The sequence below is a fragment of the Ranitomeya imitator genome, chromosome 1, assembly GCF_032444005.1.
Source record: "Ranitomeya imitator isolate aRanImi1 chromosome 1, aRanImi1.pri, whole genome shotgun sequence".
Taxonomy (NCBI): domain Eukaryota; kingdom Metazoa; phylum Chordata; class Amphibia; order Anura; family Dendrobatidae; genus Ranitomeya; species Ranitomeya imitator.
The window spans coordinates 277686635-277758723 of record NC_091282.1 but is presented as its reverse complement, the minus strand read 5'-3'; positions in this window follow the sequence as shown (position 1 = coordinate 277758723).

Sequence of the window (72089 nt, the reverse complement as noted above, 5' to 3'; positions counted from 1 at the left end):
AGATCGCTATCCAGGACGCTGCAAAGTCACGGATCATTGTCGTTCTCGTTGTAAAGTTGCTGAGTGTGAAGGTACCTTTAGGGGCAGGCACTGGCAGCTCAGCTGGATGAAAGACTGCTGCTCTGACTGAGGGAACATATCATGATATGGGGGCCGGGGGGAATGGATGCGGATGGGTTTCAGAATCAGGACATTAAGGGGGCACAACAAATCAGGACAGTATGGGGGCACTGTGGCACAAATCAGGACAGTATGGGGGGCACAAATATGGACATTTGGGGGCACAAATCTGGACATTATGGCCCATACTGTCCAGATCTGTGCCCCCATACTGTCCAGATCTGTGGTCAGGGGGAGACGAGGGGGGGGCGAAGAACTGATCCTTTGCCCCGGGTGCAGGAAAGGCTAGATACGCCTCTGTGTAGACTCCTGGTTGGGTCTCCTTCATGCATGTTGCTGTAGCAGTAGGCCTCCAAGACTGTCCACTTCCTTGGAGTCAACTACCCGTGTTACTGTGGGTGAATTGAGGCCACTTTCCTGGTGTCTGCCCCTAATTTGATGTGTTTTGGCAGCATTAGGCGCACTATAAGGTGTTGTGCATGCATTTTTGTTTTTGCCTCCAAATGACATGAATGGCATTCTGTTATTTTCGGTGAATATTCGACAAATTAACCCCTTAACCCCAGAACTTTTTTTTGTTTTCCATTTTCGTTTTTTGCTCCCCTTCCTCTCAGAGCCATAACTTTTCTATTTTTCCATCAATAGGGCTGTATGAGGGCTTGTTTTTTGTGAGATGAGTGGTACCTTTGAAAGACACTATTTATTTTAACATATTGTGTACTGGAAAACTGGAAAAAATTCAAAGTGCGGTGAAATTGCCAAAAAAGTGCATTTCCACAATTGTTTTTGTTTTGCTTTTTTATTATGTTCAATAGATGCTAAAATTTGCCAGCCATTATGATTCTCCAGGTCATTATGAGTTCATAAACACCAAACATGTATAGCTTCTTTTTATCTATGCCAAAGTTTGTTTAAAAAAATGGCGCCACTTTCCAATAACATAGCATCTCCATTTTTGTGATCTCGGGTTGGGAGAAGTCTTATTTTTTGCACGCCGAGATGACATTTTTAAAGATGCCATTTTTGTGCACATTAGATGTTTTCATTGCCAGTTATTGCATTTTAATGCAATGTTGTGGCGACCAATAAAATGTAATTCTGGCATTTTTACTTTTTTTCTCATTACGCCGTTTACCAATCAGGTTAATTCTTATTTTACATCTATAGATCGGGCAATTCTGAACACGGTAATACCAAATATGTGTATGTTTGAATTTTTTTATTGTTGTATTTTGAATAGGGCAAAAGGGGGGGATTTGATCTTTTATATTTTTTTATTTTTTTAATTTTTTTTTTTTTACTTTTGGTATGCTTCAATAGTCTCTATGGGAGACTAGAAGCTGCCATAACCCGATCGCATCTGCTACATACAGGCGATGATCAGATCACCTGTATGTACCAGAATTGCTGACTTGCTATGAGCATCGACCACCAGGCAGTGACAGCTATAGAGCAGAGGTCCCCAACTCCAGTCCTCAAGGCCCACCAACATGTCATGTTTTCAGGATTTCCTTAGTCTTGCCCAGGTAATAATTGCATCACCTGTGCAATGCAAAGGAAATCCTGAAAACATGACCTGTTGGTGGGCCATGAGGACTGGAGTTGGGGACCTCTGCTATAGAGGTCTGCTGAAGACCTCTGGTTGTCAAGCCAGCCCATCGATGAACCGCAGCCATGTGACACAGGCACCGATGGGCGGGATTTCCAATGCATTTGCCGGAAGTGCATGTTAAATGCCGCTGTCAGAGTTTGACAGTGGCATTTAACAGGTTAACAACGATGGGATGATTGCGATTCATCCCATGGATGTTAGCCGCACATGTCAGCTGTTCAAAACAACTGACGTGCTGGAAAAGGGCAGGTGTCTGACATCGGCATATTATTACGCCCAATGTCAGAAAGGGGTTAAAGCCAAATTACCGTAACTCTCGTCCTAAAAAGGTTAAGAATTATTGTAATTATTTGCATTTGAGAAATACGTGAAATAATATAAATCTGCGTTTTTTTTATTTTTTACATTACAGACCAGTGACAGAAGCATTGCTGGATGCGGAACTTGCGGGTCATATGCCCTGGGTGTTTGGTGTTGGGTGTCAGGAGAGGTGGGTAAAAACGTCGCTGTGGTTTAAATACTGAGTCTAGAAAAAGCAACGTTGACTCTGGCTATGCACACCATCGTTTTGTCGCAAAACCTAAAGTACACTACACAGTTTTCCATGGAATGTTATGAATGATCATGAGAAAGAAATTACTTTTAAATGAAAAACATGGTGATTAGATTCAGACGAAAATGATCAAATACCACTGACCTAGATCCCTGGGAACATCTCTACTACTGGCATTTTACACCTTTTTTTTCTAAATAAAAGGTCACCACTTTAGGTTTTATGCAGCCCACTGAACATATACTAGTGATCGATGAGATAGCTTCCATTTTTATTGGTCATTCCTTTAACCTTCCCATTTTAGGACATTTTATTGTTTTTATGACACAAGTAAATATTGCGTAGTTTGTGTGAATGGTTTACACACTGTACCTTTTTAGAGCAGGTATGAAATTGATTTATTAACTAATATAAAGTGCTGATGTTTTCAAAAGACTCTTATTTCTTCTAGTCCTCATGACATTGTGCTGGTCCGTCACTCTGGGTGACTTTCTCTGCAACTCCTTGCTCCAGCACATGGTGAAAACTAGGCAGCCCGCTGTTGAAAAGGAAAAGGTAATTCACATTTTCCCTCTTATAGAATATTCATGCGATACAACAAGTGACATTATGGTGGACATGAATAATACCTGCCACTGAAAAACAATGCCCTTAGGGTACCGTCACACAGTGGCACTTTGATCGCTAAGACGGCACGATCCGTGACGTTCCAGCGATATCCTTACGATCTTGCTGTGTCTGACATGCTACTGTGATCAGGGATCCCGCTGAGAATCGTACGTCGTAGCAGATCGTTTGAAACTTTCTTTTGTCGCTGGATCTCCCGCTGACATCGCTGAATCGGCGTGTGTGACGCCGATTCAGCGATGTCTTCACTGGTAACCAGGGTAAACATCGGGTTACTAAGCGCAGGGCCACGCTTAGTAACCCGATGTTTACCCTGGTTACCAGCGTAAACGTAAAAAAACCAAACACTACATACTTACCTTCCGCTGTCTGTCCTCCGGCGCTGTGCTTCTCTGCACTGGCTGTGAGCACCGGCCAGCCGGAAAGCACAGCGGTGACGTCACCGCTCTGCTTTACGGCTGACCGGCGCTGACAGTGCAGAGGAAAGCACAGTGCCGGAGGACAGACACGGAAGGTAAGTATGTAGTGTTTTTTTTTTTTACGTTTACGCTGGTAACCAGGGTAAACATCGGGTTACTAAGCGCGGCCCTGCGCTTAGTAACCCGATGTTTACCCTGGTTACCAGGGGACTTTGGGATCGTTGGTCGCTGGAGAGCGGTCTGTGTGACAGCTCTCCAGCGACCACACAGCGACGCTGCAGCGATCGACATCGTTGTCGTATCGCTGCAGCGTCGTTTCAGTGTGACGGTACCCTTAATCAACCAAGGTCTTGCTACAGTATATCAGGCACAGCAAGATACATTTCACAGATTTGCTTATCTTCTTTTTATCTTAATCCCCCCAAGCAAATTAATTACTGACCTCTCACTGCTTTGATAGGCAACAGACTTCCTTGCCAAACTGCCATTTGCATTGCTTTTATTACATTGTTACCAAGGTTGGCATTAGAGACAATTAATCTCCTGTAACATTTCTCTGAACTCCATTTATTCTACCTGTGCTGTAATGGTCACTACATGAAACATATGCATTAACTCTGCAGTATCCAAGGTGAGAAATGAAGTTGGAAGCAAAGGTAAAAGCTTCTTGAAAAGCTCTGAATGTGAGCCAGGGTTATAATGAATAGGTGGTACTTATCCAAGCAGCAAAATGTGGCTGCTAATGACCAATCTTTGAGAAATGTTCACCCCATGTTCTTATACTATTTGTCATATGCCCTTAATCAGTCGGAAATGTACAATGCAAAATCGAAATACATGTCACATTAGCATTATTTGGACCTTTTAGCTTCTTTGTTTCCTTCACTACTGCTAATCTATTCTGTTAAACTTTTACTCAACCCTGGATTTGCTTACCAAGTATTAGATTCCTCAAGTATATTGGTATGACCTATTTCCATGACCTGTAGAAAAATACTACTTGGATATTATTATTATTTTTTCCATTATCAGGACTTATTCCAGGCTTTTGCAAGACAGTTATTTTTCTTAAGATAAGAAAAGCCAGAAGTAGATTATTTAAGGGAAAAAAACATGCAATGAAAATACATCTATTTTTTTATTCCTTTCTTGTTTTGTCAAAAATATAAAAAAACATTTGAAAAAGTTCTTGTGTAAATCTAGTTCTAACTCCCAGATTGTACACAAAATTATAATTTTAAAAGGAATCTGTCACCAGATTTCTGCCATCTAATCTGAGAGCAGAAAAATATTGAGCTAGAAACCCTGATTCCAGTGATGTGTCACGTACTGGGCTGCTTGCTGTAGTTTTGATTAAATCAATGTTTTATCAGTAGAAAATTATCACTAGAGGACTAATAAACATGCTGCCATGTAGTCCTCCATATGCATGAGTTGTGTATAATCTTGCCCCCACCACTATTGGCAGGTTTCTGCCTATACACCCTGTACACAGAAAGCTGCCAATCAGTGGTGTGGGTGGGGTTCTTTAGAGCACAGCATTTAGAGAACTGCTGGATCCTACACAATGCTGTTTTCAGATGGAGTAGCCAAAACCTGGTGACAAATTCCATTTAATAGCACTATCATCCTCTGTATACAGTGTCTTGCGAAAGTATTCGGCTCCCTGGAACTTTTCAACCTTTTCTCACATATCATGCTTCAAACATAAAGATTCCAAATGTAAATTTTTCCTGAAGAATCAACAACAAATGGAACACAATTGTGAAGTTGAATGAAATTTATTGATTATTTAAAATTTTTGTGGAAATTCAAAAACTGAAAAGTGGGGGTGCAATATTATTCGGCCCCTGTAACTTAATACTTTGTTGCGCCACCTTTTGCTGCGATTACAGCTGCAAGTCGCTTGGGGTATGTCTATATCAGTTTTGTACATCGAGAGACTGAAATTCTGGCCCTTTCTTCCTTGGCAAACAGCTCGAGCTCAGTGAGATTTGATGGAGATTGTTTGTGAACAGCAGTTTTCAGCCCTTTCCTCAGATTCTCGATTGGATTGAGGTCTGGACTTTGACTTGGCCATTCTAACACCTGGATACATTTATTTATGAACCATTCCAATGTAGATTTTACTTTATGTTTGGGATCATTGTCTTGTTGGAAGACACATCTCTGTCCCTTTCTCAGGTCTTTTGCAGACTCCACCAGGTTTTCTTCAAGAATGGTCCTGTATTTGGCTCCATTCATCTTCCCATCAATTTTAACCATCTTCCCTGTCCCTGGTGAAAAAAAGCAGGCCCAAACCATGATGCTGCCACCCCTGTTGTGAGTTCTGTGATCGGACTCCCTCCTGTGGTCATGAGTGGTACTGCGGCTTCTGAGTTTCCTTCCTCAGGTGATGAGGTTAAGTCGTTAGGTGCTGCTCTATTTAACTCCACCTAGTGCTTTGATCCTGGCCTCCAGTCAATGTTCTAGTATTGGTCTTGCTTCCTCCTGGATCGTTCCTGTGGCCTGTCTGCTCAGCATAAGCTAAGTTCTGCTTGTGTTACTTTTTGTTGCTTTATTTTCTGTCCAGCTTGCGTTTTTGGTTTTGCTTGCTTGCTGGAAGCTCTGAGACACAGAGGGAGCACCTCCGTACCGTTAGTCGGTGCGGAGGGTCTTTTTGCCCCTCTGCGTGGTTGTTAGTAGGTTTTTGTGTTGACCGCAAAGCTATCTTTCCTATCCTCGGTCTATTCAGTAAGTCGGGCCTCACTTTGCTAAATCTATTTCATCTCTGTGTTTGTGTTTTCATCTTACTCACAGTCATTATATGTGGGGGGCTGCCTTTTCCTTTGGGGAATTTCTCTGAGGCAAGGTAGGCTTATTTTTCTATCTTCAGGTCTAGCTAGTTTCTCAGGCTGTGCCGAGTTGCATAGGGAGCGTTAGGCGCAATCCACGGCTGCCTCTAGTGTTGTTTGATAGGTTTAGGGATTGCGGTCAGCAGAGTTCCCACGTATCAGAGCTCGTCCTATGTTTTGTGGTTTTTGTCAGGTCACTTGTGTGCTCTGAACTTCAAGGTCCATTGTGGTTCTGAATTACCTATTCATAACAGTACTGGAGGCCCAAAGTACTATGCTTCTCAATAGAGGGAAAAAAGAAGTTCTGAGACCATTTTTTTTTCTTTGCACTTTGTTTTGCCTTTTTTTCCCCCTAGACATTTGGGTGGTTCAGGACACAGGTGTGGTGATGGACATTAAAAGTCTGTCTTCATGTGTGAATCTTCTCACTGCAAGAGTTCAAAATATTCAAGACTTTGTGGCTCAGAACTCTATGTTAGAACCAAGAATTCCTATTCCTGATTTGTTTTCTGGAGATAAAGCTAAATTTATGAGTTTCAAAAATAATTGCAAACTGTTTCTGGCGTTGAAACCTCGCTCCTCTGGTGACCCAGTTCAACAAGTTAAGATCATTATTTCTTTATTACGTGACGACACTCAAGACTGGGCATTTTCCCTTGCGCCAAGAGATCCTGCATTATGTAATATTGATGCGTTTTTTCTGGCGCTCGGATTACTGTACGATGAACCTAATTCAGTGCATCAGGCAGAGAAAAATTTGCTGGCTCTGTGTCAGGGTCAGGATGAGATAGAGATTTATTGTCAGAAGTTTAGAAAGTGGTCTGTGCTCACTCAATGGAATGAATGTGCTTTGGCAGCAATCTTCAGAAAGGGTCTCTCTGAAGCCCTTAAGGATGTCATGGTGGGATTTCCTATGCCTGCTGGTCTGAATGAGTCTATGTCTTTGGCCATTCAGATCGGTCGACGCTTGTGTGAGCGTAAATCTGTGCACCATTTGGCGGTATTATCTGAGCATAAACCTGAGCCTATGCAGTGCGATAGGACTTTGACTGTTGTGAATTCTGTGGCTGAATTCACTCCTGTGGTCACAAGTGGTACTGCAGCTTCTGAGCTTCCTCCCTCAGGTGTTCTGGTGAGCTCGTTAACTGCTTCATTACTTAACTCCGCCTGATGCTGCTATCCTTGCTCCTTGTCAATGTTTCAGTGTTGGATCTGAGCTTCTCCTGATTGTTCCTGTGACCTGCTGCTCTGTATAGCTAAGTGCTTTTTGCTTTTTTGTTGCTTTTTTTCTGTCCAGCTTGTCTTTTGTTTTGCTGGAAGCTCTGAGACGCAAAGGGTGTACCGCCGTGCCGTTAGTTCGGCACGGTGGTTTTTTTTTTGCCCCCTTTGCGTGGTTTTGCTTTAGGGTTTTTTGTAGACTGCAAAGTTCGCTTTACTGTCCTCGCTCTGTCCTAGAATATCGGGCCCCACTTTGCTGAATCTATTTCATCCCTACGTTTTGTCTTTTCATCTTACTCACAGTCATTATATGTGGGGGGCTGCCTTTTCCTTTGGGGAATTTCTCTGGGGCAAGTCAGGCCTATTTTTCTATCTTCAGGCTAGCTAGTTTCTTAGGCTGTGCCGAGTTGCCTAGGTAGTTGTTAGGCGCAATCCACAGCCGCTTTTAGTTGTGTTTAGGATAGGATCAGGTGTGCAGTCTACAGAGTTTCCATGTCTCAGAGCTCGTTCTTGTATTTTTGGGTATTTGTCAGATCACTGTGTGCGCTCTGATCGCTAAGCACACTGTGTTTCTGGATTGCCTTCATAACACCTGTCATTAGCAAACATAACAGTACAAGGAGCCTGACTAATGATTCTCAATAGAGGGAAAGAAAAAGTTCTGACATCATTTTTTTTTTTTCTGCTCTGTGTTCACTTTTTTTTTTTCCCCTAGACATTTGGGTGATTCTGGACACAGGTGTGGACATGGATATTCAGGGTCTGTGCTCTTCAATGGATAATCTCGTTATAAATGTACAAAAAATTCAAGATACTATTGATCAGAAATCTATGTTAGAACCAAGAATTCCTATTCCTGATTTGTTTTTTGGAGATAGAACTAAGTTTCTAAGTTTCAAAAATAATTGTAAGCTATTTCTGGCCTTGAAACCTCATTCTTCTGGTAATCCTATTCAACAGGTTTTGATTATTATTTCTATTTTGCGCGGCGACCCTCAAGACTGGGCATTTTCTCTTGTGCCAGGAGACCCTGCATTGAGTAGTGTCGATGCGTTTTTCCTGGCGCTCGGATTGCTGTACGATGAGCCTAATTCAGTGGATCAGGCTGAGAAAAATTTGCTGGCTTTGTGCCAGGGTCAGGATGATATAGAAGTATATTGTCAGAAATTTAGGAAATGGTCAGTACTCACTCAGTGGAATGAATCTGCGCTGGCAGCTTTGTTCAGAAAGGGTCTCTCTGAGGCTCTTAAGGATGTCATGGTGGGATTTCCTATGCCTGCTGGTTTGAATGAGTCTTTGTCTTTGGCCATTCAGATCGGTCGACGCTTGCGCGAGCGTAAATCTGTGCACCATTTGGCGGTACTGCCTGAGGTTAAACCTGAGCCTATGCAGTGCGATAGGACTATGACTAGAGTTGAACGGCAGGAATACAGACGTCTGAATGGTCTGTGTTTCTACTGTGGTGATTCCACTCATGCTATTTCTGATTGTCCTAAGCGCACTAAGCGGTCCGCTAGGTCTGCCGTCATTGGTACTGTACAGTCCAAATTCCTTCTGTCCATTACCTTGATATGCTCTTTGTCGTCGTTTTCTGTCATGGCGTTTGTGGATTCGGGCGCTGCCCTGAATCTGATGGATTTGGATTATGCTAAACGTTGTGGGTTTTTCTTGGAGCCTTTGCGGTGTCCTATTCCATTGAGAGGAATTGATGCTACACCTTTGGCCAAGAATAAACCTCAATACTGGGCCCAGCTGACCATGTGCATGGCTCCTGCACATCAGGAAGTTATTCGCTTTCTGGTGTTGCATAATCTGCATGATGTGGTCGTGTTGGGGTTGCCATGGCTACAAACCCATAATCCAGTATTGGATTGGAATTCCATGTCGGTATCCAGCTGGGGTTGTCAGGGGGTACATGGTGATGTTCCATTTTTGTCGATTTCGTCATCCACCCCTTCTGAGGTCCCAGAGTTCTTGTCTGATTATCAGGATGTATTTGAAGAGCCCAAGTCCGATGCTATACCTCCGCATAGGGATTGTGATTGTGCTATCAATTTGATTCCTGGTAGTAAATTCCCTAAAGGTCGATTATTTAATTTATCCGTGCCCGAACACGCCGCTATGCGCAGTTATGTGAAGGAATCCCTGGAGAAGGGACATATTCGCCCATCGTCATCACCACTGGGAGCAGGGTTCTTCTTTGTAGCCAAGAAGGATGGTTCGCTGAGACCGTGTATTGATTACCGCCTTCTTAATAAGATCACTGTTAAATTTCAGTATCCCTTGCCATTGTTATCTGACTTGTTTGCTCGGATTAAGGGGGCTAGTTGGTTCACTAAGATAGATCTTCGTGGTGCGTATAATCTGGTGAGAATCAGGCAAGGAGATGAATGGAAAACTGCATTCAATACGCCCGAGGGTCATTTTGAGTATCTAGTGATGCCGTTCGGACTTGCCAATGCTCCATCTGTGTTTCAGTCTTTTATGCATGACATCTTCCGTGAGTATCTGGATAAATTCCTGATTGTTTACTTGGATGACATTTTGATCTTCTCAGATGATTGGGAGTCTCATGTGAAGCAGGTCAGAATGGTTTTTCAGGTCCTGCGTGCTAACTCTTTGTTTGTGAAGGGATCAAAGTGTCTCTTCGGTGTGCAGAAAGTTTCATTTTTGGGGTTCATCTTTACCCCTTCTACTATCGAGATGGATCCAGTTAAGGTCCAAGCCATCCAGGATTGGATTCAGCCGACATCTCTGAAAAGTCTGCAAAAGTTCCTGGGCTTTGCTAATTTTTATCGTCGCTTCATCTGTAATTTTTCTAGCATTGCCAAACCATTGACCGATTTGACCAAGAAGGGTGCTGATTTGGTTAATTGCTCTTCTGCTGCTGTGGAAGCTTTTCAGGAGTTGAAGCGTCGTTTTTGTTCTGCCCCTGTGTTGTGTCAGCCAGATGTTTCTCTTCCATTCCAGGTCGAGGTTGATGCTTCTGAGATTGGAGCAGGGGCGGTTTTGTCACAGAGAGGTTCTGATTGCTCAGTGATGAAACCATGTGCTTTCTTTTCCAGGAAGTTTTCGCCCGCTGAGCGTAATTATGATGTGGGCAATCGAGAGTTGCTGGCCATGAAGTGGGCATTCGAAGAGTGGCGTCATTGGCTTGAAGGAGCTAAGCATCGCGTGGTGGTATTGACTGATCATAAGAACTTGACTTATCTCGAGTCTGCCAAGCACTTGAATCCTAGACAGGCCCGTTGGTCGTTATTTTTTGCCCGCTTCGACTTTGTGATTTCGTACCTTCCGGGCTCTAAAAATGTGAAGGCGGATGCTCTGTCTAGGAGTTTTGTGCCCGACTCTCCGGGTTTATCTGAGCCAGCGGGTATCCTCAAGGAAGGAGTCATTGTGTCTGCCATCTCCCCTGATTTGCGGCGGGTGCTGCAAAAATTTCAGGCGAATAAACCTGATCGTTGTCCAGCAGAGAAACTATTCGTCCCTGATAGGTGGACTAATAAACTTATCTCTGAACTTCATTGTTCGGTGTTGGCTGGTCATCCTGGAATCTTTGGTACCAGAGAGTTAGTGGCTAGATCCTTCTGGTGGCCATCTCTGTCACGGGATGTACGTACTTTTGTGCAGTCCTGTGGGATTTGTGCTAGGGCTAAGCCCTGCTGTTCTCGTGCCAGTGGGTTGCTTTTGCCCTTGCCGGTCCCAAAGAGGCCTTGGACACATATTTCGATGGATTTCATTTCTGACCTTCCCGTTTCTCAAAAGATGTCAGTCATTTGGGTGGTCTGTGATCGCTTTTCTAAAATGGTCCATCTGGTGCCCTTGGCTAAATTGCCTTCCTCCTCTGATTTGGTACCTTTGTTCTTTCAGCATGTGGTTCGGTTGCATGGCATTCCTGAGAATATTGTTTCTGACAGAGGTTCCCAGTTTGTGTCAAGGTTTTGGCGAGCCTTTTGTGGTAGGATGGGCATTGACCTATCCTTTTCCTCGGCTTTCCATCCTCAGACTAATGGCCAGACCGAACGAACCAATCAGACCTTGGAAACATACCTGAGATGTTTTGTTTCTGCAGACCAGGATGATTGGGTGTCCTTTTTGCCGTTGGCTGAGTTCGCCCTTAATAATCGGGCCAGCTCGGCTACCTTGGTTTCTCCATTTTTTTGCAATTCTGGGTTCCATCCTCGTTTCTCTTCAGGACAGGTTGAGTCTTCGGACTGTCCTGGTGTGGATTCTGTGGTGGATAGGTTGCAGCAGATCTGGACTCAGGTAGTGGACAATTTGATCTTGTCCCAGGAGAAAGCTCAACTTTTCGCTAATCGCAGACGCCGTGTGGGTCCCCGACTTCGTGTTGGGGATCTGGTTTGGTGATCTTCTCGTCATATTCCTATGAAGGTTTCCTCTCCTAAATTTAAACCTCGTTTTATTGGTCCATATAGGATTTCTGAGGTTCTCAATCCTGTGTCTTTTCGTTTGACCCTCCCAGACTCCTTTTCCATACATAATGTATTCCATAGGTCGTTGTTGCGGAGATACGTGGCACCTATGGTTCCATCTGTTGAGCCTCCTGCCCCGGTTTTGGTGGAGGGGGAATTGGAGTATATTGTGGAGAAGATTTTGGATTCTCGTGTTTCTAGACGGAAACTCCAGTATCTGGTTAAATGGAAGGGTTATGCTCAGGAAGATAATTCCTGGGTTTTTGCCTCTGATGTTCATGCTTCCGATCTTGTTCGTGCCTTTCATGCGGCTCATCCTGGTCGGCCTGGGGGCTCTGGTGAGGGTTCGGTGACCCCTCCTCAAGGGGGGGGTACTGTTGTGAATTCTGTGGCTGAATTCACTCCTGTGGTCACAAGTGGTACTGCAGCTTCTGAGCTTCCTCCCTCAGGTGTTCTGGTGAGCTCGTTAACTGCTTCATTACTTAACTCCGCCTGATGCTGCTATCCTTGCTCCTTGTCAATGTTTCAGTGTTGGATCTGAGCTTCTCCTGATTGTTCCTGTGACCTGCTGCTCTGTATAGCTAAGTGCTTTTTGCTTTTTTGTTGCTTTTTTTCTGTCCAGCTTGTCTTTTGTTTTGCTGGAAGCTCTGAGACGCAAAGGGTGTACCGCGGTGCCGTTAGTTCGGCACGGTGGGTTTTTTTTTGCCCCCTTTGCGTGGTTTTGCTTTAGGGTTTTTTGTAGACTGCAAAGTTCGCTTTACTGTCCTCGCTCTGTCCTAGAATATCGGGCCCCACTTTGCTGAATCTATTTCATCCCTACGTTTTGTCTTTTCATCTTACTCACAGTCATTATATGTGGGGGGCTGCCTTTTCCTTTGGGGAATTTCTCTGGGGCAAGTCAGGCCTATTTTTCTATCTTCAGGCTAGCTAGTTTCTTAGGCTGTGCCGAGTTGCCTAGGTAGTTGTTAGGCGCAATCCACAGCCGCTTTTAGTTGTGTTTAGGATAGGATCAGGTGTGCAGTCTACAGAGTTTCCACGTCTCAGAGCTCGTTCTTGTATTTTTGGGTATTTGTCAGATCACTGTGTGCGCTCTGATCGCTAAGCACACTGTGTTTCTGGATTGCCTTCATAACACCTGTCATTAGCAAACATAACATTTGACCAGAGCTGAAAGGCAAGAACACAGACGTCAGAATGGGCTGTGTTTCTACTGTGGTGATTCCACTCATGCCATCTCCGATTGTCCTAAGCGCACTAAGCGGTTCGCTAGGTCTGCCACCATTGGTACGATACAGTCGAAATTTCTTTTGTCCATTACTTTGATCTGCTCTTTGTCTTCCTATTCTGTCATGGCATTTGTGGATTCAGGCGCTGCCCTGAATTTGATGGACTTGGAGTTTGCTAGGCGCTGTGGGTTTGTCTTGGAGCCCTTGCAGTGTCTTATTCCATTGAGAGGAATTGATGCTACGCCTTTGGCCAAGAATAAGCCTCAGTATTGGACCCAGCTGACCATGTGCATGGCTCCTGCGCACCAGGAGGATATTCGCTTTCTGGTGTTGCAAAATCTGCATGATGTGGTCGTGTTGGGGTTGCCATGGCTACAAGTCCATAACCCAGTATTAGATTGGAAATCAATGTCTGTGTCCAGCTGGGGTTGTCAGGGGGTACATGGTGATGTTCCATTTCTGTCTATCTCATCATCCACCCCTTCTGAGGTCCCAGAGTTCTTGTCTGATTACCAGGATGTATTCGATGAGCCCAAGTCCAATACCCTAGCTCCGCATAGGAATTGTGATTGTGCTATCGAGTTGATTCCTGGCAGTAAGTTTCCTAAGGGTCGACTGTTTAATTTATCTGTACCTGAGCACGCCGCTATGCGGAGTTACGTAAAAGAATCCTTGGAGAAGGGTCATATTCGCCCGTCGTCATCGCCATTGGGAGCAGGGTTCTTTTTTGTGGCCAAGAAAGATGGTTCGCTGAGACCTTGTATTGATTACCGCCTTCTAAATAAAATCACGGTCAAATTTCAGTAACCCTTGCCGCTGCTATCTGATTTGTTTGCTCGGATTAAGGGGGCTAGTTGGTTCACCAAGATAGATCTTCGTGGTGCATATAATCTTGTGCGTATTAAATGGGGCGATGAATGGAAAACTGCATTTAATACGCCCGAGGGCCATTTTGAGTACCTAGTTATGCCATTCGGACTTGCCAATGCTCCATCAGTATTTCAGTCCTTTATGCATGACATCTTCCGAGAGTACCTGGATAAATTCCTGATTGTATACTTGGATGATATTTTGGTCTTCTCGGATGATTGGGAGTCTCATGTGAAGCAGGTCAGAATGGTGTTCCAGGTCCTGCGTGCTAATTCTTTGTTTGTGAAGGGATCAAAGTGTCTCTTTGGTGTTCAGAAGGTTTCATTTTTGGGGTTCATTTTTTCCCCTTCTACCATCGAGATGGACCCTGTTAAGGTCCGGGCCATTTATGATTGGACTCAGCCGACATCTCTGAAGAGTCTGCAAAAGTTACTTGGTTTTGCTAATTTTTATCGTCGCTTCATCTGTAATTTTTCTAGTATTGCTAAACCATTGACCGATTTGACCAAGAAGGGTGCTGATGTGGTCAATTGGTCTTCTGCTGCTGTGGAAGCTTTTCAAGAGTTAAAGCGTTGTTTTTCTTCTGCCCCTGTGTTGTGTCAACCAGATGTTTCGCTTCCGTTCCAGGTTGAGGTTGATGCTTCTGAAATTGGAGCGGGGGCTGTTTTGTCGCAAAGAGGTGCTGATTGCTCGGTGATGAAGCCATGCGCCTTCTTTTCCATGAAGTTTTCGCCTGCTGAGCGAAATTATGATGTTGGCAATCGAGAGTTGCTGGCCATGAAGTGGGCATTCGAGGAGTGGCGTCATTGGCTTGAAGGAGCTAAGCATCGCGTGGTGGTCTTGACTGATCACAAGAACTTGACTTATCTCGAGTCTGCCAAACGGTTGAATCCTAGACAGGCTCGTTGGTCGCTGTTTTTCTCCCGTTTTGACTTTGTGGTTTCGTACCTTCCGGGCTCTAAAAATGTGAAGGCGGATGCCCTGTCTAGGAGTTTTGTGCCCGACTCTCCGGGTTTGCCTGAGCCGGCGGGTATTCTCAAAGAGGGAGTAATTGTGTCTGCCATCTCCCCTGATTTGCGGCGGGTGCTGCAAAAATTTCAGGCTAATAAACCTGATCGTTGCCCAGCAGAGAAACTGTTTGTCCCTGATAGGTGGACGAATAAAGTTATCTCTGAGGTTCATTGTTCGGTGTTGGCTGGTCATCCTGGAATCTTTGGTACCAGAGATTTGGTGGCTAGATCCTTTTGGTGGCCGTCTCTGTCACGGGATGTGCGTTCTTTTGTGCAGTCCTGTGGGATTTGTGCTCGGGCTAAGCCCTGCTGTTCTCGTGCCAGTGGGTTGCTTTTGCCCTTGCCGATCCCGAAGAGGCCTTGGACACATATCTCTATGGATTTTATTTCGGATCTCCCCGTCTCTCAAAAAATGTCGGTCATTTGGGTAGTTTTTGATCGCTTCTCTAAGATGATCCATTTGGTACCCTTGTCTAAATTACCTTCCTCCTCTGATTTGGTGCCATTGTTCTTCCAGCATGTGGTTCGTTTACATGGCATTCCAGAGAACATCGTTTCTGACAGAGGTTCCCAGTTTGTTTCAAGGTTTTGGCGAGCCTTTTGTGCTAGGATGGGCATTGATTTGTCTTTTTCCTCGGCTTTCCATCCTCAGACAAATGGCCAGACTGAACGAACCAATCAGACCTTGGAAACGTATGTCAGATGTTTTGTTTCTGCTGATCAGGATGATTGGGTGTCCTTTTTGCCGTTGGCTGAGTTCGCTCTTAATAATCGGGCCAGCTCGGCTACCTTGGTTTCACGGTTTTTCTGCAATTCTGGGTTCCATCCTCGTTTCTCTTCAGGGCAGGTTGAGTCTTCGGACTGTCCTGGTGTGGATACTGTGGTGGACAGGTTGCAGTGGATTTGGACTCATGTAGTGGACAATTTGACCTTGTCCCAGGAGAAGGCTCAACGTTTCGCTAATCGCAGACGCTGTGTGGGTCCCCGACTTCGTGTTGGGGATTTGGTTTGGTTGTCATCTCGTTATATTCCTATGAAGGTTTCCTCTCCTAAGTTTAAGCCTCGTTTTATTGGTCCGTATAGGATTTCTGAGGTTCTTAATCCTGTGTCTTTTCGTTTGACCCTTCCAGATTCTTTTTCCATCCATAACGTATTCCATAGGTCATTGTTGCGGAGATACGTGGCGCCTGTGGTTCCATCTGTTGATCCTCCTGCCCCGGTTTTGGTGGAGGGGGAGTTGGAGTATATAGTGGAGAAGATTTTGGATTCTCGTGTTTCGAGACGGAAACTCCAGTATCTGGTTAAGTGGAAGGGTTATGGTCAGGAAGATAATTCCTGGGTCTTTGCCTCTGATGTCCATGCTGCCGATCTTGTTCGTGCCTTTCATATGGCTCATCCTGGTCGGCCTGGGGGCTCTGGTGAGGGTTCGGTGACCCCTCCTCAAGGGGGGGTACTGTTGTGAGTTCTGTGATCGGGCTCCCTCCTGTGGTCATGAGTGGTACTGCGGTTTCTGAGTTTCCTTCCTCAGGTGATGAGGTTAAGTCGTTAGGTGCTGCTCTATTTAACTCCACCTAGTGCTTTGATCCTGGCCTCCAGTCAATGTTCTAGTATTGGTCTTGCTTCCTCCTGGATCATTCCTGTGGCCTGTCTGCTCAGCATAAGCTAAGTTCTGCTTGTGTTACTTTTTGTTGCTTTATTTTTTGTCCAGCTTGCGTTTTTGGTTTTGCTTGCTTGCTGGAAGCTCTGAGACGCAGAGGGAGCACCTCCGTACCGTTAGTCGGTGCGGAGGGTCTTTTTGCCCCTCTGCGTGGTTGTTAGTAGGTTTTTGTGTTGACCGCAAAGCTATCTTTCCTATCCTCGGTCTATTCAGTAAGTCGGGCCTCACTTTGCTAAATTTATTTCATCTCTGTGTTTGTGTTTTCATCTTACTCACAGTCATTATATGTGGGGGGCTGCCTTTTCCTTTGGGGAATTTCTCTGAGGCAAGGTAGGCTTATTTTTCTATCTTCAGGTCTAGCTAGTTTCTCAGGCTGTGCCGAGTTGCATAGGGAGCGTTAGGCGCAATCCACGGCTGCCTCTAGTGTTGTTTGATAGGTTTAGGGATTGTGGTCAGCAGAGTTCCCACGTCTCAGAGCTCGTCCTATGTTTTGTGGTTTTTGTCAGGTCACTTGTGTGCTCTGAACTTCAAGGTCCATTGTGGTTCTGAATTACCTATTCATAACACACCCCCTTGATGACAGTGGGGATGGTGTGTTCAGGGTGATGAGCTGTGTTGCCTTTACGCCAAACATCATTTGGCATTGTTGCCAAAAAGTTCGATTTTGGTTTCATCTGACCAGAGCACCTTCTTCCACATGTTTGGTGTGTCTCCCAGGTGGCTTGTTGCAAACTTTAAACAACACTTTTTTGGATATCTTTGAGAAATGGCTTTCTTCTTGCCACTCTTCCATAAAGACCTGATTTGTGCAGTGTACGACTCATTGTTGTTCAATGGACAGACTGTCCCACCTCAGCTGTAGATCTCTGCAGTTCATCCAGAGTGATCATGGGCCTCTTGGCTGCATCTCTGATCAGTCTTCTCCTTGTTTGAGATGAAAATTTAGAGGGACGGCCGGGTCTTGGTAGATTTGCAGTGGTATGATACTCCTTCCATTTCAATATGATCGCTTGCACAGTGCTCCTTGGGATGTTTAAAGTTTTGGAAATCATTTTGTATCCAAATCCAGTTTTAAACTTCTCCACAACAGTATCATGGACCTGCCTGTTGTTTTCCTTGGTCTTCATGGTTCTCTGTGCTTCAAACAGAACCCTGAGACTATCACAGAGCAGGTGCATTTATACGGAGACTTGATTACACACAGGTGTATTATATTTATCATCACTAGGCATTTAGGACAACATTGGATCATTCAGAGATCCACAATGAACTTCTGGAGTGAGTTTGCTGCACTGAAAGTAAAGGGGCTGAATAATATTGCATGCCCCACTTTTCAGTTTTTGAATTTCCACAAAAATTTTAAATAACAAATACATTTCATTCAATTTAACAATTGTGTTCCACTTGTTGTTGATTCTTCACCAAAAATTTACATTTGATATCTTTATGGTTAAAGCATGATATGTGGGAAATGGTTGAAAAGTTCCATGGAGCCGAATACTTTCGCAAGGAACTGTAAATTGGGTGTAGTAAATTGTAGTAAAAAGAAAAGACAGAATGGAGCATAGAAGTGGGGAGCCCCGAAAAATTAAGTGCTTACCATCTATAAACAATAGTAAACAGATAGGAAAACTGCTAAAAAGGTTTTCTGCTACTAAGTCTAGTAACCCTAGAAAAAATGTTGATTATGTGACAATTTTTGTAAGTACTTTTTGTTTTTTTCATCTTGCCACATTTCCATGTGCAGTTAGTTATCCTGTCTGTTAGCATTCTGTGACATTCTGTATGATGGTTTCCCCTTACAAGGTCTGGTAACAACAATCAGGGTATTATCCCAATGGAGCTATGGAAGTCCAATCATGTGTTCCCCTTTGAGATAGTCTAATGAGCAACGTCACTGTGACATTCTGTCCACAGCGGAAGAACAGAAGCAGATGCCATCGGCTGAAACGTCTCAGGAAGCCAGGCAAAGCCGACAGGTGGGAAGGAATTCCATGAATGCTAATCACATTTATTCTTCTGGAAGCCTGATTCAGAAAATTAGATGTTTCAAAGCAGTTTTTCATCTAATCAGCTACTTATGAATACTGGGCAAGCAAATGTTTGACAATGAAAATAGCAGTCTCCATAAAAAAAAAATTAAAAAGAAAAGAAAATCAACCTAATACAAATAATGATAAGAATACTTTGTTTATCCATTCTTCAATTACTTAGCTTTAGGGTGCCTTTGTGAACAGTTGTCCCAATGCCCATAGGGGTTACTGATCTCAATGCAAACATCTGTTTTATATCTATTCCTCTATCAAAAAATGGAGTATATAAGAAATAGATGTTACAAAAATTGCCTCTGTGCATATGGCATTATTCTATTTTCTAGAGAAATTAAAAGATAAGACAGCTGTTATGTCACTCAAGCATGCATTAAGCGTACCGGAGTAAGAATTAGCCTGAATTTATTTTTATTTGCATTGATTTCATTCTGTTACCAAATTTCTGGATGCAATATGTAAACATTGTAAAATAGATGTTTAGACCTGATAAAACTGGTGTACTTACATTGAAAATTCATTCCAGATTGGTTGCATTATTATTATTATTTAGTATAGCGCCATTTATTGGATATAATGGAACTAGAGAGAGTACAAAGGAGGGCAACAAAATTAATAAAGGGGATGGGAGAACTACAGTACCCAGATAGATTAGCGAAATTAGGATTATTTAGTCTAGAAAAAAGACGACTGAGGGGCGATCTAATAACCATGTATAAGTATATAAGGGGACAAAACAAATATCTCGCTGAGGAACTGTTTATACCAAGGAAGGTGACGGGCACAAGGGGGCATTCTTTGCGTCTGGAGGAGAGAAGGTTTTTCCACCAACATAGAAGAGGATTCTTTACTGTTAGGGCAGTGAGAATCTGGAATTGCTTGCCTGAGGAGGTGGTGATGGCGAACTCAGTCGAGGGGTTCAAGAGAGGCCTGGATGTCTTCCTGGAGCAGAACAATATTGTAACATACAATTATTAGGTTCTGTAGAAGGACGTAGATCTGGGGATTTATTATGATTGAATATAGACTGAACTGGGATGGACAAATGTCTTTTTTCGGCCTTACTAACTATGTTACTATGTTACTATTACATGGCACTTTACCTGTGAGTATATTCCTAATATTAGCATAGTAGGACTTGTCATATGTTCTTTTTAATATTTGATTGGAAAATTTTAACTATATAGTATTTCTGTCATTCTACATAATAAATCTGGTGACAGATCCTTTTTAATGCTGTTTGTTCATATTCCACAGTAACTTGTTGGCTGAGACCAATACTGAGCTCAGCTAATAGGAGAATTATTTAATGACAGTGAGATGGAAATTTAAGTGAGTTCAAAAATCTAATGGTACCAATTCAAAATTCTGCAATTTTCTCACTGGTCTTGACGAGGGGACGTGGCAGAGTCAGACGCTCCTGATTCATGAAGGAGTGCACACCTCTTCATGAGTCATCAGTATCTGACGAGAGGCGTGCGACTGTTTGGGCCACTCGCGTAAGATTTTTGGCTTAAGTAATGTAATAGGCGCTCATCATGAACTAGATGAGCAATGGCTTCACGTCCTCATCACGCCCCACTTGCGCCCATTTTGATGTATCTCGGAGAAACTATTGTGAGAATGCCAAAAGTTACAGAATGTATGCGCAACTCCAAGTTGTGTCAAAATTCTGGCTTAAATTGCCAGATGTCTTAAAATGTCTTAAATAAATAGAGGCCGATGGGTTTTATTTATCCTATGCCAACATTTTGGGTGTACATGCAATCCTTTACTATGTACGATGCAGCTTTTTCCTTGTTCAAAGAGCTATTTTCGTTTCCACAGATTCACCTGGATCAAGATGAGCTGCATAACCAGACATGGCCTATTTACAGGTGTGGCACTGTTTCTGAAACAAGCATACGTCATAAAACTTTCACATATACCGTAAGTCATACTCTTTGTCTTCCAACTGCCGTGCTCAGACTATTCTGACCAAACATGAAGAAACATAAGATGAGACCAGTTTACTGGTGAACTCGTCATCTGCCAACTCATTCTGCAGTAGATTTTAAAGGTTATCTTTAAAGATTACTATTTTTCTTGACTACAGGACAGATTTCTATTTCTACCGAGGCAAATTTGAGACGTAAGTACTGCATAAACAGGAAGGGCATCATGACATTGACATGACACTTTTCAAAAGCAGGTAATCTTAAAGAAAAAATGGGAACGCCAGACATGTGGTGCCACCTGCCAAGAGCTCGGTCATTGGCTTCCAGACTCTTCCTTTCAGCATATGCTGATGAAAACGCTTCTATCATTTTCTAGCCTCCTAATGGAAAAATATTATTAATAATTACCTGCATTCAGAATGACCCATACGGACGAGTGGGTTAACAACGTGACATCACTGCTTTTATTTTAGTATATAAACCAATGACCCAGCAGGATGTCATATTAAAAATAATGTAACGTCTGTCCTTGATTTTGTTATTTTTCATGCTCCATTTCAAGCTAACAAAGCCTCTAGATTTTGCATAAGGCGCCCAGCAGGTGCTGAATAAGAAGACATTATTGCAAAAAAATTAATTTTGCTCATTAGCACAAAGCAGCAAGCATGTGGTCCCATCTTCTATTCCTAATATCTGTGTTATGGCTCCAACTTATGGCAGTAGATTTTTTTTTTCAGAGCAGACTATAACCTTTTCATATTTAAGTTATACGGTTACAATAAAATGATAGAATACAAAATAAGAGTAAATCATATGTCTGCATGATTATTCGATATGGATTCCTGTACGTACAACACGAAACTCAATAGTGATTCCAAATGGAATATTTTTATTTTTGCTTGGAGACTGACCAATCTCTTGCCATAACTCCAAAATCTTAATCATCTCATATTGCAATAGGGGGTTGTTGCTGCAGACTCCCCTTCACTAAATTACTCTAATAATCTGTATTGAATGATATTATCAAACATTTGCGTTTATATAGAACAATAGTCCCTATGTGAAATTTAACATTATCAAGCAGATATAGTATAGAGCTAGCATTCTGTATCTTAGCATTGATTAATGCATTAATCACATGTCGCCATAAAATATCCAGATGCTGAAAGCTGTAACTGGACACTTAACAAAGCTTAAGCCATGGAACATGCTAAATTGTCAAGTTTTTTGCATTATAGCAGCACTCCTGCCATCAAAATGGTTTTCCTCTTAATATATTTCAATCATGTACTTACAATTGCTCATTTTGCCCTTCTACTGTAAGGTCTGAGGGTGATATTCATGGGTGAGGGGCTGTTGTTCTCCCACACTCTGGCACCCCACAAATAACCGGTATCCCAGTTCCCATGTACTGTAAGTGCAGTGCAGCTCACATTTTGGCCGCAGACCTCCGCATTCTCCACATTTCAATAGGGGACACTTGGATTATCTTTACTGATCATTTCAAGTACAGCAGTCTTTAACATGCAGTATTGGGCACAGCACTCTCCGTCACTTGCTTCCTCCACACAGAACGTCTCACTGCTGTTCTCATGTTCACCACGGATTACCCCCTACTCAAGGCCGTATTTAGTGTTTCTGCTGCCCTAGGTACTTTTAATGCTGCCTCCCCTTTGGTGAGTATGACACTATCGGCAGTGACTTTGACAAAAATGTCAACGCTGATGTTAAAGTAGCCTTTTGCAGCAGATCCGGCAGTTTTTCCGCATCTGCCGCGTAACGGATCACTTACAGCAACACTGCATTCGGCCTCATTCATTCCATATGGGACTTGCGGACATGTGTGGCACTTGCAGTTTTGCCACGATCTGGCAAATGCGGTACTTGCAGCAATGGAAAAAAAAACGCTGCTAGCAGGGTTTTTTTTTGTCTCACCGCAAGTGCAAAACCGCAAGTGCTGCACATGTCCGCAAGTAGCCATCACTACCTGTCCCTGCACCTTGTTAGCTCATGCCTAACCATCCTCCCTGACCTAAAACTACACTACAAAGCTTTAGAAAAACAATTTATTAACTGCCATATTCCTATGATAATGAGGGCTCCAGGCTACGGCGTAGACTGGGATGGGCAGTCTCCCGGTCTCCATTCTCTCTCTGTGCTCTCCCTCAGTCCCTGCCTCACTGCCTGTGCTGCACTGTGCACAGACCTCCCTCCACCGGACCCGGTAATCACTGCTCGCAGTAGCATACCGGCAGAGATGTATCTGGGGTTTCTGGCACCCGGGGCAAGAATTCATTTTGGCGCCCCCCCTTCCCAAGGACATATGCGATTTGCACACTTAGTCATATACCCACGAGCTCCACTCCCTAATGCTCTCAATGTTCAGTGAAAAACTTAGAGAAGCAGAAGAGAAGCTCGATGTCACAGGACCACAAGTATGAAAGACACATATGAATGAAGTGTCCATGTGATGACTACTGGAACCTGCAGAACTGAATCCTGTCATCGCAGGCTTCTGAATTCTCATAACTAATGCACTGCACACTTTTAGGATTCTTTCTTTCCGGTGGACAGTCATGTCAGCACAAGCATGTGATTTGTATACCTCTGACTACATTCTGACTAGACGTGCCTGGCCTCACTCAGTTCATTTTCATTGAGTGAGGCCATACATGTCTAGCCAGCACGTGACCGCATGTATGTAAATCGCCAGCATGACAGAATCCTGACAGCGTGCAGTGCGCACTATGAGAATTCAGAAGACTGCAGTCACAAAGAATGAGTGCAGACTCATTACAAACTTGGACATTCCCTTTAATGCTCCTAACATAAATAAAAATATGAGAATTACCGTATATACAGTACTCGAGTATAAGCCGACCCGAGTATAAGCCGAGACCCCTAATTTTCCCACAAAAGAACGGGAAAACTTATTGACTCGAGTATAAGCCTAGGGGGGGAAATGCAGTAGCTACTGGTAAATTTCAAAAATAAAAATAGATACCCATAAAAGTAAAATTAATTGAGACATCAGTAGATTAAATGTTTTTTGAATATCCATATTGAATCAAGAGCCCCATAAGATGCTCCACAAAATACGCCCCATATAATGCTCCATAAAGTTCATGATAGGCCCATAAGATGCTTCATACAAAAAATATGCCCCATATAATGCTACACAAAGGTTAATAATGGCCCCATAAGATGCTCCATATTAAAATATGCCCCATATAATGCTGCTTAAAAGGTTAATAATGGCCTCAAAAGATGCTCCATAGAATAATATGCCCCATATAATACTCCTTTAAAAATTAATGGCCCCGAAGATGCTCCATAGAATAATATGCCCCATTTGCTGCTACATAAAGGTTGATAGCCCCATGTGATGCTCCATATAATAATATGCCCCATAAAATGCTGCACAAAGGCTAATATTGACCCCATAAGATGCTCCATAGAATAATATGCCCCATATGCTGCTCAATAAAGGTTGATGACCCCATAAGATGCTCCACAGAATAATATGCCCCTGTATGCTGCTGCTGCTATTGAAAAAAAATGACATACTCACCTGGCCAGGTGCCGGTGTCCTGAGGAGGCGGGGACACCGGTGCACAAGGGGGGCCAGGTGCCAGAGTCGCCACTGGCTGAGGCCTCCAGCACTTTGATATTCGACTGTCCCCGTTCCACTGCCGTGTTCCGCTGTGTCTTCCAGGTCTCTGCAGTGACTGTTCAGGCAAAGGGTGTGCATTAAACACATTATTGCTCCTTCTGACCTGAACATCACAACTAGAGGATATGGAAGACACAGCCTGGCGGTGGAACAGGGACAGGTGAATATTGCATGGCTCACGCTCCCCCGTTATACTCACTCTTCTGGCATGGTTTCTGCACATCCCTGCTTCATCCCAGGGCCTGCAGCTCCTACCAGTGTTGAGCAGTCACATGATACCGCTCATTAAAGTAATGAATATGTGCTCCATGCCTGTGAGAGTGGAGTCATATTCATCACCTTAATGAGCGCTATCACATGACCCCTGAGCACAGGAAGAACTGCCGATGCTGAGACCATCAGGGTTGCAGGTATCGCTGGATGAGGGTGAGTGTGCTGTCTTCAAGAAGATGGGGACATGGGTTGGTGAGCTGGCTACCGACCCCAGACTTAAAAAAAAAACTTGCTCAGGTGCTGCCCCCCACATCCTGGCACCCTAGGCACATGCCCTCAAGTGCCCAGTGGCAAATACGGCCCTGCCCCTACTCCTGATCCTCCTGTCAGCCCCAGAGTTTCTCAATCTGGCTCTACAGTATGCCCGACATCCACAACGTTTCCATCACATGGTTCCACGCCCATCTTCCACTGTACGGAAGGGTTGTTGGTGCTCTCTATAGCTCCCTATTCAAGCCTTAGGCTCCAGACATTTTAAGAATGTCTGTCAGGAGTTTTGTGCAACCTCATGCAGCCAGAACGTTTTTGCCTATGCCATGATTCGACCCACTGCAACTTGAACTAGCCCTAGCAACTGTCACCAATGAACTCTCCTCACTTACTGACTAAACCAGGAAGTGATTGCCTTATACTAGCCTAACTCCTCCCACTTTGGGCTGGACCAATCATCAACTGTCTCTTTTCTCTGTCTACCCCAGCAGTCACCTACTTCAGTTACTACCACTGAACTTCCTATATCTAATGTGACCCTAACTAAATTGTCCCCGTTCTAACTTAACCCCTCAGTCCTATGTATGCTTTATATACTCTAAACATAACTCTAGACTTTCCCTATACACTATTCATGAATAACATTATACATGAATTGTAATACACTACATTAACTTTGCATATCAGTACCTATGAAACTCTATGTAGATTCATATATTAACCCCTTCATGACCCAGCCTATTTTGACCTTAATGACCTGGCCGTTTTTTGCAATTCTGACCAGTGTCCCTTTATGAGGTAATAACTCAGGAACGCTTCAACGGATCCTAGCGGTTCTGAGATTGTTTTTTCGTGACATATTGGGCTTCATGTTAGTGGTAAATTTAGGTCAATAAATTCTGCGTTTATTTGTGATAAAAACGGAAATTTGGCGAAAATTTTGAAAATTTCGCAATTTTCACATTTTGAATTTTTATTCTGTTAAACCAGAGAGTTATGTGACACAAAATAGTTAATAAATAACATTTCCCACATGTCTACTTTACACCAGCACAATTTTGGAAACAAAATTTTTTTTTGCTAGGAAGTTATAAGAGTTAAAATTTGACCAGCAATTTCTCATTTTTACAACGAAATTTACAAAACCATTTTTTTTAGGGACCACCTCACATTTGAAGTCAGTTTGAGGGGTCTATATGGCTGAAAATACCCAAAAGTGACACCATTCTAAAAAATGCACCCCTCAAGGTGCTCAAAACCACATTCAAGAAGTTTTTTAACCCTTCAGGTGCTTCACAGCAGCAGAAGCAACATGGAAGGAAAAAATGAACATTTAACTTTTTAGTCACAAAAATTATCTTTTAGCAACATTTTTTTTATTTTCCCAATGGTACAAGGAGAAACTGAACCACGAAAGTTGTTGTCCAATTTGTCCTGAGTACGCTGATACCTCATATGTGGGGGTAAACCACTGTTTGGGCGCACGGCAGGGCTTGGAAGGGAAGGAGCGCCATTTGACTTTTTGAATGAAAAATTGGCTCCACTCTTTAGCGGACACCATGTCACGTTTGGAGAGCCCCCGTGTGCCTAAAAATTGGAGCTTCCCCACACGTGACCCCATTTTGGAAACTAGACGCCCCAAGGAACTTATCTAGATGCATAGTGAGAACTTTGAACCCCCGGGGGCTTCACAAATTGATCCGTAAAAATGAAAAAGTACTTTTTTTTCACAAAAAAATTCTTTTAGCCTCAATTTTTTTCATTTTCACATGGGCAACAGGATAAAATGGATCCTAAAATTTGTTGGGCAATTTCTCATGAGTACACCGATACCTCACATGTGGGGGTAAACCACTGTTTGGGCACATGGTAAGGTTCGGAAGGGAAGGAGCGCCATTTGACTTTTTGAATGAAAAATTATCTCCATCGTTAGCGGACACCATGTCGTGTTTGGAGAGCCCCCGTGTGCCTAAACATTGGAGCTCCCCCACAAATGACCCCATTTTGGAAACTAGACCCCCCAAGGAACTTATCTAGATGCATATTGAGCACTTTAAACCCTCAGGTGCTTCACAAATTGATCTGTAAAAATGAAAAAGTACTTTTTTTTTCACAAAAAAATTCTTTTCGCCTCAGTTTTTCATTTTCACATGGGCAATAGGATAAAATGAATCCTAAAATTTGTTGGGAAATTTCTCCCGAGTACGCCGATACCTCATATGTGGGGGTAAACCACTGTTTGGGCACACGGCAGGGCTCGGAAGGGAAGGCGCGCCATTTGACTTTTTGAATGGAAAATTAGCTCCAATTGTTAGCGGACACCATGTCGCGTTTGGAGAGCCCCTGTGTGCCTATGCATTGGAGCTCCCCCACAAGTGACCCCATTTTGGAAACTAGACCCCCCAAGGAACTTATCTAGATGCATATTGAGCACTTTAAACCCCCAGGTGCTTCACAGAAGTTTATAATGCAGAGCCATGAAAATAAAAAATAATTTTTTTTTCCTCAAAAATGATTTTTAGCCTGGAATTTCCTATTTTGCCAAGGGTAATAGGAGAAATTGGACCGCAAATGTTGTTGTCCAGTTTGTCCTGAGTACGCTGATACCCCATATGTGGGGGTAAACCACTGTTTGGGCGCACGGCAGGGCTCGGAAGGGAAGGCACGCCAATTGGCTTTTTAAATGGAAAATTAGCTCCAATCATTAGCGGACACCATGTCACGTTTGGAGAGCCCCTGTGTGCCTAAACATTGGAGATCCCCCACATATGACCCCATTTTGGAAACTAGACCCCCAAAGGAACTAATCTAGATGTGTGGTGAGGACTTTGAACTTCCAAGTGCTTCACAGAAGTTTATAACGCAGAGCCATGAAAATAAAATAAAAATTTTATTTTCTCTAAAATGATTTTTTAGCCTGCAATTTATTATTTTCCCAAGGGTAACAGGAGAAATTTGACCCCAAAAGTTGTTGTACAGTTTCTCCTGAGTACGCTGATACCCCATATGTGGGGGTAAACCACAGTTTGGGCACATGTCGGGGCTCGGAAGTCAAGTAGTGACATTTTGAAATGCAGACTTTGATGGAATGCTCTGCGGGCGTTACGTTGCGTTTGCAGAGCCCCTGATGTGGCTAAACAGTAGAAACCCCCCACAAGTGACCCCATTTTAGAAACTAGACCCCGAAAGGAACTTATCTAGATGTGAGGTGAGCACTTTGAACCCCCAAGTGCTTCACAGAAGTTTATAACACAGAGCAGTGAAAATAATAAATACGTTTTCTTTCCTCAAAAATAATTTTTTAGCCCAGAATTTTTTATTTTCCCAAGGGTTACAAGAGAAATTGGACCCCAAAAGTTGTTGTCCAGTTTCTCCTGAGTACGCTGATACCCCATATGTGGGGGTAAACCACTGTTTGGGCACACGTCGGGGCTCAGAAGGGAAGTAGTGACTTTTGAAATGCAGACTTTGATGGAATGGTCTGCGGGCGTCACGTTGCGTTTGCAGAGCCCCTGGTGTGCCTAAACAGTAGAAACCCCCCACAAGTGACCCCATTTTGGAAACTAGACCCCCCAAGGAACTTATCTAGATATGTGGTGAGCACTTTGAACCCCCAAGTGCTTCACAGACGTTTACAACGCAGAGCCGTGAAAATAAAAAATCATTTTTCTTTCCTCAAAAATGATGTTTTAGCAAGCAATTTTTTATTTTCTCAAGGGTAACAGGAGAAATTGGACCCCAGTAATTGTTGCCCAGTTTGTCCTGAGTACGCTGATACCCCATATGTGGGGGTAAACCACTGTTTGGGCACATGTCGGGGCTCGGAAGTCAAGTAGTGACGTTTTGAAATGCAGACTTTGATGGAATGGTCTGCGGGCGTCACGTTGCGTTTGCAGAGCCCCTGGTGTGCCTAAACAGTAGAAACCCCCCACAAGTGACCCCATTTTGGAAACTAGACCCCCCAAGGAACTTATCTAGATATGTGGTGAGCACTTTGAACCCCCAAGTGCTTCACAGACGTTTACAACGCAGAGCCGTGAAAATAAAAAATCATTTTTCTTTCCTCAAAAATGATGTTTTAGCAAGCAATTTTTTATTTTCTCAAGGGTAACAGGAGAAATTGGACCCCAGTAATTGTTGCCCAGTTTGTCCTGAGTACGCTGATACCCCATATGTGGGGGTAAACCACTGTTTGGGCACATGTCGGGGCTCGGAAGTCAAGTAGTGACGTTTTGAAATGCAGACTTTGATGGAATGGTCTGCGGGCGTCACGTTGCGTTTGCAGAGCCCCTGGTGTGCCTAAACAGTAGAAACCCCCCACAAGTGACCCCATTTTGGAAACTAGACCCCCCAAGGAACTTATCTAGATATGTGGTGAGCACTTTGAACCCCCAAGTGCTTCACAGACGTTTACAACGCAGAGCCGTGAAAATAAAAAATCATTTTTCTTTCCTCAAAAATGATGTTTTAGCAAGCAATTTTTTATTTTCTCAAGGGTAACAGGAGAAATTGGACCCCAGTAATTGTTGCCCAGTTTGTCCTGAGTACGCTGATACCCCATATGTGGGGGTAAACCACTGTTTGGGCACATGTCGGGGCTCGGAAGTCAAGTAGTGACGTTTTGAAATGCAGACTTTGATGGAATGGTCTGCGGGCGTCACGTTGCGTTTGCAGAGCCCCTGGTGTGCCTAAACAGTAGAAACCCCCCACAAGTGACCCCATTTTGGAAACTAGACCCCCCAAGGAACTTATCTAGATATGTGGTGAGCACTTTGAACCCCCAAGTGCTTCACAGACGTTTACAACGCAGAGCCGTGAAAATAAAAAATCATTTTTCTTTCCTCAAAAATGATGTTTTAGCAAGCAATTTTTTATTTTCTCAAGGGTAACAGGAGAAATTGGACCCCAGTAATTGTTGCCCAGTTTGTCCTGAGTACACTGATACCCCATATGTGGGGGTAAACCACTGTTTGGGCACACGTCGGGGCTCGGAAGGGAAGGAGCACCATTTGACTTTTTGAATAAAAGATTGGCTGGAATCAATGGTGGCGCCATGTTGCGTTTGGAGACCCCCTGATGTGCCTAAACAGTGGAAACCCCTCAATTCTAACGCCAACACACCCCTAACCCTTATCCCAACTGTAGCCGTAACCCTAACCACAACCCTAACCGCAACACACCCCTAACCACAACCCTAACCCCAACACACCCCTAACCCTAACCACAACCCTAATTCCAACCCAACCCTAACCCTAAGGCTATGTACCCACGTTGCGGATTCGTGTGAGATTTTTCCGCACCATTTTTGAAAAATCCGCGGGTAAAAGGCACTGCGTTTTACCTGCGGATTTTCTGCGGATTTCCAGTGTTTTTTGTGCGGATTTCACCTGCGGATTCCTATTGAGGAATAGGTGTAAAACGCTGCGGAATCCGCACAAAGAATTGACATGCTGCGGAAAATACAACGCAGCATTTCCGTGCGGTATTTTCCGCACCATGGGCACAGCGGATTTGGTTTTCCATAGGTTTACATGGTACTGTAAACCTGATGGAACACTGCTGCGGATCCGCAGCCAAATCCGCACCGTGTGCACATAGCCTAATTCTAAAGGTATGTGCACACGCTTCGGAAAACGCTGCGGATCCGCAGCAGTTTCCCATGAGTTTACATTTCAATGTAAACTTATGGGAAACAAAAATCGCTGTACACATGCTGCGGAAAAACTGCACGGAAACGCAGTGGTTTACATTCCGCAGCATGTCACTTCTTTCTGCGGATTCCACAGCGGTTTTACAACTGCTGCAATAGAAAATCGCAGTTGTAAAACCGCAGTGAAATGCGCAGAAAAACCGCGGTAAATCTGCCATAAATCCGCAGCGGTTTAGCACTGCGGATTTATCAAATCCGCTGCGGAAAAATCCGCAGAGGACCAGAATACGTGTGCACATACCGAAACCCTAACCCTAACCCTACCCCTACCCCTACCCCTAACCCTACCCCTAACCCTACCCCTACCCCTAACCCTACCCCTACCCCTAACCCTACCCCTAACCCTACCCCTACCCCTAACCCTACCCCTAACCCTAACCCTAGTTCTAACTCCAACCTTAGTGGAAAAAAAAAAAAATTCTTTATTTTATTATTGTCCCTATCTATGGGGGACAAATGGGGGGGGTCATTTACTGTTTTTTTTATTTTGACCACTGTGATAGATTATATCACAGTGATCAAAATTCACATTGGAACGAATCTGCCGGCCGGCAGATTCGGCGGGCGCACTGCGCATGTGCCCGCCATTTTGGAACATGGCGGCGCTCGGGGAGAAGACGGACGGACCCCGCCAGGATCGGTAAGTATAAGGGGGGGAGATCAGGGCACAGGGGGGGAGATCAGGGCACGGGGGGGCGTCGGAGCACGGGGGGGGGAGGGATCGGAGCATGGGGGAGAGTGATCGGTGTGCGGGCGGGTGGATCGGTGTGCAGGGGGGGTGGATCGGTGTGCAGGGGGGGTGGATCGGAGCACGGGGGGGGGATCGGAGTGCGGGGGGGTTTGATTGGAGCACGGGGGGGTGTGATTGGAGCACGGGGGGAGCGGACAGGAGGACGGGGGAGCGGAGCACAGGACGGAGGGGAGCGGGCCACAGATCGGGGGGCTGGGGGGGCGATCGGTGGGGTGGGGTGGGGGCACATTAGTATTTCCAGCCATGGCCGATGATATTGCAGCATCGGCCATGGCTGGATTGTAATATTTCACCATTTTTTTAGGTGAAATATTACAAATCGCTCTGATTGGCAGTTTCACTTTCAACAGCCAATCAGAGCGATCGTAGCCACGAGGGGGTGATGCCACCCCCCCTGGGCTAAACTACCACTCCCCCTGTCCCTGCAGATCGGGTGAAATGGGAGTTAACCCTTTCACCCGATCTGCAGGGACGCGATCTTTCTGTGACACAGCATATGCGTCACAGGTCGGATTGGCACCGACTTTCATGACGCATACGCTGTGTCACAGGTCGGGAAGGGGTTAATGCAGTCATATGAACACAATAAAACTATACACATATGAACACAATAAAGCTATACACTTGATACAAACACACACCCTTACACTACCCAGCTAATTCTTCTCTTTTCCATTAGGTTTATGACATTATGTGATTAACCCTGCTGTTCTGTTCCCATGTACTATACACTTGTATTGCTCCTGGGTCACTATGACCCTGTTTATTAAATCTTGATTTTAGATACTCTAACTCAATTATTTGTATACCTTTTGCTTACTAGACTGTATGGGAACATGTTTGGAAATAAAAAAAAAAATAGAAGAAAAATGAAAGTGAAATCTTTATTTTTTTTATAAAAAAAAAATTAGTAATAGGCAAAAAGAAAAATAGCAAACTACACATTGGTAAAAAAAAAAAAAAAAAAAAACAAGCAAATCAAATATTTTGTGAAAAAAAAAACACTTTAATTTGAACATATTTACATGGCAATATAAATTTATGTATTCTTGCATGAAGAACAATAAACATGGGCTTTGCATAAGAATTTTTTGCATCCAGAACATGTAATACTTGTTTTATTATCACAAGAATAAGGGCAATAGCTGCACCTTTTTCATTTTATTCTGGAAGCACCGCTGGTAGAGGCAATGGGGGTAGAAGTGCTTGTGGAAGCCATGGATTCACTTTCCTGAGCATGTTGCTGGATGCTCTGTACAAGGCCTGCTGCTCCTTCTGTTCTGAAAACAAGGAGATAAGCCAGGAAGACAGACTTACTTAGCCAAAAAAATCATTTGCAGGCCTTTAGAGCTCATCTTTACAAAATAAGTCCCTCTTACACAGCGCATTCTGCGCAGTCCGTTCTGCGCAGAATATACATGTGTAGTGCACACCTAGTGATCTCTCTGGGTGCGCTCTACATTTTAGTATAGACTGTGCACCAAAAATAATCAATATAAAGCCATTTTTATGGTGCGCAGATCTCAATGCATACACCCGGCAGAGCGCGTGTACGACCCCATTGAAATAATTTAGGAAATAAATTGATATACAATAGTAAATGCAATAAATAGACCCAACTGAAGTTATAACTCCTTTATTTCACTGAAAATATGGCCTCGCAGCTGTAAAAAATGTGTCCAGGTCACTATGACCCAAACACGACAAGTGTACAAATTGGCGTGTAGCAAAAAGTAAACACACACACACACAAAAAAATACTCATAGATACGACCCCCCAAATGAGGAAAAGTCAAGTAACCTCAAGTTTTAGAAACTTACAGAAAAAAATCTACAGGGCCTCACAAATTCTCTACGGGTCACTATGACCCGAGCACAACAGCAGGGTTAAAAACTGACTAGCTGAATCCTTCTAAATGCTATGTGGAAACAGGAGGTCAAAATTCTCTTAATGAGTTATGAGTCACTGCAAAAGTCCCTGGTAGGGTGGAGGAGGGAGCGGCTGGGTCAGGAATTAATGAGGGGAATGATTTCTACTAAGAGAAGAAAAATATTTAGAATTGAGAGTCCTCAGTGGTTGATACCTTTTAATGGCTAACTGAAAAGATGGTAACAAATTGCAAGCTTTCGAGACTACATACGTCTCTTCATCAGGTAAAGACTAAAACACATTTGAATTTCTTTTAGTTTTTGCCTGATGAAGAGACCTGTGTAGTCTCGAAAGCTTGCAATTTGTTACCATCTTTTTAGTTAGCCATTAAAAAGTATCAACCACCGAGGACTCTCAATTCTAAATATTTTTCTATCTACTGGCTAACACGGTACCAAGATATATTTCTTTCCTGTACTAAGAGAAGAGACTTTCTGTTTCTACATACAATGAAGTAAAGAGAATTTTCTGGCTAGAAAGGCAAAATGAGCAACTGTAAGTGCACAGTGCTATAAAATATAATTGCTATATATTAAGAGGATACAAATTTTGATGTGAGGAGTGTTTCTTTAAGACACTGCACTGATTTTAGAAATGCTTTATCTGCATTTTATGGTGATTTAAAGTACTATTCTTCACAGTGGCTGGTGATAACTTATTAATGAAGAGATCTCTACATCATGGGTCTCTGTTCTATGCAAACTGTATACATTTTGGGGTATTTTTTTTCATAGGTAGAATACAGTCATGACTGAAAGTATAAAGACTGACACAAGTTTTAGTTTTCACCAAGTTTGCTATCTGAGTGTTTTTAGATCTTTTCGTCAGATGTTACTGAAGTACAATTAGAAATATTTCATACATTTTTAAACTTTTATTGACAAATACATCAAGTTTTGCAACGATCCAATATTTACAATATTGACCCTTATTTTTCAGGATTTCTTCAATTCACCTTAAAATGTTGGATATCAGCTTCTAGTCTAAATCCTAAATTGATGGCAACTCATTTTTTGTTTGCCTACCTGCTTTTTGAAGATTGATCATGGATTCTCAATGTGATTGGGATCTGGAGTGTTTCGTGGCCATGAAGCTAAAATTTTAATATTTTGTTCACCATGCCACTTAGTTATCACTTGCTAGAAAAGGCATTGTTCATCACCAAATTACTACTGGATGGTTAGACGTTTTAGATACCATTTTTTGTTCAAGCAGTGTTCTTAGGAAAATTGTGAGTGAACCCACTCCCCTGGATGAAACATGAATGGTCTCAGGGTGCTTTACTGTTGGCACAACGCATGAGTCATGGCCTTCACTTTTTCTTCTCCAAACATTATTCCAGATGTCCCAAACATGTCCCCTTCCAGAATGCTTTCAAATTACTGTACTTCCTGAAAAATTATTTTCTCTCATGAAGTCCCCTTGGCCATAACGGTACTTGTTATTCTGTCATCAATCCTTTGTCTGTTATTGAAATAATTGAAATTTAATGTTAATTGCGTTGTAAGAACTATGTTCTCCTAATTTTTTTAAATGGTGATTGAAATAGAGATTTGCTTGTAAGCAGAACATGAAAGTTTAATTTATGAAAATTTAGCACCCACTTGACCATTTATCGTGTAAGAGCTGTAACCATACGAGTATGCTCCGAACTATGGTCCTCATCACTTACCAAAACTGTCATGCAGAAAACATTAGGTAAGACATAAAATATAAAAGAAATTAGCTGTCCTTTAATTAAGAACACACCAGTGTAACCATTAGGCTGGGTTCACATTGCGTTAATGGCAATGCGCTGACGGCATCCGTTACATAGCGGCACTAATGCTATGTAACTGATGCGTAACCGCACCCATTAACTGCCATTATGTAGCGCATTGCTAACGCATGTCATAATCGGCATGCGTTAGCGATGTGCCGTCATTCTGTGACGGACCCTCGGACGCAGTCTGCAGCGTTTTCGGGTCCGTCACCGCTAGCACAGATAGAGCATCTGCGCTAGAGTGATCGCTTAAACGCGATCTTTTTCGGCACTTGCGTTAACGTAGTCCGTTTAACGTATGCGTTGAATGGACTGTACTAACGCAATGTGAACCTAGCCTTAGTCATTAAGCAGCCTAATTTGATATTCTTGAATAATTGTTTTTACAACTCTTTAAAATAAAACATAAAATGACATTGCACCATGGCAAATCATACAATTTCTGCAACTAAATTTTCAGGGTGCATCTGTATAACAGTAAGGTGAATCCATCTGCATTATGGTGAAATTAACCATTGTTTTGTAGTTACTCATTCAGAACAAAATTAAAACAAGTAAAATTGTCTGCATACACTATTAGTGCAAGTATATTTTAGTGATTATTTGTAATCCTGAGGTTTAGATCCTAGAGCAATAAAACAGTTAAAGGGCATCACCACATTTAACTTGTCCATAACAATATAGGGAATAAAGTGCACTTCATCAATGAAGACTATTCAGTTTCATTCACCACATGCCCATAGCGTCTGTAGAAATGGTCTCCTCTACAAAAGTACTAGTATTTTTGCAGCAGTGCAGTATACATATCTCAACAACCAGAAAAATGTTACCCAGAGATTTAAACCTGTTAACTTAAGTTGGATTTACACTGTACGATTATCGTTCAACAAATGTTCTTAGGAAAGCTAATCTCATGAAAGTCGTGCAGTTTAATCATGCTGCTAATCATCTGATGAGGAAGCAAAACTTTAATTCATATATTTTTGCCCAAAAGATAAACAGGACCTGTGCTGCTGAGAAAAATGTCAGCCTATGTGTACCGTATAATCTATTACTGATTGTTCAGTGTACATCTGAAGCACAGTGTGCCTGTGCATACAGACCATTAAAGGGGTTATTCAGGACTATTTTGCTTTTGCTAACTACCTGCCTGTTCTGCCTGGCACTGTCTGAGTGATCATGGAATGCACCTGCCGGGTGATTCTTCTGCTTCACATTAATGGTGCAGTTCTTCCTCTTTCGGGTTGCTCTTTCGACAGGGCGTGATTGTCGACATCATACTGACTGACAACCAACTCCCTACAGTTAGGCAAGTGGGATATGGCTGTCAATTTGTAGCTCATCATTAGTCACGCCCCTTATAACATGACATCAGCAGAAACTACAGAATCACCGGCAGGGAGTCAGTAACCGCTCCTCACTGGTGGAGATCAGCGGCAGGCAGAATTGGAAGGTAGGAACTCCCTGTTTATTACCCCTTTAAATAACAGCGAACTGGCAAACAGTACGATGCATAGTATAAATGCACCCTTAGGCTTTGAGCTTTCATACATTTATAGGAAAGCCTTAATAACTATAGCTTAGAGCCTGCACTGCACCCCTGCAAGTGCCTGTATATGAATATTGCTATGCTTGCTATTTTAAACTTACCAAGCCAAAATGCTGAATACATGTGGGAATGCCCTAACAAACAGGCAACCCCCACTTGAATTCAGGCTGTCTAGCAGTCACAAATCATGCAGCTGCGGCGACAAAAACTACATTTCAGAGCATGCCAAAATACTCAGAGGACACCCGAGCATGCTCATGAAAACCCAAGCAACGAGTATACTCACTCATCACTAATAGAGACAAGCACCTTGGTCGCTTCAGAAAGACCTTTTTGAGTCAGGGCTACCATCCAAGAAAAACTGAAAACCAAATTACAAGAGCCACCAAAATATTAAGGAATCATCTCCTACATTACAAAGCTAAAGAAGAAAACAACCGGGTGCCTCTAATAGTCAGCTACAATCCAAATCTCGAAGTGCTATGGGGAGCTGCACAGAAATTACAAACTTACTACAAAAAGATGCCCGATTACAATCCATATTTCCAGACCCCCACTACTGTGTTTCAGGCAGCCCCCAAATCTAAGAAGCATCATTTTCAGAAGCACCCTGCCCTCTCCAATGGCTACAGGAACCTTTCCTTGCAACCAGAAAAAATGTAAAATGTGTCCAGTTCTAATGACCACTGACAAGATAAAGATCCCCAATTTAAATTAGGACTGCAAGATCCCAGGTACTTTCAGCTGCATCACATCTACTGTAGTGTACCTAATTACATGTACCAAATGTCAAGCTGGGGGTCTGTATGTAGGGGAGACAGGGCAAAAACTGAAAACAAGAATAAATTCTCATCACCGCGCAATAAGAGAAAAAATAATGGATCTACCCGTGGCCAAACATTTTTGTATCCTTGGTCACAACACCATGGACTTGAAATTACTTGTATTAAAAGGCAACTGCAAATCTCAGAGAGACAGAAGGGTCTACGAGTATAAACTCATGACAACCTTTGACACAAGTGCAGGAATAAATGTGTCACATGGATTTATGCCTTTTTACACCAACTAAGGAATTTGCTCCTCAGACCTTGTGGGGGCATCAGAACACAGAACCATACACTATTCAGAGGACAATAACATTTTCACACTACTTATCTATGAACTGTTCCAATATTTATGAACCCAATTGTTTATCCCTCTCCCATAACGATCGCTCAGCTTCACGTCACTTGACGTATCTTGCATTAGTTCTGTGCTATGTTGCGTATAAATATGCGATTCTTCATATTTTGTATTAGACTATGCCTGATGAAAAGACCTGAGTAGTCTCGAAAGCTTGCAATTTGTTACCATCTTTTCAGTTAGCCATTAAAAGGTATCAACCACTGAGAACTCTCCGTCCTAAATATTTTTCTATCTACTGGCTAACACGGTACAAAGATATTTATCTTTCCTGAATTCACTTAGTCATTCATAAAGTATTATGTGCATTGTGTTACATTTATGTGATATATAAAGCTACAAAAAAGAGTTCAAAAATATTTATTGATTGAATTAGTAATCCATACAGTGTAACATGCTTACTGGGCTACAGGGCACCAAAGACGGCGGAATCCTGTGAGACTCCAGAGGGAGCTACAGATGGAATACCAGAGCCAGACCAAGCTGGTGCAGCAGTGGAGGAGGCACCAGCCTGTGGTCCGGAACTGGCCACTTTTCCAAAACCACTAAGACCCAAACCCAGGCCACAGCCTTCATCACTGGGGTTTTTGCGACCTAAAGTCAGGAGAACAAGGATTCAGCATATAGTACGCAGAGGGCGAGGCCTAGGCTGGTCGGAGGAGAGAAGGAGGTGAGCTAGGACCAGGTCTGGAGACATTCTAGTGGGCCCACTAGTAGCAAAGAACTGAGAGTTGGCATACGGGAGAGGTCTTTATGTATGACCGGAGATGGGGGTCAGTAGAACAGATTCACACATCTCATTTATCCAATGGGCAGTAGAGACTGAACACTTTTCTCAAAGGCTGCAAGAACTGATTGCTGGAACCAGGGATACATTCCTCAAAATGGAGGGACAACATCACTGGTGTGCAGTGGGTGTGATCCAAGCAGGAAGGGAGCAGGATGAACCCTTCTTGAAAAAGTCCTTGGAGAAGCTCCTCAAGGCAGCTCGAGATGGGGCTACCACCAAAGAGAAATCGGACTGTCCTCGGGGTTCGCCACCTCCTATGCGGGAGCAGCCAATGGTGCAGGTGACCCAGGAGACTGTTGCCTATTTCAACATGTCGGGGGCTCTGGCTCTATCCAAAGCCAGGTCACTTACAGCCTAGGCACCTGGGAATAAGGCTTCAGGAACGAGGAGGAAGCAGGCCCCCAGCCTCCTGAGGAAAGATAATAAGAAGCAGATACCTGAAGATGATTACTGTGTTACCCTTCTGATAAATTATTCCTGGCTTTGCACTTCATACAATGCCTTTAAGAGTATGGAAATACATCAGCTACACTTTCAAACTATTCCTGTTGAAAAAAAATTGCCATCCATAGAGTATTGCGTCCTTGGTTTTACATTTTGGATGTATATAACACTCCAAAAAAGCATTCAACATTTTTTTGGTTTCATTTAGTCATCTATCTAATATTATGCTCTTTGCGTTACATTGCGGTAGTATTTAAAACTCCTAAAAAAAGTTCAACATTTTTTCCTGGATTCACTTAGTCTTCCATACAGTTAAACGTGGTTTGTGTAAAATTACAGTAGTTTAAGAATTTCAAAAACTGCTTGGCCTGCAGCAGTTCACAAACCATTTTTGTTCCAAACATTGACTTTGTCATACTTACAGTTGAACCTGCTTTGCATGAAATTTCAAAAGAGTTTATATTTGCACTGAGGTGTAACCTGTGTAACTGCCAGTAATTCTAGTTTGATGATGGGTAAACTGATTCCACTGCTGGGTCAGCAGTGAAGAGACTTTAAGAATAGACCCTTGGTGGTTGCTATTTCTATGGCAATATTATATTGCCTTCCTCTGTAAGTAAGAATATTGTTTTACTGATGCAATATATGTGGCCAACTGAAATGAATATAAACGTGGCAAGTAAATTGGATGTAGATATCTTAAATAGAACAGTGAGGCCACCTGTGTCCAGGTGCTCAGGACCATTAATGAACCATCCCTGACTAAGGAATCCGTGAATTCCAAAATGCATAGGATTATTGGTCCACTTCGCTCTCAATAGCCAGTCACATGATCTATCATGTGACCGTGATGTCACACAAGGTCCTGTTAGCATAGTGCACCTATTGGCTTTCTTCAGCGGTATTCGGCTGTTGCCTTATGCTAGACAAGGCTCCCGAGGGACGTCTGTCACCAGCCGGGACAGCGCCCCGAGGCATTGGATCTTTATACAGACATCACCGACTCCAATCAGTGGAAGTATTTTCTGCGAGCACCACAGACACCAGCCTTTGAACGGAACCGCAGAACAGCAGGTACTTCTTTCCAGGACACAGGTGGCCTCACTTTTCTATTTAAGGCATCTACATCCAATTTACTTGCCCCGTTTATATTCATTTCATTTGGCCACGTACATTGTACCAGTAAAACAATATTCTTACTTACAAAGGAATGCAATATAATATTGCCATAGAAAGAATAGTAACCACTAAGGGTCTATTCTTAAAGTCTGTTCACTGCTAACCAAGCAGAGAAATCAGTTTACCCATCATCAAACTAGAATTACTGGCAGTTACACAGGTTACACCTCAGAGCAAATATAAACTCTTTTGATTTTCTACTTTGCAGATTGGGGCAAAAGGGTGGTACTGTCCCTCTATTTGCAGCAGGGGTCTTAATCACGCTAGCGCCATTGGTTTGCTCTGTATTTTTGCATGAAATTTTGTTGGTTTGAAATGAAAAAACAAAATTCACGTTCTACAGGTGTACAAATTTGGTTGTTCAAAAATGTACTATTTTCTTATACAGTTGTGCTCAAAAGTTTACATACCCCAGCAGAATTTTTGCATTCTTGGCTTTTTTTTCATTGAATGTGAATGATAACAACAAAACCTTTTCTCCACTCATGGTTAGTGGCTGGGTGAAGCCATTTAATGTCAAAGTACTGTGGTTTCTCTTTTTAAATCATAATGACAACTCAAAACATCCAAATGACCCTGATCAAAAGTTTATACCCCATTTCTTAATACCGTGAATTGCCCCTCCTCTAACATCAATGCAGCTTGAAGTATTTTGTGGATTATTTTATCAGATGGTAAAGCTGTCCACTCTTCCTGGCAAAAAGCTTCGAGCTCCTGTAAATTCCTGGGCTTTCTAGCATGAACTGCGCGCTTGAGATCTCCCCAGAGAGGCATAATGATATTGAGGTCAGGAAACTGAGATGGCCACACCAGAACCTTCACTTTGTTCTGCTGTAGCCAATGACAGGTTGACTTGCCTTTTGGTTTGGGTCTTTGTCATGTTGCAAAGTCGAAGTACGTCCCATGCGCAGCTTCCAGGCTGATGAGTTGAAATTAGCCACCGCCCACCAGTATTTGCTGATAATGTGCTGCATTCATCTTTCCTTCAACTTTGACCAAGTTTCCTGTGCCTTTGTAGCTCACACATCCACAAAACATCAGCAATCCACCTCCATGCTTTAAAGTAGGAATGGTGTTCCTTTCATCATGGGCCTTGTTGACCTCTCTCCAAATGTAATGTTTATGGTTGTGGCCATAAAGTTCAATTTTGGTCTCATCACGTATGGAAAGTGAGATACTTTGTGGCATTTGCACAGCAATTACTTTCTTCTGGTGACTCAACCACGCACCCCAGTTTTCTTCATGTGCCTCCTTTTTGTGCATCTTGAAACAGCCACACCGCTTGTTTTCAGACAGTCCTATATTTCAGCTGATGTTATTTGTGGGTTTTTCTTTGCATCCTGAACAGTTTTCCTGGCAGTTGTGGATGACATTTTTGTTGGTCTACTTGACTGTGGTTTTGTTTTTATAGAGCCCCTGATTTTCCATTTGTTAATCACAGTTTGACCGATGCTGACTGGCATTATCAATTCCTTAGATATCTTTTTGTATCCCTTTCCTGTTTTATACAGTTCAACTACCTTTTCCCAGAGATCTGTTGACAATTCTTTTGCTTTCCCCATGACTCACAATCCAGAAATGTCAGTGGCTGGATGAAAGATGCAAGAGTCTGTCTAAATCCCAGAAACTCACTGAGCTTTTATGCACACACACTGATTACAAGCAAACAAGTCACAGGTGAGGATGTTACCTTTAGTAGCCATCCAAACCAATTTTTGCTAACTTCTGTGCATGTTATCAAGCCAAAATCACCAAGGTATGTGAACTTTTTATCAGGGTCATTTGGATGCTTTGACTTGTCTTTATGAGTTAAAAAGAGAAACCACAGTAGTTTGACAATAAATGGCTTCACCCAACCACTAACCATGAGTGGAGAAAAAGTTTTCGTGTTATCTTTCATATTCTCTGAAAAAAGGCAAAGAAAGCAAAAATTCTGCTGAGGTATGTAAACTTTTGAAAACAACTGTATACTGTAGAACTTGTTTTGTGTGAAATTTAGCTGATTTGAAATAGAAACCCAAATTAGCCTGCTTCAGGTGTACAAATTTGGTCCCTTGGTATTCGGTCCCCAGCCAGCACTATTTCTCCCAGTGTGGCGTCCCTGCCATTTACCAGCACGTGTCCAGGAACATCACCTGTGCCCTTATCAATGTGGTTGCAGGGATTGTCCACTTAATGATTGACATGTGGACAAGCTCTTGTTACCAGGGAAACTACATTTCCTTGATGGAACACTGAGTGAACAATGTGGAGCCCAGGGCCCATACTGGCACGGGACATGTGCTACTGACGCCGAGAATTGCTGGTCCTACTTTTATCAAATTTTCCTCCACCTCATACACCAGTTCCTGCACCCCTTCCTGCTCATTCTCATCCTCCATTTCTGATGTGCTATCTCAGAGTACGTTGTACACATCAGCCAAAAGGTGGAAGCTCTGCAGTTCTGCCTCAGTGGAGCAGCAAGAGGACACAAACCGCACACCACAGCAGAAATATTGAATGGAGTAACTGACCAGACAGATCTGTGGCTCTCGCCTCAGAATCTACAACCAGGCATGGTCATGTGTGATAATGGCCATAACCTGGTAGTGGCTGTGAAGCTTGGCAAGCTCAAACACGAATCATGCTTAGTCCACTTGCTCAACTTGATAGTTCAGCGGTTTATGAAAACCTTCGCAGATTCACCAGAGCTTCTGGTCAACATATGCCACATCAGCGTCAATTTCCGCAGGTCAGCTATAGCCGCAGCTGCTATTGTAGAGCTGCCGCAGTGCATGCATGTGCCAGCTCACCGACTATGTACGACATGACCACATACTGGAACTCCACACTGCCCATGCTGGAATGGCTCTGTGAGTAACGAAGGGTAGTTGTTGAATGCCAGCACCATCATGCCAGTCAGTATTCTGGTCCGCCTCTGCACATAACTAGAGATGAGAAAATCTCAAATTCAGCACAAATGTAGCAATCGGTTTCCTAAGCATTTTTCCTCAAAGCCAGCAAAATTTGGTCACAGTTTGGTAAATAAACCTGTTTACACTAATGATTTTGTTTTGATTTTGTCTGGGATAGTGGTGGTGTATGATGAGCAGGGGAACATGTTTTATGAGAGGAGCAGGTTTTTCTGGGTCGGAGGAACTGGGGAGATTAATTTTTATTTATTTATTTATTTACTTTAATACGGTAACTTAATGTGCAACCACTCATGGTGCAGAAACCATCCACAACATTATGACACAATGTCTTCTGTGATTGGCTGCCAAAGTCACATGTCCCTGTCCAAATAAAAAGCAGACATCTTGTTTTGCTGTTGCCATTTTCTCAGTGTCATAGTGCAGAAAGGCCGCTCTTGCTACTGCTGCTGCTGGTGATCTTGTGTGAAATAAATCTTCAAGCATCTACTGTAACTAGAGGTGCTAAAACTGTGTTGCAGTCTCAAGAGGCCCCATTTGCTAATCAAAATTGTTTGGGCAAAAACTGTTTTGCAGTGAGGAATCAGGAGGCCACATTTCCTCTTAAAAATCATTAGGCTTAATAAAGGAGTTCAGCCAGGAGGACATATTTGCTAATCCAAATTGTTTGGGATATAATTGTGTTGCAGTGAATAATCAGGAGGACATATTTCCTCTTTAAAATCGTTAGGCCTAACAATGAGGTTCAGACAGGAGGCCCAATTCGCTCATCCAAATTGTTTGTTAGGGCTAGCGGAACGCACCAAATAATAAAACAGATAGAGTATGGTGCGTTCGCAGCCCGGGTCCACCGTGCAGAGATGGAACCTGCTGCCAAGTAATGACGGACTATATGGCGGTACAAAGTGAATACACACATGGGCTAACCTCACCCTGTGTGAAGGAAACGATCCCTGTTACGTCACAGGGCCGTGGTACCGCACCAAGAGCGCAAGCAACGAGTCTCAGAACTCAATCCCAAGACACAGGATTTGAGTACATAGACCTCATGCGCTCAACACCGCTACTGAGGTGTCAGAGTGACAGCAATAGAAGCACGAGAGTGCATGCACTGGCGAACGCCACTAACTACCCAGGCTTGGGTCAGGAAAGCGCTGTGAAAGCACAAGGCGCCGCACTGGCGGTCACAGCAATAAGACGCTGTATTGTGTGTTTACGTGCTGATGGCTAAGTCGGGCGCTAGATAGCAAACATACACCTTCCGCGAACAGTCATCCAATAGGAAGTTATTTAAACAGAGACTTTCACTCACAACACACACACATTTACAAATGTACACTAGTGCATGGCCGTGCGGTCATGCGCAGCTTATATAGTTGCAGCACGTTCAGGACCTTCCAATAAAGGACCAATGGGAAGCTGCTACCAAAGTTTTGCCCTTTCAGGACCTTCCTGGAGGACCAATGGGATGTGCTGCAGTACCTGAGCATGTGACCCTCGATCTCCAATGGGAGATCTTGCCCTGGGCATGCTCAGAAAGAGAAAAGCAGGACTTAGCCCCAAAAGCATCTGCTCGCCGCTGCCCAACACTGACTTCAATGGCAGAAGCAGGAAAAGCAGCAGTAACTCTTTGTACAGAGTGAGACTGAGCAAGACGCTGGGACCGACGTCTCTGCTGAGCAGACTACACTGCGGCTGGATAAGAATGGGAGACCGCAGCGGAGATGGCTCGAGATTCCCCTTGTGCAGAAGCGGGAACTCGACAACTAACATTACCCCCCCTCCTAGGACCCCCCCCCCTCCTTGGGCCTCGCTACGCTCGAAGGCAGCAATGAGCTGTGGGGCCCGAATGTTTTCAGCAGGCTCCCAGGACCTGTCCTCTGGACCATAACCCTTCCAATCCACCAGATAGAACTTTTTGCCACGTACCACCTTGCACCCCAAAATAGCGTTCACCTCGTAATCGTCTGTAGACGAACCCGATGTCCCGGCAGATGACTCGGAAAACCGGGACATGTATACGGGTTTCAAGAGGGACACATGAAAGGTGTCGGTGATACCCAAGCGTGGAGGAAGGGCCAGACGGTAGACCACACGGTTAACCTGTTCAAGGACCTTGAAGGGACCCAAGTAGCGAGGTGCAAACTTAGTGGACTCAACACGCAGCCTGATGTTACAGGCGGAGAGCCACACTAAGTCGCCAGGAGCAAAGGTCGGAGCGGGACGCCGATGAGCATCGGCGGAGAACCTCATTCTCTCCTTGGAGGCCCGAATGGCATCCTGAGTGCGGTCCCAAATGTCCCGTGCCTCCACAGCCCAGTCTGCCACCCTGGAGTCAACAGAAGACACAGGCATGGGCACAGGGACACGCGAATGCTGGCCGTAATTTAGGAGGAATGGAGTCTGACCGGTGGAGTCGGCTACGGCGTTGTTAAGCGCAAACTCTGCCCACGGTAGCAAGGATGCCCAGTCATCCTGCCTGGCAGAAACAAAATGTCGTAAATATGTGACCAAGGTCTGGTTGGCCCTCTCTACCAACCCATTCATCTCGGGATGATATGCCGAAGAGAGATTCAACTCAATACTGAGTAGACGACAAAGCTCTCTCCAGAATCGAGACGCAAACTGGGGACCCCGGTCACTAACAATTTTGTCTGGCATACCGTGTAGGCGAAAGATATGTTTGATGAACAAGACAGCCAACGCCCGTGCAGAAGGTAGCCGTGGAAGAGGCACCAAGTGCACCAGTTTGGAAAAATGGTCGGTGATCACCCAGATAATGGTGCAGTTACGAGACTTGGGTAAGCCCACCACAAAGTCCATCCCGACCATCTCCCAGGGCCTGTCTGCCACCGGCAGAGGGTAAAGCAAACCAGCTGGCCATTGCCAAGGGGACTTGTTCTTGGTGCAAGAGACACACGCCCGAACATATTCTGCGACATCACTAGCCATATGCGGCCACCAGTATGTCCTCGCCAGTAACTCAGATGTCCTTTTGGAACCAAAATGTCCAAAACACCCTGGACGAGTGTGCCCAAGAGAGAACCTCCGGTCACAAACTGGATGGTACAAAAGTCTTGCCCGGAGGCACAGACTCTAGCAAAAACGGGGCCACAGTTCTCAAGCTCTCGGTGGGGACAATAAGCCGAGGCTCCTCTTCCTCCTCCGCATATGACACAACGGAGCGAGAGAGAGCGTCGGCCCGAATGTTCTTCTCCCCAGAAAGAAAATGGAGGGTGAAATGAAACCGGGAGAAGAATAAGGACTATCTGGCCTGGCGAGAATTCAACCGCTGGGCTGGCTGCAGGTACACCAAATTTTTATGGTCTGTGAAGACTTGGAAGGGAAAACATGCTCCCTCCAAGAGATGTCTCCACTCCGAGAAAGCCAACTTCATGGCTAGCAACTCCCTGTCCCCGATGGAATAATTCCTCTCTGCTGGTGAGAAGGTCTTAGAAAAGAAGAAGCAAGGATGCTTCCGACCTTGAGCATCCTTTTGGAAGAGGACTGCTCCAGCACCAACAGAAGAGGCATCCACCTCCATGATAAATGGCTTATCAACATCAGGGCGATGTAGGATGGGAGCGCTAGCGAAGTGTGACTTTATGGAGTTAAAGGCCTTGGAGACCTCCTCAGACCACAATTTGGGATTTGCCCCCTTCTTGGTGAGGGCAACCAAGGGAGCTACCAAAGTTGAGAAGTGCGGAATGAACTGGCGATAATAATTAATGAACCCCATAATGCGCTGCACCGCTTTAAGAGAATGGGGTTCCTGCCAGTCCATCACAGCCTGTAGTTTGGCAGGATCCATAGCCAATCCCTGGGCAGAGATGATGTAGCCTAGGAAAGGTAAGGACTCCTGCTCGAACATACACTTCTCCAACTTGGCATAGAGGAAGTTTGCCCGTAGGAGGTCGAAGACTTTGCAAACATCTCTCCGGTGGGAGTCAATATCTGGAGAGTAGATGAGAATATCATCCAGATAGACTACGACCGAGGTGGAAAGCATATCCCGGAAGATGTCGTTCACAAAGTCTTGGAAAACGGCTGGGGCATTACAGAGCCCGAAGGGCATCACCAGATATTCATAGTGCCCATCCCTGGTGTTAAAAGCCGTCTTCCATTCGTCCCCCTCACGGATGCGAATCAGGTTGTAAGCACCCCGCAGATCTAATTTAGTAAATACCCTTGCTCCCCGAAGCCTATCGGATAGCTCAGATATCAAGGGCAAAGGGTACTTATTCTTAACGGTGATGGCGTTAAGACCCCTGTAGTCTATGCATGGACGCAATTCCCCATTCTTCTTCTGCACGAAGAAGAACCCTACCCCAGCAGGTGACACTGACTTCCTAATGAATCCTCTTGCCAGATTTTCCTGGATGTACTGTGACATTGCCTCCATCTCCGGGAGAGATAACGGATAGACTCGACCCCGGGGAGGCTCAGCACCAGGCAAGAGATCAATAGGACAGTCATAGGGGTGATGGGGCGGAAGGATCTCCGCCGCCTTTTTGGAGAACACGTCTGCATAAGACCAATTCTGCTTGGGGAGAGAGGATAGATCTGAGGGTACCTCTGTAGTAGCAACCTGAACACACTCCCTCTGACACCTACCCCCACAAGTTTCGCCCCATCCCAGAATTCTGCCTGAGGACCACTCGATATGAGGAGAGTGGTACCATAGCCAAGGTATTCCCAACAGTACCTCATCAATTCCCTCAGGAATGACGAGCAGAGATATAATCTCCTGATGAGATGGCGACATGGACAGAGTAAAAGGGATGGTCTGGTGTGTTATCTGTGAGGGCAGTGTCGACCCATTCACCACTCGTACCGTTACTGGTTGAGCTAGCATAACCAGGGGTATTGCGTGATGTTGGGCGAAGGCAGAAGACATAAAATTGCCACCCTCCGCCCCAGAATCCACGCAGAGCTCTACTGAGTTTGATAATGAGCCTATAATAATTGTCCCCTTAAAGGACAATTTAGAGGCAAACGTCGCCGTGTCTAGTGTACCTCCACCTACTACCACTAGACGCTGACGTTTCCTCGACCGCTGAGGACATCTGGTGGCTAGATGTCCTGACTGCTGGCAAACATGACAGACCTTGAGTGCACAAGCGGTCCGGGACTTAGATCCAGCTTGTGATATTTCCATGGCCTCATGTGACTCAGGAACCAGGACCGGAGATTCCAGAGGTTTGGCGAAGGTAGGAGCCAGACGAAACCTCTGCCTACACTGGGCTCGCTCTACCCTCCGCTCATTAAAACGGAGGTCAATTCGAGTGGAGACAGTTATTAACTCCTCCAGTGTGGCAGGAATCTCCCTAGTGGCCAGAGCATCCTTAACGTGATCAGCCAGGCCCCTCCAAAATATGGGGATAAGGGCTTTATCTGACCAGTCCAGCTCAGAAGCTAAAGTGCGGAATTGGACGGCAAAATGACTGACCAAGGACTCACCCTGAGTTAATGCAAGCAGTTGGAGCGCAGTATCATGGGTGACTTGAGGTCCTAAAAAGACCTGTTTCAGAGTGCTCAGGAACAGCGGAGCACTCTGCACCACATGATCGCCACGCTCCCACAGCGGCGTAGCCCATTCCAACGCCCTGTCCGACAAGAGAGACACTATAAATACCACCTTAGCCCGCTCAGTGGGAAAACGTGCAGCCAGGAGCTCGAGGTGAATAGAGCACTGACTCACGAATCCCCTACAAAATTTGCTATCACCAGAAAATTTTTCTGGCAGCGGGAGGCGAGATAATGTCGGAACAGGGGTGGCAATGGACAAGGTTGCTGCAGCCACGCTAGCAGCCTGTACAGCAACTGCGGTAACATCTACAGCTGAGGTTGAGCTCTCGAGAGCCGCCAACCTACCCTCCAGCTGCTGGATATACCGCAAGGATTGCTGTTTGTCCGTCATTACTAGCCAGACCCTGGCGCTAGTGTAATGTTAGGGCTAGCGGAACGCACCAAATAATAAAACAGATAGAGTATGGTGCGTTCGCAGCCCGGGGTCCACCGTGCAGAGATGGAACCTGCTGCCAAGTAATGACGGACTATATGGCGGTACAAAGTGAATACACACATGGGCTAACCTCACCCTGTGTGAAGGAAACGATCCCTGTTACGTCACAGGGCCGTGGTACCGCACCAAGAGCGCAAGCAACGAGTCTCAGAACTCAATCCCAAGACACAGGATTTGAGTACATAGACCTCATGCGCTCGACACCGCTACTGAGGTGTCAGAGTGACAGCAATAGAAGCACGAGAGTGCATGCAGTGCCGCACTGGCGAACGCCACTAACCACCCAGGCTTGGGTCAGGAAAGCGCTGCCTGTGAAAGCACAAGGCTCCGCACTGGCGGTCACAGCAATAAGACGCTGTATTGTGTGTTTACGTGCTGATGGCTAAGTCGGGCGCTAGATAGCAAACATACACCTTCCGCGAACAGTCATCCAATAGGGAGGGTTATTTAAAGAGCGACTTTCACTCACAACACACACATTTACAAATGTACACTAGTGCATGGCCGTGCGGTCATGCGCAGCTTATATAGTTGCAGCACGTTCAGGACCTTCCAATAAAGGACCAATGGGAAGCTGCTACCAAATTTTTGCCCTTTCAGGACCTTCCTGGAGGACCAATGGGATGTGCTGCAGTACCTGAGCATGTGACCCTCGATCTCCAATGGGAGATCTTGCCCTGGGCATGCTCAGAAAGAGAAAAGCAGGACTTAGCCCCAAAAGCATCTGCTTGCCGCTGCCCAACACTGACTTCAATGGCAGAAGCAGGAAAAGTAGCAGTAACTCTTTGTACAGAGTAAGACTGAGCAAGACGCTGGGACCGATGTCTCTGCTGAGCAGACTCCACTGCGGCTGGATAATAATGGGAGACCGCAGCGGAGATGGCTCAAGATTCCCCTTGTGCAGAAGTGGGAACTCGACAACTAACATTGTTGGTTATAAAACTTTGTTGCAATGAGGAATTAGGAGAACACATTTCGTCTTAAAAATTGTTAGGTATAAGAGTGTTGTTTAGGCACATTATCTAAGAATAAATAGTGATTGTTCTTTCAGTGACAGGTGACAGACAGCTGTTGGCCTCAGGTTGCGAAACAGCAGGTTACAAGAGGGGAGGGATACATACAATATGAGTGGGAAAAAGTGAGATCATGGTGGAAGAGGGAGTAAGCTTGGTGTTCGATGTGTATGTGGGTTAGTTGATAATGTTAATGAAAGCTCAACTGAACAACCACCGTCTCGTCCTATCCAAAGACCACTGACAACATCTGTTACCAAATGGACTATTCTATTCCCTTTCCTTGGCAGTTGCACAGCAGTATGCCTTGAAGATAAGGGTCAGGATTTTCTCCAGGTAATGGCTAACGCTACATCACACACAGTAAAATCCTCAGAGGTGGCACCACAATCACCTTTGTTTCCCCCATGTCATAAATTTCCAAATGCCCAACTGACTGCGGGGAACTACAGATGGGCCATTCTGGGGTTCACGTATGGGGCTGTTCACGTATTCTATTCCATGAGCATGAGAGGTCTGCTCCAAAGATTCACAGAATCCAAAGAAGGAAAGCATCTGCACAAATGCCCAAAACATTTTTATGTTGTACCCAGGGCCAGACAAATTATGGTGTGAGCAGAATCCAGACCCTCTTCACCAGACATTAACCACCAGAGGTGGAGGTGAACCTGATGAGATTCAGATGCCAGAGGCACACCCGGACTGTACTTTGGTGTCAGGGCAGAAAGAGGAGGAGGGTGATGATTCTCAGGGTGAGGAAAGTGAGAACAGAGAGGATTATGATGAGCGTGTAGATCTCACTTGGTGTGAACTCAGAGGTATACAGCTGAGTAGCTCAGCAGAGGAGGTGGAGGAGTAGGAAGACAAGGATGTTACATTGCAGCTTCCTGCACACACACAGAGTGATGCAACCACAACAAGCACTGCAACCTCAGCCACAACTCTGGCTCTGGCCTGCATTGGTCATGAGTCGGCAAGTGTTGACTAGCCTGGGCCTTTTTTGAGACTGAAAAGGATGACCCAACTCACGTTTTCTGCTACATTTGCAAAAAAAAAACTCAGCACAGGCAAAAATTGCAATGATTTGACAACTACATGTATGAACCTGCACATGCTCAATCAACATTCCTTAGTCTGGGAATCTCACTGCGCTAAAATGCTGACTAGTAAGCCTCGCCAACGACCGACCATCCCTTAAACCACATCTGCTGCTTTTTCCTCCACTGTCACCAAGCCAAGTGTTCTCACACAGGTCTCCGGCCACAAAAACTTCACTTGTTTACCCCTACAGTTAAGGAGAGTGAGAGAACGTCATCTGTTATGGAAGCGGACATGCCTGCTGTTTTTATGTGACATGGCATAATACATCTTTCTCAATCCACCATAATATCTCTGCCTGCACCTCAGTCCTCAACCTAGACAAACATGTCGCAGACAACATCACCCATTCCTTGAAAAAATATAAGTCTGCCAAGGTGTAGTTCACCACTGACACCTGGATAAGCAAACATGGACAGGGGCATCACATCTCACTGACTGGGCACTGGGTGACTCTGGTGGTTGTGGGGTCAGGTGGTCAAGGGGCAGCTCCACAAGACTTGGAATCTCAAAGGCTTGCAGGACAAACCTCTTCCACCACTGCTTCTGGCCCCTCCACCACCTCTAGGACCTCCACCTGTGCCCTCAACCTCTCCCTTAATTAGACATGTATTCCAACAGTGCAGAGAGAACCATCTCCGTACTGTGCAGTCAGGGCTCACCGTAACAGGCAGTGTTAAAATGATTATGCATTGGAGATCTTAGTCACACAGCTCAAGAGTTGTGGACAGCTATCCAGGCTGTTTTAGAGCAATAAAAATAAGGATGAATGACCTTGGGGAGATCAAAACACCCAACACCGCGGAGACACCATCACGTGTTTCTCAATGCAGTGATCCAGAACACTGCCCCCATCCCTCAGGGGAAATATGCAAATGCATGTAGAAAAGCCATGGAGACACCATCACGTGTTTCTCAACGCAAGCAATAAATAGCCAGGTCTTTCACCAGGAAGGAACAATCATGGGAAGGGCAGCATCCAAAAAGGAAAACCACCTATGCCAAAACATGGTATCCATCCACAGACAGCTGTTTCGGGGTATTTGCCCTTCATCAGTGTGGAGTAGGAGACTGGCTATTAGGAGCTGTGCCTAGTAAAAGGACTATAAACATAAGGATGAATGACCTTGGGGAGATCAAAACACCCAACACCGCGGAGACACCATCACGTGGCTGTCTCCACTGATCCTAGAGTCAGGTAATGTCGTATGCAATAATGGTGCAAATCTGGTGGCGGCCCTATGCCAAGCCACGTTCACACAAGTGCCTTGCATGGCTCAAATCCTCAAACTAGTGGTACAGCAATTTCTCCTCCTCTATCCCGCCTTGAATGCACTGCTGCAGAAAGCACAGTCACTGTGTACCTACTTCTGATGATTACACTCTGAAGGTCATCCACTTGTATCGCTATAGAGATCTTTCAGCCTACTGGTTAACTGTTTTATTTGCGATGTCCTTTTGCATAGCCCGGGCCAAGACAGTACAGACGTGGTGCAAATCACACTTGCTGAGTGGGCACAAATGAAGGTCCTCTACACCCTTTTGCACAATTTCAAAATGACTACAAGGATGGTTAGCACTGATGATGCTGTTATCAGCATCCCTATTCTGGTTATCTACATTCTTAAGCACACATTGAATAGCCTGTATAAGGAGGTGGTGGTCCTAGAGGAAAAGTTGGAAACAGAGGAGGATGCACAAGGGATAACAATATCTCTAAGTTCTGGACTGTCATTGCACAGGCGGGTGTCATGGCAGGGTGGATTACAGCGATCGTGGGGGCTCTTGGTACCAGACAAACTGTTAGTGAAGGTGCAGGAGCCGAGGATCAAATTGAGGATGAGGAAGAAGAGGTGTGGAATTGCAACAGTCAGGAGATGAAGAGCAAAATGATCCCCTGTCTGTTGTCCATGGTTGACGGGAGGGGACAGAGGAAGCAAACTTGAGTGTTACCCCATCACCCACACATCATAGATTTTTATCTCATGGAAGTGCCTGACACATGAGTGCCTTTTTGCAGCACTATCTTCAACATGATGCCCATATTCTTAGAGTTAGAAATAGTCCTGACTACTGGGTTGTCACTCTGTTACATCCATGGTAAATGTGTACATTTTGCAAATGCTTCCCTCCTGGAAAGGGACATGTGCATTCTGGAGTATTGAAACACTCTAGTATATAATCTTAACAGTGGTTTTCTGCAAGACAGCAGTGAGGCACACAGTGTTCATCGCAGTTCTAGACTTCCAACCCCAGGAACCTCAAGGCGGCATGGCAAAAACATTAACAGCAGCAGCAGTGTAAGTGGCAGAAGCAATTTCTATGAGTGATTTCGCACATTTTCTAGGCCAGCCCATCCACCAGCTGAAAAGAGTACAAGTCTGACAAGTTGTGAATGACTGTAGAGAATGGTGCAGGAGTATCTTGAACTGTACGCCATGATAGGTAATTTGGATCCTTTTGCATTTTGGTTTTCAAAAATGAAAGAGTGGCATAAGCTCACCTGTCAAGCCTTGGAGATTTTTCATGCCCGACAGCCAGTTGTCTCAGAACGTGTCGTCAGTACTGCTGGTGGTGTTATGATGGATATGTGCATCTTGCCGTCCCTCTGACACTGTAGACCACCTAACTTTCATCAAAATGAATGTCATGGATCTCTAATGACTTTTGCACCCAGTGACAGACTGGGCAGATTAGCCAATGATGTTGCTTTAGTGTCATACATTAAACTTGTGCTATTGCAGTCTTTGACATCTTTGTTGTGGCTTCTGCCCCTGCTGTTGCTACAGCTGCTGATGTTACAAAAACAGATTTGAAATGTGGAGACTCAAAGTTGGGTATTCATCTGGTGAGTTGCCTTTAACGGAAGTGTCAGAGTTCTATTATTCTGTTTCTACTCTGTGGAAATTGATGCCACTTTAGTGGTGTGTAACTATAATTTTTTGAAGCGTGAAAATTCGCAGTTGAGTCTCCATCTCGTGAGTTGCCTTTATTGGAAGAGGTGTCAAAGGCCTATAATGCTGTTTCTACTCTGTGGAAATTGGTGCCATTTTAGTGGTATGTGACAATAATTTTTTGAAATGGAAAAAAGACTTACACTGCTCCCTTAACCACCAGATCTTCATTGAAACTTCAATTTAAAGCTGTTAATGCTGGTCCAGACCCTGATACCTCATGTTTGGCCCATAGCTGACTGCTGTTGTGCCATTAGCAAATTTCTACTGTGGGTCAATTGATGCCACTTTTCATGATGTCTGTCTCTAATTTTAGCTGTTTATAAGCTTTTTGTCACCACTTAAGCTGTTGTATATGCTTTTTGTTTGGCCTCCCATTGAATTTATTGAGGTTCAGGTATGTTTGGCAAACTGTTCGGCGAACATTTTTTGGTGAACATCATACGTTCAGCGAACCAAATCTTAAAAGTTTCACTCATTACTACACATTACAACTGGAGAGTGGGCATGGATGTGTAACATTTGTGCGGTTCTAAGACTTTGTGGACTCCACAAAGATAGTGAGTAGCAATGACTCCATTATCAGCACAACGATCCAAATTCTGTGCCTAACTAAACAGTCGCTGCTCACAATTAAACATGAAGCTTTTCATGCAGACCAGGTAGAATGGAGGAAGTTTGAGACAGGGAAATACTACCCTGAACAGCCTCTCAGCGTGGATTGGGTATCAATTAAGAGGAGGAGGCTGAAGAGGAGGAAGAGGAGTTGTCTGAGAGCTCAAAAGAGACTTAAGGTACCGTCACACTGGACGATATCACTAGCGATCCGTGACGTTGCAGCGTCCTGGCTAGCGATATCGTCCAGTGTGACAGGCAGCAGCGATCAGGCCCCTGCTGTTATATCGCTGGTCGGGGAAGAAAGTCCAGAACTTTGTTTCGTCGCTGGATCTCCCGCAGACATCGCTGAATCGGCGTGTGTGACGCCGATTCAGCGATGTCTTCGCTGGTAACCAGGGTAAACTTCGGGTTACTAAGTGCAGGGCCGCGCTTAGTAACCCGATGTTTACCCTGGTTACCATCGTTAAAGTAAAAAAAACAACCACTACATACTTACCTACCGCTGTCTGTCCCCGGCGCTCTGCTTCTCTGCACTCCTCCTGCTCTGGCTGTGAGCGCTGGGCAGCCGGAAAGCAGAGCGGTGACGTCACCGCTCTACTTTCCGGCCGCTGTGCTCACAGCCAGAGCAGAGAAGCAGAGCGCCGGGGACAGACAGCGGTAGGTAAGTATGTAGTGGTTGTTTTTTTTAATTTAACGATGGTAACCAGGGTAAACATCGGGTTACTAAGCGCGGCCCTGCGCTTAGTAACCGGATGTTTACCCTGGTTACCGGCATCATTGGTCGCTGGAGAGCTGTCTGTGTGACAGCTCTCCTGTGACCAAACAGCGACGCTGCAGCTATCCGGATCGTTGTCGGTATCGCTGCAGCGTCGCTTAGTGTGACGGTACCTTTACACCCACACTCCAGTCTCTCCTACTTGGAGTGGCTTAGGAGGGTATTGAGGAGGAAGAAATGGAAGAGGAGGAGATGGATTCATGTAGTCAATATGGTGGAGATAGGGAAGTGTTGGCAGTGTCGACCTTGGCAGATTTAATGTACTGTTGCCTTTCCCGTGATCCTTGTGTTACATTCATTTTGGCAAAAAAGAGCACTAGTTGTGTACCCTGCTAGACCCTTGCTACAAAGGGATATCTCCTTCCTGAGGTGGAGAGGTCTACTGAAATGGTACTATACCAGAAGGCCATTGTGGAAAATGTTGAAAGAATTCCCATCAGACAACGCTAGTGTCAGGGGCAAAGCTTCCCCCAACCAAAGAGGAAATGCCAGGGAGACAAACTCCTGCCAGCAGAGTCAGGAGTACACTGTCAAAGGCCTAGACCAATTTTATGACACCCTCCCAGTGCCCAAGCCCTGATGATCTGGTATATTTGACAAGCAGGGAAAAAAATGAAAGATTGTCAAGCAATACCTGGACGACAAAACCATTGTATTCCCTAATTCCTCTGCAACCTTCAGCTATTGGGTCTCAAAGATGATGTGATGCTCTGCCACTAGCATCTTGTTGAAGCGGGTGGTACGGGGCGCTTCTAATGGACTTTACGCCGCACAGCTTCCACAGTTGGTTGGTCACCTCTGCTGTAAACTGGGTACCCTGGTCTGAGATAATCTCCCGGGGAAATCCAACCCGTGAAAAAACCTGGAGCACAGCAGCCGCCACCGTCTCTGCCAGTATGTTAGGTAACGCAACCGCCTCTGGATACCGTGTGGCATAATCTACCACTGTCAATATATACCTTTTCCTTGACGGACTGGGTTTGGCTAATGGCCCTATCAGATCGACCGCTACTCGGCTAAATGGTTCCTCCACAATGAGGAGGGGGCATAATTTGGCCTTGCATCGATCTCCCCTCTTGCCAATGCGTTGGCAACGGTCACAGTTCTGGCAGTACTGATGAACATCATAGGTTACCCCTGGCCAAAAGAAGTTTTGTGTCAGATGATGCCTGGTGCGACTGACGCAGAAGTGCCCGGCCAAGGGTATGTCATGAGAGATTCGCAGTAACTCCTGCCTATACTTCTTGGGAACTACCAGCTGTCGTTTTATAGTGGGGCTCGTCCCTGTGTGGTGCTGCTCTGTGATCCAGTAGAGGAGTCCCTGCTTCCATACAACTGTTCCCCTTCCAGTACCCCTCTCCCCTCCTGTGCCTTCCCACGATATCCCTCCAATGAAGGATCCTCAAGTAACTCACTCTTAAATTCATCTGGGGTGGCCCAAGAAAGGTGTCTGGCTATGGGAATACATGTAGGGCTGGGATGTCTTTCCTGTGCCTCCTCTGAGTGTGATTTCGCCTCCGCAGCTCGAGCTTGTCTCCGAATGGTCACAGGATATGTCTCAGTGAGAAGGCAGACAACATGGGCCCCCAGTCATTTCCCAGCAAGATGTCTGCATGCAAATCCTCCATCAAGCCGACCTCAACAAGGTCATCCCCAACTCCCCAGTTCAGGTGAATTCTGGCAGTGGGCAGTCGATGTATAGCTCCCCCTGCTACACGGACTGCCACTATCCGGTCCATCTTCTCTTGGTCCCGGGCGAGATGAGGCTTTACAAGGGTCAAAGTTGCCCCAGAATCTCTTAGTCCCTTCATACGTTTCCCTTTAACACACACGACCTGTCGATGCTGTTGTCGATTATCTGCCCGGGCTGCCTGCACGGGGTCTACTTCATGCAGCACTTCCTCCATCTCTTCCACCCCCTGGTTAGTCATAGCCCCCAATGCTGGGTCAGCTTCGCCTTGGTAGCTGTTGTGAATTCTGTGGCTGAGTTCACTTCTGTGGTCACAAGTGGTATTGCAGTCTCTGGGCTTCCTCCCTCAGGTGTTTTGGTGAGCTCGTTGGCTGCCTTGCTATTTAGCTCCACCTGAGTCTGTCTTCCTTGCTCCTTGTCAATGTTCCAGTGTTGGATCTGAGCTACTGCATCTTTCCTTGGGCCTGCTGCTCTGCTAGATAAGTGCTTCTAGTTTGTTTTCTGTTTTTTCTGTCCAGCTTGTTTTTATCTTTTGCTGGAAGCTCTGAGAAGCAAAGGGGTGCACCGCCGTGCTGTTAGTTCGGCACGGTGGGTCTTTTTGCCCCTTTGCGTGGTTTTCGTTTTAGGGTTTTTTGTAGACTGCATAGTTCTCTTTGCTATCCTCGCTCTGTCTAGAATATCGGGCCTCACTTTGCTGAATCTATTTCATTCCTACGTTTGTCTTTTCATCTTGCTAACAGTCATTATATGTGGGGGCTGCCTATTCCTTTGGGGTATTTCTCTGAGGTAAGTCAGGCTTGTATTTCTATCTTCAGGCTAGTCAGCTCCTCAGGCAGTGCCGAGTTGCATAGGTAGTTGATAGGCGCAATCCACTGCTGCTTCCAGTTGTGTGAGGATAGCTCAGGTACTGCAGTCTACAGAGATTCCACGTCTCAGAGCTCGTCCTATTGTTTTGGGTTATTGCCAGATCTCTGTATGTGCGCTGATTACTGCACGCTGTGTTGCCTGATTGCCAGCCATAACAGTACAAGGAGCCAATCAATGATTTCCAATAGAGGGAAAAAAGAAATCCGGACATCATTTTTTTTTCTTAGCTCTGTCTTCAGTCTTTTTTTTCCCCTAGACATTAGAGTGCTTCAGGACACAGCTGTGGACATGGATATTCAGGCTCTGTGCTCCTCAATGGATAATCTCGTTGTAAATGTACAAAAGATTCAAGATACTATTGATCAGAAATCGATGCTAGAACCAAGAATTCCGATTCCTGATTTGTTTTTTGGTGACAGAACTAAGTTCCTGAGCTTCAGAAATAATTGTAAGCTATTTTTGGCCTTGAAACCTCATTCTTCTGGTAATCCTATTCAACAGGTTTTGATTATTATTTCTTTTTTGCGCGGCGACCCACAGGACTGGGCGTTTTCTCTTGCACCAGGAGATTCTGCATTGAGTAATGTTGATGCATTTTTCCAGGCGCTGGGATTGCTTTACGATGAGCCTAATTCAGTGGATCAAGCTGAGAAAAATCTGCTGGCTTTATGCCAGGGTCAGGATGATGTAGAAGTATATTGTCAGAAATTTAGAAAATGGTCAGTACTCACTCTGTGGAATGAATCTGCACTAGCGGCTTTGTTCAGAAAGGGTCTCTCTGAAGCTCTTAAGGATGTAATGGTGGGATTTCCTATGCCTGCTGGGTTGAATGAGTCTATGTCCTTGGCCATTCAGATCGGTCGTCGCTTGCGCGAGCGTAAATCTGTGCACCATCTGGCGGTATTGTCTGAGAGTAAGCCTGAGCCTATGCAGTGCGACAGGACTATGACTAAAGTAGAACGGCACGAACACAGACGTCTGAACAGACTGTGTTTCTATTGTGGTGATTCTACTCATGCTATTTCTAATTGTCCTAAACGCACTAGGCGGTTCGATAGCTCTGCCGTTATTGGTACTGTACAGTCCAAATTCCTTTTGTCCATTACCTTAATGTGCTCTTTGTCATCATATTCTGTCATGGCGTTTGTGGATTCAGGCGCTGCCCTGAATCTGATGGATTTGGATTATGCTAAACGTTGTGGATTTTTCTTGGAGCCTTTGCGGTGTCCTATTCCGTTGAGAGGAATTGATGCTACACCTCTGGCCAAGAATAAGCCTCAGTACTGGGCCCAGCTGACCATGTGCATGGCTCCTGCACATCAGGAAGTTATTCGCTTTTTGGTACTGCATAATTTGCATGATGTGGTCGTGTTGGGGTTGCCATGGCTACAAACCCATAATCCAGTATTGGATTGGAACTCTATGTCGGTAACCAGCTGGGGTTGTCAGGGAGTACATGGTGATGTTCCATTTTTGTCTATTTCGTCATCCATTCCTTCTGACGTCCCAGAGTTCTTGTCGGACTTTCAGGATGTATTTGAGGAGTCCAGGTCTGATGCCCTTCCTCCGCATAGGAATTGTGATTGTGCTATCGATTTGATTCCTGGTAGTAAATTCCCTAAGGGTCGTTTATTTAATTTGTCCGTACCTGAACACACCGCTATGCGCAGTTATGTGAAGGAGTCCCTGGAGAAGGGACATATTCGCCCATCGTCGTCACCATTGGGAGCAGGGTTCTTTTTTGTAGCCAAGAAGGATGGTTCGCTAAGACCGTGTATTGATTACCGCCTTCTTAATAAGATCACTGTTAAGTTTCAGTATCCCTTGCCATTGATTTCTGACTTGTTTGCTCGGATTAAGGGGGCTAGTTGGTTTACTAAGATTGATCTTCGTGGTGCGTATAATCTGGTGAGAATCAGGCAGGGAGATGAATGGAAAACGGCATTTAATACACCCGAGGGTCATTTTGAGTATCTGGTGATGCCGTTCGGACTTGCCAATGCTCCATCTGTTTTTCAGTCTTTTATGCATGACATTTTCCGTGAGTATCTGGATAAATTCTTGATTGTTTACTTGGATGACATTTTGATCTTCTCAGATGATTGGGAGTCTCATGTGAAGCAAGTCAGAATGGTTTTCCAGGTACTGCGTGCTAATTCCTTGTTCGTGAAGGGATCAAAGTGTCTCTTCGGTGTGCAGAAAGTTTCATTTTTGGGGTTCATCTTTTCCCCTTCTACTATCGAGATGGATCCGGTTAAGGTTCAGGCCATCCAGGATTGGACTCAGCCGACATCTCTAAAAAGTTTGCAGAAATTCCTGGGCTTTGCTAATTTTTATCGTCGCTTCATCTGTAATTTTTCTAGCATTGCCAGACCATTGACCGATTTGACCAAGAAGGGTGCTGATTTGGTTAATTGGTCTTCTGCTGCCGTGGAAGCTTTTCAGGAGTTGAAGCGTCGTTTTTGCTGTGCCCCTGTGTTGTGTCAACCTGATGTTTCTCTTCCGTTCCAGGTCGAGGTTGATGCTTCTGAGATTGGTGCAGGGGCGGTTTTGTCACAGAGAGGTTCTGGTTGCTCAGTGTTCAAACCATGTGCTTTCTTTTCCAGGAAATTTTCTGCTGCTGAGCGTAATTATGATGTGGGCAACCGAGAGTTGCTGGCCATGAAGTGGGCATTCGAGGAGTGGCGTCATTGGCTTGAGGGTGCTAAGCATCGCGTGGTGGTTTTGACTGATCATAAGAACCTTACTTATCTTGAGTCTGCCAAGCGCTTGAATCCTAGACAGGCCCGTTGGTCGTTATTTTTTGCTCGTTTTGATTTTGTGATTTCATACCTTCCGGGCTCTAAAAATGTGAAGGCGGATGCTCTGTCTAGGAGTTTTGTGCCCGACTCTCCGGGGTTATCTGAGCCGGCGAGTATCCTCAAGGAAGGAGTCATTGTGTCTGCCATCTCCCCTGATTTGCGGAGAGTGTTGCAGAAATTTCAGGCTAATAAACCTGATCGTTGTCCGGCCGAGAAACTGTTCGTCCCTGATAGGTGGACTAGTAAAGTTATCTCTGAACTTCATTGTTCGGTGCTGGCCGGTCATCCAGGAATCTTTGGTACCAGGGAGTTGGTTGCTAGATCCTTCTGGTGGCCATCTCTGTCACGGGATGTGCGTGCTTTTGTGCAGTCCTGTGGAATTTGTGCTAGGGCTAAGCCCTGCTGTTCACGTGCCAGTGGGTTGCTTTTGCCCTTGCCGGTCCCGAAGAGGCCTTGGACACATATTTCGATGGATTTCATTTCTGACCTTCCCGTTTCTCAAAAGATGTCTGTCATTTGGGTGGTCTGTGATCGCTTTTCTAAAATGGTCCATCTGGTGCCCTTGGTTAAATTGCCTTCCTCCTCTGATTTGGTGCCTTTGTTCTTCCAGCATGTGGTTCGTTTACATGGCATTCCTGAGAATATTGTTTCTGACAGAGGTTCCCAGTTTGTCTCGAGGTTCTGGCGAGCCTTTTGTGGTAGGATGGGCATTGACCTATCTTTTTCCTCGGCCTTCCATCCTCAGACTAATGGCCAGACCGAACGAACCAATCAGACCTTGGAAACATATCTGAGATGTTTTGTTTCCGCTGACCAGGATGATTGGGTGTCATTTTTGCCGTTGGCTGAGTTCGCCCTTAATAATCGGGCCAGCTCGGCTACCTTGGTCTCTCCATTTTTCTGCAATTCTGGGTTCCATCCTCGTTTCTCTTCAGGACAGGTTGAGTCTTCGGACTGTCCTGGTGTGGATTATGTGGTGGACAGGTTGCAGCAGATCTGGACTCAGGTGGTGGACAATTTGACCTTGTCCCAGGAGAAGGCTCAGCTTTTCGCTAATCGCAGACGCCGTGTGGGACCCCGACTTCGTGTTGGGGATCTGGTTTGGTTATCTTCTCGTCATATACCTATGAAGGTTTCCTCTCCTAAATTTAAACCTCGTTTTATTGGTCCGTATAGGATTTCTGAGATTCTCAATCCGGTGTCTTTTCGTCTGACCCTCCCAGACTCCTTTTCCATACATAATGTATTCCATAGGTCGTTGTTGAGGAGATACGTGGCACCTATGGTTCCATCTGTGGAGCCTCCTGCCCCTGTTTTGGTGGAGGGGGAATTGGAGTATATTGTGGAGAAGATTTTGGATTCTCGTGTCTCTAGACGGAAACTCCAGTATCTGGTCAAATGGAAGGGTTATGCTCAGGAAGATAATTCCTGGGTTTTTGCCTCTGATGTCCATGCCCCAGATCTTGTTCGTGCCTTTCATGTGGCTCATCCTGGTCGGCCTGGGGGTTCTGGTGAGGGTTCGGTGACCCCTCCTCAAGGGGGGGGTACTGTTGTGAATTCTGTGGCTGAGTTCACTTCTGTGGTCACAAGTGGTATTGCAGTCTCTGGGCTTCCTCCCTCAGGTGTTTTGGTGAGCTCGTTGGCTGCCTTGCTATTTAGCTCCACCTGAGTCTGTCTTCCTTGCTCCTTGTCAATGTTCCAGTGTTGGATCTGAGCTACTGCATCTTTCCTTGGGCCTGCTGCTCTGCTAGATAAGTGCTTCTAGTTTGTTTTCTGTTTTTTCTGTCCAGCTTGTTTTTATCTTTTGCTGGAAGCTCTGAGAAGCAAAGGGGTGCACCGCCGTGCTGTTAGTTCGGCACGGTGGGTCTTTTTGCCCCTTTGCGTGGTTTTCGTTTTAGGGTTTTTTGTAGACTGCATAGTTCTCTTTGCTATCCTCGCTCTGTCTAGAATATCGGGCCTCACTTTGCTGAATCTATTTCATTCCTACGTTTGTCTTTTCATCTTGCTAACAGTCATTATATGTGGGGGCTGCCTATTCCTTTGGGGTATTTCTCTGAGGTAAGTCAGGCTTGTATTTCTATCTTCAGGCTAGTCAGCTCCTCAGGCAGTGCCGAGTTGCATAGGTAGTTGATAGGCGCAATCCACTGCTGCTTCCAGTTGTGTGAGGATAGATCAGGTACTGCAGTCTACAGAGATTCCACGTCTCAGAGCTCGTCCTATTGTTTTGGGTTATTGCCAGATCTCTGTATGTGCGCTGATTACTGCACGCTGTGTTGCCTGATTGCCAGCCATAACAGGTAGCAGTGTACAGCAGCCTGGATGAAGGTAGCTGTTCCCGCCTTTGGCCGCTGGGTATGCTGAGTCCGGTTGAGACATTGTCTTTGCAGGTGGCCCAGCTGACGGCAGGTGTGGCATCGTGCCCCAGGGGGACTGTGGTAGGCCGGGTTTCTAGCTGGTCCCCCTACAATCTTCGGTGGTTTGGGCCCTCCAGGTCCATGGGCAGACCCCTAGTGACCATCTTTGATCTGGACAACTGGGGCCTCCTGGCATCATGATGTTCATCGGCCAGACGAGTGGCTTCCTCAAGAGTCGTTGGCCGCAAGTCCCGAAGCCATTCCTGTGTCTCAGGGGTTAGTCCATTAAAGAATCGTTCTAACAAGAAGAGCTGGAGGACGTCTTCCTTAGTGGTTGCTTGGCTCCCTTGTACCCACTGTAGCAGTGACCGCCGTAATTTACAGGCCCATTCAGCGTGGGTATTGGTTACGCATTTTATAAGTCCGCGGAACTTTTGGCTGTATGCCTCTGGTGTCAGCGGATACCGGGCCAAGATCACTTCTTTGATCCGCTCATAGTCCATACAGTCCTCATCAGGTGCTGTGCGATAGGCGTCCGCTGCCCGGCCTGTCTGATTGCTGGCCAGAATCTGAACCCGTTCCTCCGGCTTCACTTGATGAAGGGCACACTGCTGCTCAAAGTCCTGCAGAAAGCCATCAATGTCTTCCTCTGCCTCCCCCAACTGTCGGAAGGCATTATACTGGATCTTTTTGTGGATTACTGTTGAAGGTACCTGGTCGAAGGCCAGAGCTCCCCCTGCTCGCTGACTCTCCTCTCTCCGCTCTGCCATCTCCATCTTGGCCAGCTCCACTTTGGCCCGCTCTGCCATCTCCATCTTGGCTAGCTCTATCCTGGTCCGCTTGGCCATCTTCTCCTTCAGATCAGTACGCACTGTTAGGGCTAGCGGAACGCACCAAATAATTAAATAGATATAATAAGGTGCGTTCGCAGCCCGGGGTCCACCGTGCAGAGATGGAACCTGCTGCTAAGTAATGATAGACTATATGGCGGAACAATGAGGATACACACATGGGTTAACTTCACCCTGTATGAAGAAAGTGATCCCTGTTAAGTCACAGGGTCGCGGTACCGCACAGAGAGCGCAAGCAAGTAACCACAGAATTCTATCCCAGGACACAGGATTAGAGTTAGTGTAGACCTCTTGCGCTCGACACCATAATTGGGGTATCAGAGGTAACTAATATGCATAGAAGTGCATGCTGTGCCACACTAGCGGACGCCACTAACCACCCAGACTTGGGTAAGGTAAGCGCTCTAATAGCGCACGGTGCTGCACTGGCGGTCACAGCAGTTCCACGCTGTTTCGTGTGTTAAAGCTGTGAGTTCAGCCGGGCGCTAGATTGCAGCCATACACCGTACGTGAACAGTCATACACAAGGGATGGGTTTTTTAAGGAACGACTTGCACTCATCAACACACACACGATAACAATTGTATACTAGCGCATGGCCGTGCGGCCATGCAAACCTTTTATAGCTGCAGCAAGTACAAGACCTTCCGAGAAGGACCAATGGGAGTCTGCCACAGGAGAAGAACACCTTTAGGACCTTCCTGGAGGACCAATGGGATTAGCTGCAGTATCTAAGCATGTGACCCCCGACCTCCAATGGGAGGTCATCCCGTGGGCATGCTCAGAAAGGGAAAATCTGGACTTAGTCCCAGAAAGACCTGCTCGCTGCTGAACATTGCTGGCTACAAGAACAGAGCCTGGAAGGGCAGTAGTAACCAGTCGTCCAGTATTACCCTGAGCTAGACGCTGGGACCGATGTCTCCGCTGAGCAGACTCCACTGTGGCTGGAGAAGAATGAGAGACCGCAGTGGAGATGGTTCGAGATTCCCCCTGTGAGAGGCGGGAACTCGACACCTAACATTAACCCCCCTCCTAGGGCCCCCCTCCTTGGACGTCGCTACGCTCAATGGCTGCAATGAGCTGTGGAGCTCGAATGTGTTCAGCAGGCTCCCAGGACCTGTCCTCTGGGCCATAACACTTCCAATCCACCAAATAGAATTTTTTGCCACATACCACCTTGCACCCCAAAATAGCGTTCACCTCGTATTCGTCCGTAAACGAACCTGATGTTCCAGCAGATGACTCGGAAAACCGGGACATGTATACGGGCTTCAAGAGGGACACATGAAACGTGTCGGTGATACCCAGGCGTGGAGGAAGGGCCAGACGGTAGACCACAGGATTAACCTGTTCGAGGACCTTGAAGGGACCCAAGTAGTGAGGTGCAAACTTAGTGGACTCAACGTGCAGCCTGATGTTACGGGCGGAGAGCCACACCAAGTCGCCAGGAGCAAAAGTAGGAGCGGGGCGCCGATGTGCATCGGCGGAGGTCCTCATTCTCTCCTTGGAGGCCCGAATGGCATCCTGAGTGCAGTCCCAAATGTCCCATGCCTCCACAGCCCAGTCTGCCACCCTGGAGTCAGCGGAAGACACAGGCATGGGCACAGGGACACGTGGATGCTAGCCGTAATTTAGGAGGAATGGAGGCTGACTGGTAGAGTCAGCTACGGCGTTGTTAAGCGCAAACTCTGCCCACGGTAGCAAGGATGCCCAGTCATCCTGCCTGGCAGAAATAAAATGTCGTAAATATGTGACCAGGGTCTGGTTGGCCCTCTCAACCAACCCATTAGTCTCGGGATGATATGCCGAAGAGAGATTCAACTCAATACTGAGAAGACAACAAAGCTGTCTCCAGAATCGAGACGCAAACTGGGGACCCCGGTCATTGACAATTTTGTCCGGCATACCGTGTAGGCGAAAGATATGCCTGATGAACAACGCTTCCAGAACCCGTGAGAAGGTAGCCGTGGAAGAGGTACCAAAGGAACCATTTTGGAAAAATGGTCAGTGACCACCCAGATAATGGTGCAGCTACAAGACTTGGGTAAGCCCACCACAAAGTCCATCCTGACCATCTCCCAGGGCCTGTCCACCACCGGCAGGGGCTAAAGCAACCCAGCTGGCCGTTACCGAGGAGACTTGTTCTTGGCGCAAGAGACACACGCCCGAACATAGTCTGCGACATCACGAGCCATATGCGGCCACCAGTATGTCCTCACCAGTAACTCAGATGTCCTTTTGGACCCAAAATGTCCACCCACCATGGACAAATGAGCCCAAGAGAGAACCTCCGGACGCAAACTGGATGGTACAAAAGTCTTGGCCAGAGGCACAGAATCTTGCAAAACCGGGGCCACAGTTCTCAGGCTCTCAGTGGGGATAATAAGCCAAGGCTCCTCTTCCTCCTCCGCAGATGATACAACAGAGCGAGAGAGAACGTCGGCATGAATGTTCTTCCCCCCGGAATGAAAATGAAGGGTGAAATGAAACCGGGAGAAGAACAAGGACCATCTGGCCTGGCGAGAATTTAACCGCTGGGCTGTCTGCAGGTACACCAAATTCTTGTGATCTGTGAAGACTTTGAAGGGAAAACGAGCTCCCTCCAAGAGATGCCTCCACTCCGAGAAGGCCAACTTCATGGCTAGCAACTCCCTGTCCCCGATGGAATAATTCCTCTCTGCTGGTGAGAAGGTCTTAGAAAAGAAGAAGCAAGGATGCTTCCGACCTTGAGCATCCTTTTGGAAAAGGACTGCTCCAGCACCAACAGATGAGGCATCCACCTCCATTCTAAATGGCTTATCTACATCGGGGCAATGTAGGATGGCTAGCGAAGTGAGACTTAATGGAGAGAAAGACCTTGGAGACCTCCTCAGACCACAATTTGGGATTTGCTCCCTTCTTGGTGAGGGCAACCAAGGGAGCTACCAAAGTTGAGATGTGTGGAATGAACTGGCGATAGTAATTAATGAACCCCATAAAGCCCTGCACCACTTTAAGAGAATGGGGTTCCTGCCAGTCCATCACAGCCTGTAGTTTGGCAGGATCCATAGCCAATCCCTGGGCGGAGATGATATAGCCTAGGAAAGGTAGGGACTCCTGCTAGAACACACACTTCTCCAACTTGGCATAGAGGGAGTTTGCCCGTAGGAGGTCGAAGACTTTGCAAACATCTCTCCGGTGGGAGTCAATATCTGGAGAGTAGATGAGAATATCATCCAGATAGACTACGACCGAGGTGGAGAGCATATCCCGGAAGATGTCGTTCACAAAGTCTTGGAAAATGGCTGGGGCATTATAGAGCGCGAAGGGCATCACCAGATATTCATAGTGCCCACCCCTGGTGTTAAAAGCCGTCTTCCATTCGTCCCCCTCACGGATGCGAATCAGGCTGTAAGCACCCCGCAGATCTAATTTTGTTAATACCCTTGCTCCCCGAAGCCTATCAAAGAGCTCAGATATCAGGGGCAAAGGATACTTATTCTTAACGGTGATGGCGTTAAGACCCCTGTAATCTATGCATGGACGTAGTTCCCCATTCTTCTTCTGCACGAAGAAGAACCCAGCCCCTGCAGGTGACACTGACTTCCTAATGAATCCTCTTGCCAAATTTTCCTTGATGTACTGTGACATTGCCTCCGTCTCTGGGAGAGATAACGGATAGACTCGAACCCGGGGAGGCTCAGCACCAGGCAAGAGGTCAATAGGACAGTCATAGGGGCTGTGAGGCGGAAGGGTCTCCGCAGCTCTTTTGGAGAACATGTCTGCATAGTGCCAATATTGCTTGGGGAGAGAGGATAGATCTGCGGGTACCTCAGTAGTAGCAACCTGAACACATTCCCTCTGACATCTACCTCCACAAGATTCACCCCATCCCAAAATTCTGCCTGTGGACCACTCAATATGAGGAGAGTGGTACCGTAGCCAAGGCATCCCCAACAGGACCTCGTCAATTCCCTCAGGAATGACAAGCAGAGATATAATCTCCTGATGAGATGGCGACATGGACAGAGTGAAAGGGATGGTCTGGTGTTATCTGTGAGGGTAGTGTCAACCCATTTACCACTCGTACGGTCACTGGTTGAACTAACATTACCAGGGGAATTGCGTGACGTTGGGTGAAGGCAGATGACATAAAATTGCCCTCCGCCCCAGAATCCACGCAGAGCTCTACCGAGTGGGAAAATGAGCCCATAGTAATTGTCCCCTTATAGGACAATTTGGAGGCAAACGTCGCTGTGTCTAGTGTACCTCCACCTACTACCACTAGACGCTGACGTTTCCTCGACCGCTGGGGACATCTGGTGGCAAGATGTCCTGACTGCTGGCAAACATGACAAACCTGGAGTGCATGAGCGGTCCGGGACTTAGATCCCGCTCGTGACACTACCATAGGCTCATGGGACTCAGGGGCCTGGACTGGAGATTCCAAAGGTTTGGCGAAGGTAGGAGCCAGCCGAAACCTCTGCCTACACTGGGCTCGCTCTAACCTCTGCTCGTGAAAACGGAGGTCAATACGAGTGGACAATGCTATTAACTCTTCCAGTGTGGTTGGAATCTCCCTAGTGGCCAGAGCATCCTTCACGTGGTCAGCCAGCCCCCTCCAAAATATCGGAATAAGGGCTTTATCCAACCACTCCAGCTCAGATGCTAGTGTGCGAAAGTGGACGGCAAAATGGCTGACCAAGGACGAGCCCTGAGTTAATGCCAACAGTTGGAGCGCCATATCAAGGGTGACATGAGGTCCTAAAAAGACCTGTTTCAGAGTGCTCAGAAACAACGGAGCATTCTGCACCACGTGATCACCCCGCTCCCACAGTGGCGTAGCCCACTCCAATGCCCTGTCCGACAGGAGAGACACAATAAATTCTACCTTAGCCCGCTCTGTGGGGAAACATGCGGCCAGAAGCTTGGGATGAATAGAGCACTGACTCACAAAACCCCTACAATATTTACTATCACCAGAAAATTTTTCTGGCAGCGGGAGGCGAGATAAAGTAGGAACAGGGGTGGCAGTGGACAAGGTTGCTGCTGCCACGCTAGCAGCCTGAACAGCAACTGCTGAGGTTGTGTGCTCAAGAGCCGCCAACTTACCTTCCAGCTGCTGGATGTATTGCAAAGATTGCTGTTTGTCCATCATTACTAGCCAAACCCTGGCGCTAGTTTAATGTTAGGGCTAGCGAAACGCACCAAATAGTTAAATAGATATAATAAGGTGCGTTCGCAGCCCGGGGTCCACCGTGCAGAGATGGAACCTGCTGCTAAGTAATGACGGACTATATAGCGGAACAATGAGGATACACACATGGGTTAACTTCACCCTGTATGAAGAAAGCGATCCCTGTTAAGTCACAGGGCCACGGTACCACACAGAGAGTGCAAGCAAGGAACCACAGAACTCTATCCCAGGACACAGGATTAGAGTTAGTGTAGACCTCTTGCGATCGACACCACAATTGGGGTATCAGAGGTAACTAACATGCACAGAAGTGCATGCTGTGCCACACTAGCGGACACCACTAACCACCCAGACTTGGGTAAGGTAAGCGCTCTAATAGCGCATGGTGCTGCACTGGCGGTCACAGCAGTTAGACGCTGTTTCATGTGTTAAAGCTGTGAGTTCAGCCGAGCGCTAGATTGCAGCCATACAGCGTACGCGAACAGTCATACACAAGGGATGGGTTTTTTAAGGAACGACTTGCACTCATCAACACACACATGATAACAATTGTATACTAGCGCATGGCCGTGCGGCCATGCAAACCTTTTATAGCTGCAGCAAGTACAAGACCTTCCGAGAAGGACCAATGGGAGTCTGCCACAGGAGAAGAACACCTTTAGTACCTTCCTGGAGGACCAATGGGATTAGCTGCAGTATCTAAGCATGTGACCCCCGACCTCCAATGGGAGGTCATCCCGTGGACATGCTCAGAAAGGGAAAATCTGGACTTAGTCCCAGAAAGACCTGCTTGCTGCTGAACATTGCTGACTACAAGAACAGAGCCTGGAAGGGCAGTAGTAACCAGTCGTCCAGTATTAGCCTGAGCTAGCTGAGATTCCCCCTGTGCAGAGGCGGGAACTCGACACCTAACACGCACATCAGCCATCACCTCTCATATGATCTCTACTGCAGGGTTTGGACCATAGAACGCCAGTCTGTTCTTTACCTCCTTCTGGAATTCAGTCTCCTCCACGTTCACATTGTGAACACGCTGCTTTGTCGTGTTCCATGATGCCTGCTATCAACTCTGCTTTTGTTTTGTTGCTGGTGATCAACCCTCAGGCTTCCACAGATCTTTTAATGTAGTCCTCTTTAACTTCTGGTAGTTGTTTTCCATTTATTCCTTTCCTCCTGTAGAAGGGGTGTCATATCCCGCTGCTGCCACTAGTGTAACGGGGTCTACCAAGCTGGGGTACCTCTTTCAGTACCACCCCGTGTTTCAGGAGGTCCCCTCTGCTTTGGCTGGAGTCTGAATGAAGGATGCTGGCTGGAATTGCTTAGTTACATGGGTGCATATAAAAGATCACTGCTTCTCCACGTATTTCCAGTCTGACAACACTTTACTCACAGGACACAGAATATATCACACAGATACAGAGGGCAGGCCAATAGAAAAGCGGCAGGCCAGACATACATTACAATAGCCGCAGGTGGCCTGAGCCTGCCGTTATTTACTGTGGGAATTACAAAGGTGGGGGGCGGACAAAAGGGGAATATCGTGTCCCCTCTGCCCAGGGGCGCAGCCTGTGGGCTGATGCATTAGGGACATGCATCTCACATGGAACCTATTATACATACATATAACTGCACAACATATTCTGGGTGCTGAGTGGTTCCGTAACACGTAACAACCATTGTTCTCAGCAGTGATCTGGAAGTCAGAGATGCTTCCAAGGGTCATCCCCATGCTATACTCCTTCTATTCAACATGTTTTTCCATCCATTTCAACATTTTCGCTGCCCCCTAGACCTCTTTGTAGGGTCTGCTGGAAAAATGCTTCGATTTCCCATTGACTTCCATTATACTCATTACTCAAAACTAGCACCCAAGCATTAGAAATTGCTTAGTTTGAGTAATGATCATCCAAGCATTTTAGCACTTGCTCATCTCTATTAGTTACCACTGTTAAATTCCCAGTCCGCTTTTGTCAAGGACCTCTGCATTTTTAGACTTCTATATTTTGTAATTCAAGAGCAGGAAATGGACAAGGAGTTTCCAATCTTTGTTTGTACAGACAGTAGTTGCATTATACATCACAAAGAAGAAATCAAAGTTCTGTTGCTGAACAAACTTCAGTATGTATCATAAAGTTAGGTAAAAAAAGTCAATGTTAGTAGCTGTGCAAAACAATTGTCTCTCCTCATACTGTATTCAAAATTGGTACATATTAGCAAGGTACTTCTCAACCATAGATAATGATATATGTCTACTTTGTTTTTATTGCTTTTTCCACCCTGACCTGACAACAATGGTGATGTCAAGACTATCGCAAGTGACCGATGCAGCCAATCAGTTGGCTCAGCTGTTCTCATGCCATCTACCCAGTAGCGTAGCTACCGGGGGGCAGAGGACTCTACTTTTATTTGTATCAGCGTGAGCAGCACTGTGGCAGAGCAGGGTGACATGATCTCCCTGCACTGGTGTGCAGCCGCTATGGGGCCTATGAGCCTGGGTCACCTCCCCACCGACAAGTTCAACTACCAATACAGTTGAAAGCAATGATGGTCAACTGACGATTTCTCCCACATCATTCTTTCTCAGCGCAAAGACGTCAATTATTTATTTATTATGCTTTGATTATATTGCACACATTATCATCATTGTCCCCAATGGGGCTCACAACACGGGGAGAACATACAAACTCCTTTCAGATGTTGTCCTTAGTGGGATTTGAACCCAGGATCCCAGCGCAGCAAGGCTGTAGTGCGAACTACTACCACCGTGCTGCACTACATGGCATCCAATACACATAGATGTATTTGCTTCAGAGGACAAGCTGTGGAGACTGAAAAAAATGAAAAAGAGAGGTTAGTATTGTAATTTATTTTTTTAGATCATTGTGGTGAATAATTAATAAAAAACAATAACTAGTAGGGATTGTGAATCAATTGAGCT